Genomic DNA, 72,089 nt, shown 5'->3' with positions numbered 1-72,089 from the left:
TTATTGGATGTTCGTTGGCTTTAATGCAGTTGTAGAGAAAACATGTCAATGAAGCATTAAAGCTCAGTGGAATTCCGAGGTATAGTTTTGATTAAAAGAATCAATCTGTTCAACAATTGGCATCAATTAACAAGCACAATGTAAGGTAAAGTAATATACATTAAGGTTCAGTTTGCTTCTCTCATATGGTCTTCCATTTTATTTAAAACAGAAGAGTTGAAAGAAACAAGCCAAATTCAACGTAATTTTGTAAATAGTGATAAAGTCTCTCAAATACTGAGGTGTAGGAGGCTTTTGGACTGGAACCACAAAGTAGATAATATATAAATAAGCAATATTTGAAGTTCTAAGCTTAATTCACAAAATAAAATGAAGCCCTCTTCATAATAGGCCACACTGTCTTCCCAGTTACACAAAAACCATCCCAGTGAAACAGTAGCTAACATCTAGTCACAAGTAATTAAACTATATTTTTATATAAGTAAGGATTTAGAATAATTTGGGGATTGTACTCTTATTTATTCCTCACCATGTATATTAAACACAAATGAGAGACTAATACATTCTATAGAAATATAGGACAGGAAGGGACTTTCTGGATTACAGCCCAGTTTCCTGCTATCACAAGCTACTTATCATATAATCCCATTCATAAAGGTATCAAGATCTATTTTAAAACTAGTTATATTGTTTGCCCCCACTGCTGTCACTGGAAGGGGTCTTCCAGAATCTCACTCCTCTGATGGTTCTGATTTCCATTCTAAGTTTATTCATTGTCAGTCTATACCCATTGGTCTTTGTGCTAACATTATACGTTAGCTTAAATAGCTTTTCTCCCATCCTGGTTTTTATAAAATGGATGTATTTAGAGAGCACTCTGATCCCTTTCAGCCTCTATCTTGCTAGGTTAAACAAGCTATGTTCTTTTAATTGCTTCTCCCAAGAGAGGTGATCAGACAAATGGAGAACCTTAGTACAGCTTAGTTCTCAAACTTATTTGATCGTGCACCCCTTCTTTGTGTCTGTAGTATTTTATGCCTTCCCTCACACCACACAAGTATATATACCGATAAAAAAAACAATGCAACTCTCACTAAATACCGTGTACCGTGCAGGTAACCCCATGCACATTCAATAATTTCTCAGGGAGCTTCCACCATCCCTCCCTCTTTTTTCATACAGGTCCCCCAACCAATCCATTGCTGGGACATCAACATGTATGTGATCCCAGTCCTCCATCAGCCTATGTACTACGCTGACAGCATGTACTGGGTTGCCAGTGACACCATGTACCACAGCACACACTCCCCTGTAATGGGCCATATCGGTGACCAGCATCCCAGATCCTGAAATTGCAATGAAGTCATTAAAAACTTTCCTAATAGCTGAGCCATGTGCCAGAGCCACTGATCTACGCACCACCAAAACCACCAAATATTGAGGATTCATAGTGGTAGCAGCACCTGTTTGGGTTCCAAGCTGGCTCCTGGTGCAAGCTCCTGAAATGTGTCATACTGAAAACAAGACAAGACAAGGCATCTGCTATGCCATTATCCAACCCAGCTTTGTGCTTGGAAGAAAAACAGATGTTAAGGCTTAAACATTGCAGGACGAATGTCCTCACTAACTTCATGACCCTGTGTGATGTGGAAGTTGGCGATTGATAACATGTACCACTGCCAGAAACACACCCTTTATTAGCTAACTTCGATCCCCAAATAACCACAATGCCTTTGTAAAACACCCTAAAGCCCATACTTGCCCAAAGCATCTGAATGATTTTCAAACCAGCCTCCAATAACCATTGCTCCTTCCATAAAGACATCCCATGAAACTGGCCTCAATATGTTTCCACACCTTCAAATCTTCCTTCATCTCTCCAGTAACTCATATAAAATGGTGTGGCTTTGCTACACCTGCTGTAGCCACCCCTAGCCAGGCACAGAATGCTCTTCCTGAGGCAACCACCCTGCATGCAAAGTTAAAGTGCTTCATAATAGACTGTAGCACTCAGAGAGTGAGTTTATTTGCTTCTATAGCTTTCCGAATCGAACCCAATAGCTCCTGAAGCTTATCCCGAGGGAGCCGCGATATGCCCACCCTTGTGTCTAGCTCAATCCTCAGGTAGGTCAATGTAGTGGAAGGGCCCTCTTTCCTCTGCTAAGGGTACACCCAACGGTTTAGCCAGGGCCTGAAATGTGTCCGACAGCTGAACACACTCATCGGACCCCGCCTGTCCTGCAAACAAAAAATCATCCAAATAATGCACTATTTGGTGTAAACAAGCTGCTCGCATCATTGCCCAGTGCAACACTGTACTAATTTTTTCAAATGCTGAACAGGATACCTCACAGCCTATGGGCAAAGCTTTGTCAAAATAAAATTGTCCCTCAAAAGAAAAACCCAAAAGTTCAAAGTCCAACAGATGCACTGGCAGAAGTTGAAAAATAGACTTGATATCACGCTTAGGCAGAAGCATCCCTGGGCCACACAACCTAACCACACTCATGGTTCACCAATGAAGGAATAGTGAACTGAACACAGAACCAGGTCTATTCCATCATTAATGGAGCTAACTCGTGGGTATGAAAGGGGATGAATTAATCGATATTCTTCTGAAGGCTTCTTGGGGACCAATCCCAATGAGGAAACCTGCAAGTTCTCTACACATAATTGCTTGAATAGCTACTCTACACAGGAATTAAAGAAGGGTAATCTTTTTCTACACAATATGGCCCATCCCCACCACTGATTTTAATATTTTTTGGCACTACATGGGTTCTAGTTCCCATAAAGGGGATACGAAATCCAACAGTAAACCCCTCTTACAAATAAGACCCATCTGCTTTGTTAGGGTAATCGCAGATGAGCATCCTTAACACCTCTGTCTTAACTGGTGATGGTGTCCTTGTCCATTGCACTGCTTTCAGCTCGACCCCAACCCCCACTCATGTTCTATGCACCATGTCCCTCTTTACCTGAGCCAAACCTGAAGATGGTATTTGAATCCAATCCTGTTTCTCCCCTGCAACCTTCTCCTACTGCTCTGGCAAGAATGGGTTGAGTGGGCACCAAAACACATTTTGCAAGCATGCTTAAATTTACAGATGCTGTGAAAACTACTGCTGTCAATGTATACCCAGCAAATATTGTTATGTGATTTGTGCCCCTGCCGATCTTGCTGTGGAATGAACAGGCCACCATCTGCGTGGTCTCTCGGTCCCCATGGTGTCATCCACTCCAACCACAATGTATGGTGTGGCATATCCTACCAGATTTTAATTTGGTTTGCTGCCCTCAATCTAAACTGCTCGTCATAATTAAACCAAGACAAACCCCCAAACATATTGTATGCCCGCCTGATTATATCCATTGTGGCAGATGGCCGGCTTCCCCTTAGTGAGCCTCACGCTTTCTTGTTTGTAGTGGGCCAGGAAGTTGCCCGTCACCCCATCTGCCCAGGGGAGGGGGTAGGGACCCAGGCCCTATAACACAAGCTTAAATAAGGAAGGCAGCCTCCCAGTTTTCCCATGTTCTAGGTTCTTGGCTGCCTGGGCATCTCCCTATTCTGCTTACTGTGTCCAGGCTTACTATCTGACAGCACCTCCCTATGCAACAGAGATAATATGTCCACATATTGCCTCCTCAGGATTTATCGCCCCCCTTCTCCTGGCTCTCACTTCCCTGAGTCCTGGCTCTCACTTCCCTGCGTTCTCATGGAGCCATGCTGCCCGGTGCGTTGTACTCCCTGCTCCTTGCTGCTGCTTCCTCTGCATCACATAGGCCATCCCTTTTAAACTCTTCAACCCATTCTGATTCCACAGGATGAGTCAGTGCTGCTTCTTGTTCCCTTCTGCTGCAGAGATGACCTCTCCCTGACCAATAAAGCACTGTTTCCTTCATTTGGTCAGCCAAACAAATCCTTCCCCCTCCCTCCCTTTTGACATTTTTTTTTAAAACTATTGTAGAAGTTTCATTTCATTTTCTAGCTAGCTGTTGCAGTCATGGAAACAGAACAGGTTTGTAGGTGCAACCACTGTGGTGAATATTCGTTTGTTCAAGGTTGGCAAGTCCTGCTGGATACTGTGGTTATAGATATTTCAATTGCTAGTCAAAGTTAAAAAAAAATATATCAATGTGGGCTTGATCCTGGCCTACTGAAATCAATGGTAAGACTTACAGGATATTGGATCAAGCCTGATGAAAATGCCTAATCAGATTGGAAGAACAGCAAAAAGGTACACAATGAGCTATATCCCTCCATCGTAATGGAACACATGATAGAAATTGGTAGCAAAATCATTGTAAAATAATTTAATTATTTTCAATTTTGTCACCGTCTTTAAGATCAACTTGACCACTAAGAAACTTTGTACATGATCTTTCTACATCTGATGGGCAAAGCCATTGTTGTTGCAGTCATTTACCTTGTTTTGGTTATTTACTGCAGAGTCACAATTACCAGGGAAGCAGGTGTGCATTGCATATGTTCAAATAGCATTATATGAGCATTCTGAAATTTTAAAATACTTATACATATATTGCAATTTTAATTTTCATGTATGTTGAACAAAATAATTACATGGGAATTTGCAATATTACACGTATATGTTAATAAACACCTTAACTGAGATATAAGATTGTGTGTTTGGATGATCATACCTATTGAAAATAATTCAGTATTTAATGGAAAAGTTAATGAAACAGAATTTTTTGTATAATAACCTTAAACTATAATTAAAATAATACAGTACTCATGAGAAACTCCAGATTTCATACTTTGGAAAATGTAAATGGCATGTTATTATATGACTTTAAATCCATATGGTGCAAATTATATATGGAAAGGAGAAGTTCAAGGGATACAGACATTAGTGATGTTAAGCTACATTTAACTGTCCTAGAAACTGAACAGCATGTATTTGTAAAAATAGAGGAAACTAAACCACATTCATTGAACACACACACACAAATATCCATTGCTTTTTCTAAATAAGGCCTCATTTTCAGGAAGCCAGATGACCTATGCTTGTTACAACGACTTTTGACATAGTCAGTTCAAAAGTTAATTTGCTACATTTGCATGTGATCCTTTTTCATTCTGATATTTTAACTGAAACCCTTCATATATTCATATGCTCTTTACAGATATTTTGGAAATAATTTCACAAGCATACAATTTCATCTTCTGCCCTAGGAATAGCAGCAGGCTGGGAGAGAACATTTATATTTAAGGGCTTGCTGTGAAGCAAATGCAATACTGTAGTAAATATATTCTTTAGCTGCAATGTGTAAGTGCTAAAAATTAGAATTTATTGGAAAATAGGAAGAGGTATTTGAGAAACCCTCATGCTTAAGATTTCAAGAGGAATGGAAGATACTGCCCTTCTACTGAACAAATGAAGTAATATTATGCTGTTCACTGAATGTGGCATATATGAATTATAAATTTCAGTCTAACATCAGTCAATGAAAACACAATTGTTTCTGTTCTTCATGATTTAGCTTGTTTCATATCAAATAATATTATTGGAAAAATCACTAATGCAGTGCAAATATGTGCATACATTATTGAAACAGCATCATCAATCATGTTCCTTTATTATTTAGAATATAACTTATGATACTGCCTCGGTGCCCCAATCAAGATCTAAGCCCCACTACACTAAGTCCTATAAGAACACACTGTAAGAAACAATCTCTGGTGTAGTACCTAATTCGATTTTATTGGGTAGATTTTGCATCAGTGTAGACAGAGAGTAATGTAATTCAACGTTAATGACCTCCGGGAGATATCCCACAATGCCCCATTGTGACCACTCTGGACATTCGCACTCTGCTGTTACATGATCACACAAACCGGAAATGGCCCCTCTTCTCATGCTCTAGGAAAATTTGAATTTTCATTTCCTGTGCAGCCAGCATGGAGGGAGTTTGTAGCTGAACTCATCATGGCTACTGCAAGGCCCAAACACGCTCCAGCATGAAGTCAACCAGAGGTCTTAGATCTCATCGGTCTTTGGGGCAAGGAGTCCGTTATGGCTCAGCTCAGAGGCAGCAAAAGAAATTTGGACATTTACGGGAAGATTTTGCAGGGCATGTTGGAGAAGGGACACAACAGGGACGCGCAGCAGTGCTGCATGAAGATCAAGGAGCTACAGCAGGCATATCAAAAAGCTAGGGAAGCTAACAGCCATTCTGGCTCCTTGCCCAAAACATGCCACTTCTACGAGGAGCTGCATGCAATTCTCGGCAGGGATTCCATCACAGTGTCGCCATGCATCATCGATACCTCTGCTGCATCCCAGTCCAGGGAGAATGATGAGGACTCCATGGATGAGGATGAAGATGAGGAGAGCGGGTGCAGGAGAGCAGGGTGTCTCTTCTTCCAGACAGTCAGGACCTGTTCCTGATCCCAGAGCAGTCCAGCAGTACACATGACAGCAATAACGATCCCGGCTAAGGCACATCTGGTGAGTTTTTTTTCTTCTTAGCAGTTATGTCCTTTTAAATGGGGTGGGAGGGGATTTCAGGGGTTTAGCAGACTTTACTGGGGGGTTACTCCCGGAACAGATTATTTATGTGCAGAGGTATGCTCCAAGAATCATCCGTTGATATCTCAAGAAAACTTTCATGTTGGTAATCTGTTATCCTTTGCACAAGGTTTCGGGGGAGGGCAGCCTTGTTCTTTCCTCCCTGGTAGGATACTTTGCCGGTCCACACTGCAATCAAGTGAGCTGGAATTATGGCGGAACACAGCATAGAGGCATAAGGCCAGGCCGGTACCCCGTTGCGTGCAGCAAATCTTCCCTTTCCTTGTGCGTTACCCTCTGAAGACTGATAACAATCATGGTCACCTAGGGAAGACGGCGCATGTTTAAAATACCAAAGCTATACAGCCGATAGCCTGTACCTCTCTATTCCCCATTGTGTTGTCCTACAGAGTTCCTTTAATTATTTTGCTTTGGTTTATGATGAGACTATTAACCCCCCCCATGCTGTCCTCAGATCCCCTGTGGACACCTCGGGACAAAACGGTCATCTTAATTATACTGTGGCGCCCGGGCACCCCTCTCATACAGGGCATTTGAAATTAACTTTTTAGAGATCATCAGTCCTCTCTGCAGCACAGTAAAGTTCCCCTGGCTTACCATTCCTGTAACAGCACAGCGAGCTAACCCTTCTGAGATGTTCGGAATGGAATGAGGGTCTGGTTTAGCCTTGTGAACAGGAGGGGGAGTATTTTATATATTGTTGCAGTTTTCATTTTCCTGGGTCTGCTAACAATGGCAATGTTGTTCATTTATTTTCGTTCTGTAGACACCTCAGCCTTGGCGCCCCCCTCTCAAAATGCTGCGGAAAGACTATCACAGATTAGAAAGAGGAAAAAAAATCAAGAGACAACATGTTTGGCGAGCTCATGAACACCTCCACAGCCACAGAGACAGAGCTCTGAGTGTGGCGGCTGACCTTGTCCCAGAATATGGACATGGTCAGAGAGAGTTGAAGAGCAAGGCAGGACCATGATCACAGTACCATGCAGGAGATTCTGTGAATCATGCGCGACCAGGTAAACATGCTCCAGTGACTTGTGGAGCTTCAGGAGGAGCAGCGGCCGGACAAAGTCCTGCTGCAGCCCCTCCAGAATGCTCCTCTGCCTATGGCTTTGCTGCCCTCCAGCTCCCCCACTCCCATGCGGTCTCGGAGGAGAATGACCAGGCTGCAGTACGTGTTGCACTCCACCCTGGTAGAGGTGAGAAGAAAGCAGCAGCGGCCCTACTGACAGCTGGGCTGCAAGCAACCACTCTACCCCTTGAGACTGTGAATGAACACTAGCCCTCCACCCCCCCGGACTTGAATGTTCATAAATAAAAGTTTGCATCATTTCAATACATGTTTCTTTGTTAAATCATATCTTGTTTGGGAGGGATTTGGAGGGTACTGATATTGATGGTAAGGGGGGATGTTAAGCAAAGGCACATAACATACAGGAACAAAAAATCAGTACTGCATCTCAATGCAGAACCTGGTTTTCAATCCTTCCCTAATGCAAAGCGTTCCGTGGTTAGCTCTCAGTGTATTGCTGGCATCTGGCTGCTCATAATTCGTGGCCAGTCTTTCTGCCTCCACAGCCCAACCCTGGAGGAACCTTTCCCCCTTCGCTTCACACACATTATGAAGAACACAGCATGCAGATATAACTGGTGGGATGTTCTTTTCACTCATGTTCAGCTTAGTAAGGACACTTCTCCATCTGGCCTTTAAATGCCCAAACGCACATCCACAACCATTCTGCAAGTGCTTAGCCTGTTATTAAAATGCTCCTTGTCACTGTCAAGGTGCCCGGTGTACAGCTTCATTAGCCAAGGGAACAAGGGGTAAGCAGAATCCCCCAGGATCACTATTGGCATTTCCACACCCCCGATGTGAATTTTTTGATCTGGGAAGAAAGTGCCCAACTGCATGTTAGAGAACAGCTTCGAATTCCGAAATACGCACACGTCATGCACCTTTCCAGACCACCCCACAAAGATGTTGGTAAAATGACCCCTGTGATACACAAGGGCCTGCAGGACCATGGAAAAGTACCCCTTGCCGTTTATGTACTTGGTTGCTAGGTGGGCAGGCGCTAAGATAGGAATGTGTGTACCATCAATGCCACCCCTGCAGTTTGGGAACCCTATCGTGCCAAACCCATCCACTATGTCCTGCATGTTTCCCAAAGTCACTAGCCCTCGTAGCAGGAGTCTATTGATGACCCTGCACACTTGAATCACAGCAGCTCCCACTGCAGATTTACCGACTCCAAACTGATTCCCAAACGAGCAGTAACAGTCGGGGGTTGCCAGCTTCCACAGAGCTATGGCTACTCTCTTCTATACCTTCAGAGCTTGTCTCAAGCGAGTATTCACACGCTACAGGGACGGGGCCAGCTCTGAGCAAAGTTCAAGGAAAGTGGCCTTTCGCATACGAAAGTTTTGCAGCCATTGTTCATCATCCCACAGCTGCATAATGATGCAGTCTCACCAGTCTGTGCTTGTTTCCCGGGATCAGAACCAGCACTCCATAGACTGCAGATGATGCGTTATGGCCTGCAGCAATCAGGAATTCTTCTGCTAGATGACTTGTAGCAGGGCAGTCTGAGTGGCATAGCAGTTTCCTGTGCTTCGGGTTTTCGCTCTACTTTGACAATACTCAATGATAAGCCGCAATGTATAGTGCAGAGTTGAGCTGGCTCCATGTCTCTGCAGCAATGGCAAGCGCGGCATAAACAAGCAGTGCGAAAATCGGTTTCCTGTTTGTTTGGGGGAAGAAGAGAGAGGGAAGGAGCATTGCATCCTGGGACGATGAAGCTCGCCCCAACAGCCACCGCGGCTAGTTGCACTGTGGGATAACAACCCACAGTGCACTGCTTTGACCACCGACAGAAGCGTGGTGAGTGTGGACGCACAAGCCCAGGGCAAGGAGTGTGGTGTGGACACAATCCAGTGACTTCTAAAAATCGGTGGGTGAAAGTCGACTTTAAGTAAGTCGACTTCACTCTGCAGTGTAGACATACCCTATGTTTCTTGAGTCTCAGTCCAGTGCCCTATCCATAGAACTATGCTGACTATCTATTAGTTTGTGTTTTAATATATGCATTGGTAAAAAATGGGCCCCCAGTCCTATCCCTGCCACTTTACTAGCATGGAAGACAACCAGAGCTGTGTGACCTGGCCAGGCTATGGAATTGCAAAGTCCTGCACATATTATTGGAGATGTTGGAAAGGGAGTCCATGTTGTGCTTATTCAGCTATCAAACCCTCCTTTCTTCCCAGAGGCAGAGTCCATGTGTTGTACAGCACAGAGAGCTCAAGAGAATTATGACATTGTCCCAGGAGGTGATATGAGATTCCTCTCAACTGATTGAAAGCTAGAGAAAGACTGAATCGGCCAAACACCAGAAGACCCTGCATGGATGACAGCCTTTTATAAGGTTCAGTTGTGCAAGTCACTGAACACCCTAGCCTCAATCCAGCAAAGCATTTAAGTAAATGAATGGGCTTTGTACATCCTAACACACACTTTATTTTTGCATAGTTAGATCCAGGTATGGTCAGCAGCCTATTAATAACAAGGATTTAACCCTATTTGCTTTTCATCCCTAGTCCAAGGAAGACTGTTTAAAAATGGAGATGGGAAATATTTGCCAATATCATAAAGTATGAAAATTTCTGATATTTTTCATTATTAGTGTTATCCATTAAGCCAAAGGGCTTATTGCTAAGAAAAAGCTAATTGTTACGTGAACTAATCCCCTATCAAGATTTAAGAATAATTTGCAATGAAAATATGAGTTGAGTTGCTTAATGTTTATCATAATATATCCAGTGCAATGTATGCTTGAAAATTAGCAACATGTACCAGCAAAAGGGGATATGGGTAAATATCTTGTGTGTAAAAAAAGAAAGTTATGGATTCTCAATAGATTGTCTATAAAAGATTGTAAGTTTGAGATTGGTCAAGCCAGACAGGACTGGGAGTCCTGGCTGCAAGTTCCAATTCCATAAGTACTGGGTATTATATAGCTATTATTATTATTATATGCTACTCTTAAATAATAAAGACAAACAAGCTTGACTACTCCTGTCTCATGATTTTATTATTACTGGCTAACACCCAACCACTAAAAATCATTTTTTATCTCTTTCTGTGTATCTATATATATATATATTATATAAAAGGTAACAGTTGCCTTTAGATTCCAGCCTGTCCAACCTCTTCTATCAGTATTTGGACTTGATTTACCCTGTACAGACTCAGGATTATTCCCTGATATTGATCTATGCATGATATTCTCCACTGAAAGATGATTCTTTCTAGACCTGACATCAGACTATGGCCCACTGACTAAAATTAGAAGGCTTGTGTAAGGTAGGTTTAAAAGTAAGTCTTTCTCCTGGGCTTCAAAAGGTGTCTAATCAGTATTTTTAATAATACGGATATGTCTGGGATGTACAGAAGCACTTTGAAGAATTCGATTAAAATCAATCAATAAAGAAAATAGAATTAGAATATATGGTTTAACAAGAACATTTTAAAACATTGATAAAATGTCACCAATAATTGACATCAGCTTCAGATCTTGAAAAAGTTACAGTGGTCTTAGTTTTGGTTGCTTTGAGTTAAAATCATTTGCTCGATCGGTGATTCATAAAGGAGAATTCAGTGGTGCTTTCATTAGGAAATTTGAATTCTTTGTTTTTCCATCAAGGTCAGCACTCAGTCAAAAAATATATCTACACTGCAGATGGACGCGTGCTTCCCAGCTCAAGTAAAGAGAAATTCTCTAGCACTGCTCAAGCTAGTGCTCTAAAAATAGCATTGTATCCAGTGGTAGCACTAGTGACAGCTTGGGGTAGCTGCCTGAGTACTGGCCTGCCCGGACCCCCTGGTGCAAGGGAAACTCTGGGGGGCAAAGATTAAAATGATGGGGAAGTGTGAATTAATCAGAGAGTGGAAAAAACATCTGATTACAATAAAGTGTATTAAACACCGATACTAAATCAGTTTCTGCCTAGTTAGGGCTCAGTGTGGGATTTTCAAAACAATCTGATGGATTTAAATGCCAAATCCTATTGGCTTTCATCGGGAGCTCATAACCTAACTCTCTGAGTGCTTTAGAAAATTCCACCCTTAATCTGTATTTGGAACCTTGTCTTTTAAGAAAATGGATTTAGAAATTCATACCTATTTAAAAGCTTGTTAAGCCCAAATTAACCACTTGGCACTAGATAAATTCATCAACTGAAATTAATGCTCAAACCCTGCTGATTGAACAGAAGACTAAATCAGTTTTCCACGGGATCTCTCAATGAAGTTGCTGTACCAGTTCAACCTGTCTTATAACTACTAATATTTTACATTTGTATAATACTTTTCATCCCAAAACACTTTGTGTATCATACATGTAGCACCAGAGCTGCAGTGGACAAACAAAACACACCATAATACCAGAGAGTTCAATTTTAAAGGTCATTTCTTTAAAAAAAATGCACAGTAAGCTTCATGGAACGCATTTTGTTTACCTTGAAGATATAATGATGAAGGGCTGAGCCAACCCTGGGTAGATTGGATGCTGTGGCTCCAGGGAACCCAAATATTTCAAACCAGTTGTTTAGACCACTAAGCCACCCCCTCCAGCAGTGTCTAAAAGTTCTATGGTTATTGTATGTACCTGCTCACTCAATTCTTTTTAAATTCACTTCTATCTCTGAAGAAAATACATTCTGCTAAACTTTGCATCTCTTCCAGTCTCTCCTATTCCTTCTCAGTTATATACCCTGAGCAACTCCAGTTCCTTTCTGAGCTCTGTCAAATGCACTAGATAGAAAGATAGATGTTTGTTCTCCCTTCAATAGCCCTTCTCTCTGTTCTTTCAAATCCCTTCAGTTTGGATCACCTAATAGTAAAGTAAACACTTCACATTTGCAAAGCAGTGAGTAAATAATAGCTAATTAATCCTCATAAGCTGCCTGTAATAAATAACATCCTAATTATACAGACAGGAAAATGGAGACATAAAAAGGACAAGTGACTTTCCAAGGGTACACACCAGGCAACTATCACAATCAAAATTAAAATAAAAAAGAAAAATGTAGTAGAATTTAAATAATGTTAACTATTGAAGTTACTAACTACACATTTCAGATGCAAGAGTAATGAGATACAACATATGTTGACAAACAAATGAATCACAATGAGTTCTTGGGGATGAGGAGAAATCACATGATCACAAACCTATTGCTATCTTGTATGGTACAACTTAATGTCAGGAGGAATCAGAGTCCATAGGCCTAAATATTTAAAAGTGATTAATGATGTTGAGTGTTTCAATTTTTGAGTGTCCAACTTTACAGAGGCCAGCTTTACAGATGTTGAGTAATCAGCACTTTCTGAAAAATCAGGCCCTTATAAAGGGTCTCAAATTGGGAACTTAAAAATAATGGCTTCCGAAATCACTAATCACTTCTGAAAACTTAAAATGTACATATTGTAAGCCCTTCATACTTAATTACATGTTCCCTTCTGGGAACCACACACTTCTAAGAATGATGAATTGTTAGTCCAAAATTAATCCAACTTCTTTCTATTAGTAATAGTACAGTGACATTTGGAATATGCACCTACAGTATTGATGTGGTGCAATGCACCCGTAATTTCTATTGTATTCAATATTATACTGTGATGAAGAAAACAAATAGCAATTACATGATTTTGCAGTCTGTATGGTAAGTTACTGCCTCTTGTGATGCTTTTGCAAGTTGAAAATTCTTCAATCTGAGCTCGGACACGCATCTCTGAGTTACATAGCTGATGACATGCTAGGTTAATATGGCTTTTATTGTCATTTTTAGGATATTAGGAGTTTGTCAGCAGTATATAACTTGAATCTAAACTACTGTTTGAAATTGTTATGCATTAGCAACAAAAAGGTAGCTTGAAAATATTTTATGGCAGGATGTGGCTGTATGGCAGGGTTTTTTTTGTTTTGTTTTCTTGCCATTTGTCAGTCTGTAATTAAATGAAATAAATGTACATACACACAACAACTTGATATGACACCAGTGGTTGTTACACATCCAAGAGCTGTAGAATAACTTCTTTCTCTTTCTTTGAAATAATGCTATAATAAAATTAAATATAAAACACACAGAAAATATTGAAACATTAAGTGTCTGATTTCTAATTTCTAATGAAAGGAAACAGAGTTCAGGCTGAAAATACAGGCCAGATCCTAAATGGTGTAGATAGATATAGTTTCACATAAATTAAAAGATCTAAATATGCTCACATTTTATTATTTTATTAGAATAACATGGGCAAACAGTCCCATGTTGTTATTTCAAAGCAACTGTTCTTCTTACCTAGAGGGTTATTACTATTAGATCAGTTTGAACTCTTGCTTGTTCTTACCCTTTCCCTTCACTAATTTATCATCTAGCCCCAGAAATAATTGCACTTGGATTCAATTTTTGATCTCAGGTTACAAAAATAAAATAAAATAAATAAAGTCAAGAATATGCATTAATAAATTGACTATTGAAATGAAAAGGGTTGAGCTTCCCATACATTAAATGAATAATTAGATTCATGCTTTATAATCAGACTGCACAGGTAGCTCAGTTATTCTTTATATGATTACTAGATAAAAGTAAAACAGCAACCTTAAAAATTCCTCCTCTAAATTACCATATTTGTAGTTGCTAAAAAAGTACAAAAATGAACATGGAACCCCCAAAAGGACTTTCAGAATGTTTCTTACCCTCCTCCTGAATGTTTTGCAAAGAATTATCTACATACCCAATTACCGTGGGGCACACTCTGACCTTAGCTAAACTCTCATGCAATAGGACATAAGGAGCAGCTAGGTGTCTGCATGGACTACCTTTATTATGGTCAGATGTGCCTCCACCACCTCATCAGATGGCACATTATGAGCCAGTGCACTAAAGAAGTAATCTGCACCAGACATAAGGTTGACACAGATTATTTCCCTCCTACTCATCCCCCACACACAGCATCATACCACCTTCCCTCCCAACCCCTGAACAAATAAACAAAACCCAAACAAACTTGGAGCAAGGGGGACACCAGGAACCAGGTTGAATCACAGTCTCACTCCTGCTCTGCTTCTAGGGTAGCACAGCTACACACTGCTCCTTAACTCAGGACTTGTCCAAAGCCTGAGTCTTGTATTTATTTTATTACTCAGTCTCATCATAGCTGTGCATTATTCTCCTATTTCAGATTCTTTAGCTTGCCTTTTTTGTACTATAAACTGTGTTTACAGACAACAAACAAAGTAAGGGTAAAATTCTGACCCCACTGAAGTCAGTGGGAGTTTCCTTAAATAGAGGTTCCTTTTGAACATATGGTCAACATGTTCCTAAGAAAAGGAATCAGTTTTCATGGGCTGCTGTCTGCTTTACTGTATAAAAAACAGATCAGAGGGAACAAGTGAACCTACTAGTATGGGAGTTCAAGGAGCAGGACTCTCTCATCATGGGTAAGACAGAGGGGAAAACCAAAGAAGGAAGATAAAGAAAAGGGAGAGTTGGAGCGATCAAGAAGGGGCAGGTTCAATTATAAGAAATAGAGAGGGTGGGGAAGGAATAAAACATATAGGAAAAGGTAGCAAGAAGGACAAAGAGAAGGTTATGAAAAGGGATACAAAAAAACAGTGAGAGGAGATATTATGACCTGCATTTTTATCAGAGGTTATTGTGTCTCAGTTTGGGGGCCTGTGTGTCTCACATGCAATTCAGCAATTCAGTAGATCCCTTGGCCCATCCAAGATGACAATAGTTAAGGTATACTGTATGATTTATGAAGCTAATTTCAATTATATCTGCAATAGAGAATCCTTTTATCTGCTGCCAAGTACTTAGTAAGAGTCACCTCAGGAGTAGGTAGGATCAGTATTGGTGGCAGTCATTACACACAGAACCATAATACCATCTGGCTCCACTGAACACCTCATATTGGGATAGCCAATAAAATCATTCATTCACCTAATTCAGCTTGCCCTTAGTATACGTTATGACTGTGGAAGAGGTGGAGCCATTGGCAGGGGGCAGAATAAGATAATTACAGGTAGACACAGAGAGATGGAATGAGGAAGAAAATAGGGGTGAGGAGTAAGAGTGAAAGAGACAGAATGAAGGGAGAGGGATGAAGGGGCAGAACAATGAGAAGAGATAGAAAAAGAGGTCCATTTGAAAGGCCAAGACGTTAATTGCACAAAGTTATAGTATGCTAGTAATTTCCCCATAAATACTAGTTTGAAATCTCCAAAACTTATGACATTTGTTATCTGTTCTAAGAAAAACCTTGGGATTTGAGAAGCTTATATGTTATCCATTAACCCAAACAACTCAAAGTACGGTTATATTCTAGAGTCAAAAGGGAATTTTATGATGAAACTTTTTTTTTAATTGAAAACTGCCAATTTGTTCAAAATTGAAACTTTTGGCAGAAACATATGGGTTTTGACAAAACTTTCATCAGAAGGTGTCTCATGTCCATTCAAGCCCAGAGTAGCTAATAGGTTAGTGGTTAGGGCACCTAGAATGCAGGTTCAAATCTTGCGTTGACTCAGTCAGAGAAAGGTCTTGAACCTCATTCTCCCACTCCCTTGCTCTGTGGCCCAATAAATATTGAGTTATTTATACAAAAAGTAACAATTCCAACTTGAAAGCTATAGGGAAAGCAGGGACCTGAACAAGGTGATCTTACTGTTCAAATGACTGCCCCAACCATCAGGCCATAGTATTAGGCTTGCTTTTTCCTGGAACAGTGAATACTCAAATAACTACTGGGCTATTGGCTATTCTGAGGTGGGTCACTGTTTTTTTGTGTGAAAAACACTTAAAAGGTCTAATTTTTGTTTTGCTGTAAAACAAAAAAAAAATGTTAAACCTAATGTTTTCCCATGAAACTGAATTTTCATTTTCTGCCCATCCCTAGAGTCCTTTTTCAAACAAAGATTGAAATTCTACTTATCCACAGCATTCAGGTAAAATCTGCTCTTAACTTATTGGTTAGATATAAAAATCCTGGGTTTAGGACATCAGGATCCATAAAACAAATGGATCTGTGAAAGAAGAGGTGATGTTTCATACAGCTTATTTTTAAAAGATTTCATAGAAGGCTAGCAAAACATTCTGTCTCAACAGAAGCACAAAGACAAAATATATTGGGGTAATTATTCATCCAACATCAAATTGTGGCTAGCACTGAAAGGTGAATCTTATGAAAATGCAGAACAATTTTATTTTAGAACTTTAAAAATGTGGCAGACATGCATAAACCATGATTCTTATGAAGTATTTAAAAATTAAAAAGTAAAAATCCTTCTTTTGACAGTGTCTGACCTTTAAGCTTATCTGTTCCTAAAATACATCTTGCCTATCAACCAAAGCTTTAATCACTTTCTCATTTCAGATATTGAGAGAAAGATTCCATTTAAATCAAGTAAAGGTCATCTTTCTTTGAAATATAGATTACTCACCTGTACTTTTTAAATAAGCGGGGATTGGAGAGCAAACTCAAAAGAGGCAGCTCTCTCCTGACACTTTTAAAATACTGAGTCAGCAGTGGAAAGGATTAAAGATAATTATGCATAACTCCCAAGGACAGTAAGGTCCAACCCCAAACTGAAATGTAATTCAGTTTCAAGATGCATGATCCGTATTCTGAAGAAGGAATGAACTGCTACTTTCTTACTCTGCATTTGGTTTGAACTATTTCTTAAATCAGAGTTAGGTTAAAGTGGCACCAGAAGTATCAAGAGATAAGAACATTTGGGTAATTCTTCTGAGACTAATTTAAACGAAGGTGAATGCCTCCTCTCTCTGTTTGCTTGCAGGCTAACATCCTGAAGCAAATGATCAGCTTCTCTTAACTCTTAAATTCATATTTGGCTTACTAAAGAACTTCATTACCTTCTACGGAAACATCAGCCTCAATGTCCATATTTCCTTTAAAACTAGAAGTGCTTTTTTAAAAAAGCAGGTGTCATTTTACCAGCAGAAGTTCAGCATTTACATGGGAACTCACCATGGAAGTTCAATGGGAGTTTGCCTGACTAAAAATTGAATAGAAAAACTCAGTTGTGAATGCGCAAAAGGAGTTAGTCATTGGGACAGCCACTTTTTGGAAACAGTGGGGCCCCTCAGACATGGGCATGACCTTTCTTAGAAAGAACCACAACAGGTAGTGCAGAACTATATTTTGGATTGATGCTGCATTTCTTGACAGCTAGACAACTCAGATAGACATCAACTTTCTCTCTGGATCATGCCTCTCAGAATAACCACATGAACCAAAAGATTCTTCTTTGTTACAGGGTACATTGTGGTCACAGGTGGTTAAACTTACATCTTTACTGTTGGGGCTTCTGAATTGCCCTCTTTATCATGCTGATGTTGGATGGATGTGCTTGATGTCTGTTGATGATTCTGTCATGATAAAGTGGCTGCATCACTTACCCAACATCTATTTTTTTTTTTGGTTTGTGCCATCAGAAGTCCTTTGTCAGAAGAAGCTAGGGGCCTGGGCTTCCTATACAACAAATGTGCAGAATGAGGCACCTTACACTGTGATTTACAAAGGAAAGCATGATGAGTGAGGAGAAGCCTAAACTAGCCAATGAGAGATGCTGACAAGGGGAATGTGTCATGAGTGTGCTAAGCCCTGCCCCTCTCACAGAGATAGGCACCTAAATCCAGGTGATATTGGTAGCTAGGCATGAGGTCCCTAGCATGTCAGATACTCAAGCACTCTCCTCTGAGCTGTGCTAGCCCTAACTTCACCTTGAAGGTTAACAATAGCGGCACTCCAATCCTCGAGTCCATTTGAATCATTCCCCAGTGACATCCAGCCCCTATCACTGGCTGCTCACAGAAATCCTTGATCCTCTGCATTCAAAAGTGCAGTGTACCCTAATTTACCAGTTTTACCTTAAACCACCACTCCTGTAAACCACACAGCACTTATGAGCAGTTATAATAAAATAAAAGTAGGTTTATTTCAGAAAGAATGAAGATTGACTTAGAAATGCGAGAAAGTGATGGAAACAACTTGTTACAATACCAAACAAAATAATAAAACACGAACCTGGGTCTATGCTTATCAATAGTTACCTTTCCTATATAATAAAGCAGGTTTTCCCACCAAAGTTCAGTCAGTTGCAGAGATGGCTGGTTTCACAAAAACTAGGATCCAAACATTTATGAAAGTCCCCCTCATTCGCTCCATAAAGGTTTTCCTCAGTGAATGGGTACAGAATGCCTTTTCCTTACACTCTGTTCTACAGAAACACTATTTTGTCTTTATCTCCTGACTGCTATAATGTTCCTTTTCATTCCCAATGGTTTAGATCATTTGCAGTTGTCTTTGACAGTTTTCCATTGACTGTTTTAGTATGTAGCAAGGTTAGACAATAGAATCTTGCATTATCTTGCCAGCTGACGAGGGACAGGGGACAGCTCTCTCTTGCTTGAATAGGTCACAATTCCCCAGGTGACTAATCTTTACTCCAAGTCCACAAAGCATATTTTCAATATAAATACATCGTTCCTTAAATACTACCATAAACACATTTTACAACAATTTGGCATCTTGACAAATTACGAGTAATCTGTAACCTTACACATTACTCTTTATACATAAATATTCTGTATGACGTGTGTTTGGTGTAGTGAGTTTGTTAGGTCTGAGGTGAGAGTTGTTTACAAAAGGACAGGGACCATTTGCCAAGGGTCTCTGTGTCAAAACAGGTTAATAAGTGTTGCACGTCCATCCCCAAGTCCCCTCAAAGCATTCCCCTGTTATATCTAGCCCCTGACGCTAGCTAGTCACATAAATCCCAGATCCTGTGCTCCTAAGGAAGCAACGTATCTCAGTTTACCAGTTTTAAGTCACTGCTGCTGTACAATGCACAACACTTATGACCACTTATAATAAATAAAAGAAGGTTTATTTAAGAAAGAATAGAGGTTTAAATATAAACAAGAGAGAGTGACGGAAACAAATGGTTTCAATACAAAACAAAATCATAGAACACGAACTAGGACCTACACTTTATTAAGAGCTACCTTTCCTATCTAATAAAGTAGTTTTGTCATCCAAAGTTCAATCTGTTGCAGAACTGGCTGGCTTCCCAGGAACCAGGACACAATCTTTAATACACACCCCACTCAGCAAGATGTCTCCTCAGTGAATGGATGCAGAGTGTTTTTATCCTCCTAGTGATATAACGAACCAGCCTTTTTTCTTTATTCACAGACAGGCAATCTGCTGTCTCTTATAATGTTCCTTTTTACCTCCAAGTTTGTTTCTACATTTATCTTTTATGGTTTTCCATTGACTTTTCTGGGTTATTGCAACAGTTGACAACTGAGTAACACATTAGTTAATTGGCTAGCCAGGGAGGGGTGACAACTCCTTCCCACTTGAATGGACCATCACCGAGACACAAGACTCCCAGGTGACTCAGTTTCACTCCAAGACCATAAGGGCATAGTTTTCAATCTAGGTACATTATTCCTTAAATATTACCCATACTCAACTCTCATAATGATTATGTCATTATGAATATTGATAAGTTATGCTCTTTCAGTAGAGACCTCACATTCTAGCTTTATGGGTAAATACCATGAAAGTGGTAGTGAGCTTGTAGTGAGTTTGTCAGGTGTGAGAGAGGAGTTGCTTGTAAAGAACTGTGAATGCTGTGCCCGTTGGCACCATGGGACTCAGTAGCACGGGCGCCTATGCCATTTTGCAAAGCAGGAGTTTTGCATTGTAAAGGAGATGTAATGCAACATCAGTTTACCAAAGGTGGATCATGCCAGACTAACTTGATTTCTTTCTTTGAGAAGATAATGATTTTTTTAGATAAGGAGAGTGCAATAGATATAATATACTTGTAGGACGCTGGCAAGCCAGATGCCAGCTCTTGTCCAGGCTGCAGCCATAAGATAAGAACTAATAAACTCATAGATAGAGGCCATAGCAGTTCACCTGCATGTTAGTTTTCCTCAAAATAGGTATTAGTCTTATTAAAATGTATTTAGTGTTTAGACTCTATGAAATGTTTATAAATTGTTTAATTTATGAATCCCACTTGCAATGTCTGTATCTGGTGCTATAAGAAAATATGTAAGTTTGTCTTTATAACTTTGAACATATTTGCTCTGACCTTGTGAACCTAGGCATGACGAATGATTCTCCCCCTGCCCTCTCCCGGCTCATTCAGAAGGGCTATCAAAATCAGATGGGCCATCAAGGAACATCACAATACAAAGGACTGGTCAATGGACCTATCACACCTGGGAAATGCTATCTGCAAGGAAGTTCATCCATTTTTTGGCTGTTTGAACACTGATGGGGCTCGAGACTCTAAACTGAAGCCAGAGACCCCCAGGGGCTGTCTCCTGAGTCTGCCCTGAAAGACACTTTGAATTGACAGATCACTACAACTCTTAGGATTTAGACAGTAATATATTTGTGTGTATATGTTTGCTTCCTTTAACCTGTAAATAACTCTCTTTTTCTTTTTCCTAGTTAATAAATCCTTTGATAGTTTATTACAGGACTGACTACAGGCATTGTCTTTGGTGTAAGATCTAGTGTATCAACTGATCTGGAGTACATGACCAGTTTCTTGGGACTGGAAGCAACCTGAATGTGGTGCGATTTTTGCTGTAAGTAATCCAGTGGGGTACCGAGGGGGTGTGTCGGGGGGACAGCCATGCCCATTGGTGCTGGTCTGGCAGGGGGCACCAGGCCACCAGCCAGGCCTTCACCAAACCCTGCTCCGGCAGGTTCCATGGCACCAGTGGCACCAGTGACAGTCGCTCACAGCTAAGTATCCTGGGCTGGAGCAGGAGCCCTTCCCCTCAGAGTGCCAGCTCTTCCCCAGACACAGCTCTTCTCCGGCTTCCCTAGACTGATGGATTAAGAGCGGAGGCAACAGGGGATGGGGGATTCCCTCAGCAATGTGGTCAGTAAGGGAGGAGGAAGGAAGGGGAGACGGGACTCCTGGGGCCGGGCACAGGCGTGGGCTAAGTAGTGGCCTGGATTCCCTGGAACCTGCTCAGGTGGGAGCTGCCCCCAGGCCTCCCACTGCAGAGACTGAGGCTGAAAAGCTGCCTCAAAGCCCTGAGGGAGCTGGGGAGAGCAGGGCTGAGGGCTGCGACCTCCCCTCTACCCCCCTAGAGCTGCACATAGGGGACCTCAGTCAGGGCTTCCAAGTTCCCAGACCTACCTGGCTGGGTGATTAATGACACAGCTGCAGATGGGGGATTCTCTCAACATTGCAATGGGGTAAGGGAGAGTGGGAACCAGGGGGACTCCTGAGGCTAAGGGGCACGGGAAAAGGGATGGCTGGAAACTGCTTGGGTGGGGTCTGGCACTGCCCCCAAGTCTCCTGCTGCAGGGGGCCAGGGCTGAGGCTTAAAAGCTGCTTCCAGCCCTGAAAATCTGGGAGGGGAGGGGCAGGGCTGGGGGCTGCAATACTCTCCCCATCCCTAGCTGTCCTGCCATCATAGGTGACCCCGGCCAGTGCTTCACAGTGTTCTTCTTCCATGAGGAGTGCTGCTGGCACTGCCGGAGCCTGTGGTTGTGCTGTGGCTAGCTGCTACTTGTGACGTGCAAGGTGAATGGCCACTGCTGCACGGCAGGGAAGAGGGATAACGGGCAGCGCAACCCCCAGTTCGACTGTCCTCCTGAGTGCCCCAATTATTTCAAGAAGGTTAACAGAGAAAAAGCTTTGCAAAAATCAAATGAAAATGTAATAAGTGGGTGTGGTAAATTTGATACAACTTTTAAATATCTGAAAAAAATGGAAATGACACTAAGCCTAATACATAAGTGACATACAGCAATTTGATTAGGTTTAAGATATGATCTTTCATTGGTGCATGAGGCTTTCGGATATGTGGTTGTCATAAAATGTTGACTGATTTTCCCTGCAAATGTATTCCTGTTGTTTCAGTTCCCTCACAATTGATACACCATGGTGTGGCTTTATTTTTAAAAAAATCTTTTGATAACTAATTGTATGGCATGCCAAGGGTTAATTAGAGCCGCGGAAGCTGAGAGTTAACATTCTAGAGTCACTCACAGGAATAAAATTTGTGTGATGGGGAACAAAATTAATGGCTTGTTTGTAAGAATGCAGGCTCTTGAATAAAGTATGCAGAGGAATAGACATATCAATCATTTTGCAAGACTCTAGAAAATATAGGTCTCATTCTCCATTGCCCTGGACCTTGTAGAGTCATTTATACAGGTGCAAAGTGGTTGTCAAATCAAAATGATAGTATTTTACATTCTTTGTGCTAACTTCACTCCAGAGTACATAACTACACATCAAGATACAAGGGAACAGAGAATCAGGCCTTATATGAGGTCATACAAAGGCACAGGCATAGTTATGAAAGTGGGTGCTGTTAGCAGACTGCAAAACAGAAAGAGAGAGGACAATGTTTGTTGTATTGAGAAAGAAGATACCGTTGTCTGTAAGAGAAGCAGGAAAGTAAGTACTGCTGACTGTGAGTATGCTCGCTAAATCAGGCCTATGATAGTTGTCCATACATGTAAATGAAATGGTTGGAAAAAAATGTAGAATAAAGAGATTTAAAATCTTTCCCCCCACTATTTTAATGATGTTTAAAGACTATCCTCTGGGGTTTGCAACAAGAGCAGCACGTTGCTCTTCAGACTATAATTTCTGTTAAACTGTTTCTGATTTTGCTGTGTCAACTGGACCAAAAAAACCAAATAGAACCCTGCTGCCTCTGAGGAACTGATAACTGCTCACATTTCAAAAGCTAAGCTACATTCAAAAGCTTTCTAGCTGATATCACATTCTCAGTAACTTTCACTATTCTAGCTGATACCACATTCTCAGTAACTTTACAGATGCCCCTTCAGTGTTGGTTCCCTCCTCTCCCAACCAGAAAAGCTAAATTGGGAGTGTTACCTCCTGCTTACTTATTTTTTCCTTCTTTTTTTTGGATGAAAAATTAAAGTTAAAATAATTCTAAGTGTGTCTACAAAGCACTAGGGTACGTGCCAAGTGGGCTATAGAGGGGGAAGAATTGACAAGGGATTTCAGAAATCTCCAAAAATGAGAAAAAGGTAATAACACATGGCTTTAAAGAGCAAAACATTATTATAAATACTAGAAAATGCCTTTACTCCTTCTAGAATGTAATTCCTTTTGTCTTCCCTGTATGAACTATTTCCAGCCATGAAAATATATCAGAACTGGAATTTCTCTTCCTGTACCAGGTTAATGTGCACAACTTGCTTTCACTCCATCACACAGTTAATAAGCAGGAGCACCATTGAAACTGAAAAATGTTTAACTTGTAGTGTAGATATGATCACCACCACCCAGTCTCTCTCAAACTCTCCAGTTTTCATTTGTTTCTCACAGGATGAAAAGATTAGCAGCCTTTCTTCTCTGTCCTTGCTACATTTTCATTTAGGGTAGCTTAGTGGGACACTCTGAAGATATCCTCCCCGCCAACCTAGTTACAGGTAAGGCTCACATTTAAGCTTCCCAGAGACCCATTTGTCAAGGTCACATCAGCTTTTGCCTCTGTCTGCTTCCATAAAGAACCACACTTTAAATACTGTTGACAAATCTTCAAGGACTTAGTTTACCTTTTCTCTCCAGCATGTTCCAAAACTCCCTTGATAATCCTACCTGGAAGAGTCATCATCCACAACTGACACTACAAATAGCACCCACCCTTGTTTCAGAAATGGGCAGAGTGAGGCAACTTATATTTGGATTTGAAATAGTTTCACTGGTGTGTAGCTACCAGTTCATTAAAAACACAATCCATACATGAAATCACATGCATCATCCTAGCAGATGTTGAAGGTAACATTTTATCTGCACAAGATTTATAGGGAGCTACCTACTAGCATCATCAGTAATTCAGGTTTTGCCTCAGGACTCTTGACTTTCACCTCTTCTATCCACCTCTTTGGGTTAATCTTGGCCTGTAGGATCCTGATCAGACCAAAGCTGATAGCAATCATGCATTTGACAAAAAAAGAGAAGTGGCGATTCCTTATTTGAACAGCAGTGCTGACATCCTCTGTCCTGGACACCTACTCTGTTGTGGAGAGATCACTGGAACTTCAAGAGACAAGGCTTCACTTTCATCAAGGTCAGAATATTCCTTGTAGTCATTTAGAATCTCATACCCCCTTGGCATGTTCTTATGGATCCCCAGGAAGTCTCTCATCTGGAAGAAATATGAAAATAAGAGCTTTAAGAGGTTCTGCATGGTCTCTACTTCATAGGCATCTTGGTATCTTGCACAGAATTTATTCTGTGGATTTGCTTCAAGAACTCCAGGGTCATGTACCATACTGCAAGTAGCAGGGAACATGAAATAGTGCCCCTAGCATTTTTGTTATTTCTTTTCAGTCATTGTTCAGAACTGCTTTCAGCACCACTGAAATGCTCTCCCCACAAAAATAAATTTGGCTGTTCTAAAGATCGTTGTTATTCATGATGGGCTAGACTGAGTGGTGCAGAGATACAGTCCCCCAGAAGGAACATCAGGAAGGTATAGGGAATCTGCAAGTCACATTTTCTCCTCTGTTCTTTTTTGGCTGTGTTAGAGGAAACAATATATTGCAGCCCTGAAAAGGGTGCATTATACTTCACCCTTGAGCCCAACCCAATCCACCAAATGATACACTGGCAGAAGGGTGGAAACATGGCTGTGTGCATTCCCGTGTCCCTTCCTCATACATTTGTTCAATGGGCAATGAGAAGAAATATGGACAGATCAAAGACTGCATCCACAAAGGATCTTGAACTGTTGTCTAGGTAGTCCTGATGTGTGGCTTAATGGAGTTGTGGGTGTAGAGGGGCCTTTTTCCCTGCTACTTTGCTGTATGTTGGCTTCAGAGCTGTGAACAATCTAAACTTTCATGGTTTTGTACCTATAATAAATGTCTTACCATCCAGGGTTATCCACTGAAACTCTTTGTTATATTGAACTGATTACAAAATACTAGGAATAGAGTTCAAAAGTGTCTCTTGCTCTATTCAGATTTTCCAACTGGTGACTAAAAACATAATCTACCAACAGATAATGTTTATTTCTTACCAAAAGGGCAGTTTGTTTACTTCTCACAACTCACTTGAACAGAACTTCTTTTCCATGGCATAGTTATAGTTGGCTTACAGGCAAAGATTTGTATAATGATATGTTAATAAAGTACTAGAAAATGTGGCAGCAGGGGAGAATTGATAAGGAAGGAATTTAGAGAGTTGCAAAACTATGGGTGGGATAGGTTTTTAATAAGTGAAGTTTTGTGTTGATTCTGTTTCCATTTCCTCCTCCTGGTGAAGACAGATGGAATTTGATTTTAACGCAGTTGCTATGAGCCAAGAATAACAACTCTTAAATCAGCACTGAGGTGGTGGAGAGCTATAGGAACAAAAACACACAAGATCTCTGTATTATGTAGAAATATGACTTGACATTCAAAATAACCACAAGTGGCACATGATTTATTGATTACCTCTCACCATAGAATAGGATAGTTATTTATACAGTGCCTTAAGTTTAAATGACACAGATAAAGTATGCCAAGCAAAGAACAGAATTCCTGCATCAAAGAGCTTGCAATCTAAAAGGGCAAGAGAGATGTGACAATAAAGCATAGCACAATAGAGAACAAATACAGAGTGATGAGTGGTTATTACAACTGGAATGCTTCAATTAAATAGACACAACAGATAAAACAGATACATTAACATTGGCTATGGCCTACATTTTCAAAAGGTATAATTATTTTGGATGCCTCAATTTTAGGATACCTATCTTGAGCCATCTTAAAGGGGTCTAGTTTTCAGAAAGTTCAAGAACTCACCCTCTGAAAATCACACCTTCTATGATGTTTCAAGTTGGATACAGATAATTGGAAGTACAGATAATTGGGATAAGACGGAAGATCTTTTCATGGTTCAGTAACTGGTTAAAAGGCAGAAAACAAAGGGTAGGAATAAATGGTCAGTTTTTAGAATGGAGACAGGTAAATAGCGGTATCCCCCAGGAATCTGTACCAGGACCAGTGCTGTTTAACATATTCAGAAATGATCTGGAAAAAGAGGTAAACAGTGAGGTGGCAAAATTTGCAGATGATACAAAATTACTCAAGATAGTTAAGATAGTAGACTGTGATGAGTTACAATGGGATATCACAAAACTAGGTGACTGGGCAACAAAATGACAGATGAAATTCAATGCTGAGAAGTCCAAAGTAATGCAGTTTGGAAAACATAATCTCAACTATACATACAGAATGATTGGATCTAAATTAGCTGTTACCACTCAAGAAAGATATTGGAGTCATTGTGGATAGTTGTTTGAAAACATCCACTCAATGTGCAGTGGCAGTCAAAAAAACTAACAGAATATTAGGAAGCATTAGGAAAGAGATAGATAATAAGACAGAAAATATCATAATGCCAATATATAAATACATTGGTACGCTCACAATTTGAATACAGGATAGTTATTTAGTGAGGTTGGTCCTTCTTTGAGCAGGGGATTGGACTAGATGACCTCCTGAGGTCCCTTCCAACCCTAATCTTCTATGATTCTATGAATACTGTGTGCAGTTCTGAAAAAAAAAGATATAATAGAATTAGAAAAGGTACAGAAAAGGGAAAGAAAAATGATTAATGGAATAGAAGAGATTATAAAGACAGACTTTTCATCTTGTAAAAAAGATGACTAAGAGGGGATATGACAGAGGTCTATAAAATCATGACTGATGTGGAAAAAGTGAATAAGGAAGTGTTATATACCCTTTCACATAACACCAGAACCAGGGATCACCCAATGAAACGAATACATAGTAGGTTTAAAACAAACAAAAGGAAGTATTTCTTCACACAACACACAGTCAACCTGTGGAACTCATTGCCAGGGGGTGTTGTGAAGGCCAAAACTATAATGGAACTAAGAAAAAGAACTAGATAAGTTCCTGGAGGATAGGTCATCAATGGCTATTAGCCAAGATGGTCAGGGATGCAACCTCATGCTCTGGGTGTCCTTAGCCTCTGAATGCCAGAAGGTGGGAGTGGATGGCAGGGGATGGATCACTCAGTGATTTCCTGTTCTATTCTTTCTAGGGCTGTCAAGTGAGTAAAAAAATTAATTGCAAGCAATCTCAGTTTTAATTGAACTGTTAAACAATAATAGAATACCATGTATTTAAATGTTGCAATGACTTGTGCTGGAGGAGGGTAAGGGAGGTGTCTTGCTGCAGCTTCTGGAAGCAGGGGCATAGCCAGATATGATCTTCTTGCAGGGCCTCCGGCATACTGGAGCCAAAAAAACCCAAACTTCCTGCTTCTGATCACATGATCGGAAGCAGGAAGTTCCAGGAGCCACTTGCCGAGAAAGCTCCAGTTGCACAGGTAGTTTAAGCGGAACTTGGGTGGGCCTGCATGCAAAGTGGGTGGGCCCTGGCCCACCTGGGCCCACCTGTAGCTACGCCCATGTCTGGAAGAGTGGTTTCTGGTACTGGGCTTGCCAGGCTCACCTCCTTTTCCTAAGCTAGGTGGGCTCCCTTCAGTTGAGATACCTCTTATTTGCAAGGCAAGATGGATTTTACCTCAGACTCAGTATGTGGCAGGGGAGGAGATACTGGTGCAGGGAGGCTGAGCTCACCAGCCCCTGTTTTCTATGGGGTTCCCCCCCAGAGCGAGGGGCTGGACAGGAGAAATGGGGCACAATGTGAAGGGGTGGAGGTGCTTGGTTCCAGAAGTGAGAGGCCAGTCAGGGCAATGGGGCACAATGTGGGAAGGGGCAGTCCCTGGAGCAAAGGACCAGCCAGGGGCAATGGGGCATGGTTCAGAGGGGGATCAGTCCCATAATGAGGGACCAGTCAGGGGCAATGGGACATGGCCCAGGGCAAGTATGGGGGGGTCGGTCTGCTGCCTGGCATGGTGTGTGTGTTTGTGTGTGTGGAGGGAGTCTGTCCCCAATGTAAGGAGCCAGCTGGGAGCATTGGGGTACAGCAGGGCGGCAGAGCCGGGATGCCTAGTTCTCCACCCAAGCCAGGATGGGAGCCACTTCCTCTTCTCTCCTCTCCTCTTCTCTTCCCATCCTCCAGAAGCATACTGGGTTACTGCGCCTGACCAGACACTGTCAGGTCCCTCTTTCCCTGCCCAAAGGTATGCAATTAATGGCATTAAAAAATTAACATGTTAAACTGGTTTCAGTTAATTGCAGATGTTAACTACAATTAATTGACAGCCCTTGTTCTTTCCCTCTGAAGTACATGACATTGGCCATTTCAAAAGACAGGATACAAAGCTAGATGGACTATTGGTCTAATCCAGTATGGCCGTTCTTAGGTTCTTATGTACACAAAATTAGAGCTGATCATAAAAAGAACAAAGAAACAGTTTTTCTCAGAATTTTCTAATCTGTTGAAATCAAGTTTTGTGGAAGTGGTGAGATTTTGAGGATATTTTGATGAAATTACTGTTGATTTCCTGCTAACTCCCCACTCATCCTTGGGCTTGGAAGTTTGGGCTTCCAAGGTCTATGGAAGCCCACCAGGCAAGACTTCTGTGGTCTTCAGCTCCAGGGCAGCCCACCACGTAGACAGCATTGGAGTCAGCAACCACAGCTCTAGAGAAGCCTTGCCAGCCAGGGCTCCTTTTCATTTTGTGGACGTTTTAAAACAAAATTATTTTCGCTCCAAATTTGAACAAGACCAAATTTCAAAATATCAAAATTCTCTACAAAATGGAATTACCTTTCTCTGCACGGCTCTACCCAAAATCACAGGTGATTTTTGAAAATTTATGAGGAGTATCCTTCTGATCTGATATCATTGTTGTTACAGATCAGTTATCCTTGGGAGAAGATGCCACACACGTTATAATCTTGTGAAAATGATATTAAATTTGATTAGTTGAGTAACAATAGATTATTTAAAGACTAGTGTTATGCATACACAGAATGAGCCAAAGTTAAGCTTGTGTGTATAATCAAAATTTTGTCCTTTCCTGTCTTCTGAATAGTTAGCTGTGCAAGCTTAATATTCTCTTAGTGTAGAATTTTGATGGAATATGCAAATAAGGAAAAATGTAAATGTTGGATACATGCATTATTTTCAGCTTGCAAATTTTCCAATTTTTCAGCATCCAAGATGAAGGAGAAATATGGAAATATTTAAAAAATAGGACCATTAAATTACAGGAAAACAAATCTTTATCACACTATGAGTCTCACAAAGTTCAAAGTACATTAAATTCCTCAGTTAATACTAATACGTTTTGGTGGGAGGGTTCTAATCAACCACAGCAGGTGAAAGGAAAAAAACATTGTTTCAATCAAGTTGGTAAATTTTCTTCCTTCTGTACACATTTCTAACCTTCTTCATCAGTTTAGAGAGCTCATTTTTTATTTTATAAAAATGATTTAAGGGCTCCAAGATTCCATAGTCAACATGGCAATGTCCTTATTTTATGAAAGTTCCTGCCAACTTGGAGGATACGTGTGCAGAAGGGAGAATATAACCAACTCAGGAAAGCATCTCTTCATTATTGTTTTGGTAAATGTCTAATCTCAGAATTCTAAAATAAAGACCCAGTTGTCCCCTCTGCTGCATGGTGGTGACAGAAACCACAAAACAGGAAAATCATGGAAAGTATGTGGGTGATCTCAGAGGGGAAAGCGTGCTACAAAGTACATCTTCTCCTCATTGCACAGCTCCTTCCTTCATCTCTGCAGCTGCTACAAAACTTAGCTATGTAAGCTCCATTTGACATGGGGCATAATAAGTGGCTATCCAATGCTAGGGTAGGGGAGAGGAGGAGTTGGGGAATAGCAATTTTTCCTGCACACTTAGAACCAGATTCTCTGCTGAGTCCATTTTCCAGAGAGTGTGACAGAGAATGGGGCTGTCAGGGAGTTCGTCATGCTCTCCATTTCTCTGCCTTGGCTCAACCATGTGTGTGGTTGCATATTAGGAGCTGGTTCTTCTCCGACATTTGTCAGCTGGTAATGGTCCATCAACTGGGGATTAAGAATATAAGAATGGCCATACTGGGTCAGACTAATAGTCCATCTAGCCCAGTATCCTGTCTTCCAACAGTGGCCAATGCCAGATGCTTCAGTGGGAATGAACAGAACAGGTAATCATCAAGTGATTCATTCCCTGTCACCCATTCCCAATTCCTGGCAAACTAAGGCTAAGGGCACTTCAGAGTATGTTTTTGTATCCCTGCCAATCCTAGCTAATTCTGCTAATAGCCGTTGATGGATCCATACTTCATGAATTTATCCAGTTCCTTTTTGAACCCTGTTATAGTCTTAGTCTTCACAACTTCCTCTGGCAAATAATTCCACTGGGTGACTGTGGGTTGTGTGAAGAAATACTTACCTATGCCGTTTTAAACCTGTTGTGTCTGTCTTGAAGAGGAGTCAGAGCTTTCCTTCATTTGCATGTTCATATATCAAACCTCCACTACACCTCAAAACATTTTAACTACATCCCTTATCTCATCTCACAGTAATAAAGAAAATACATCTAGTTGTGGGTAGGCAAGAGTAACACCCTATGTCTTTGTTCTTTATTTACATGTGTATCTTGAGGACCTTAACTTTTAGGCAGGCAAGCAGGCCAAAAATTAGGCCCAGAATACTATCTCAGGCAGATACACAGGCCTAAATACTTATAAAAAACTAAATTGTATACTACAAATCCTAACAGTTCTGGGTCTGGTTCTGTTCACTATCTTCATTTAGATAATGATAAATTTAGATAAATTTAGATTTAGATAATGGCAGAGAGAGTACACTTATAAAGTTTGTGGGCAATACCAAGCTGGAAGGGATTGCAAGTGCTTTGCAAGATAGGATTAAAATTCAAAATGATCTGGACAAACTTGAGAAATGGTCTGAAGTAAATAGAATTAAATTCAAAAAGGACAAATGCAAAATATTCCACTTAGGAAGGAAGAATCAGTTGCACACATACAAAATGGGAAATGCCAGCCTAGGAAGGAGTACTGTAGAAAGGGATCTGGTGGTCATAGTGGATAAGAAGCTAAATATGAGTCAACAGTGTAACACTGTTGCAAAAAAAGCAAACATCATTCTGGGATGTATTAGCAGGAGTGTTGTAAGCAAGACATGAGAAATAATTATTCCGCTTTACTCCATGCTGATTAGTATTAGAATTAGTATTGTGGAGTACTGTGTCCAGTTCTGGGCTCTACATATCAGCAAAGATGTGTACAAATTGAAGAAGGTCCAGAGACGAGTATTAAAAACGATTAAAGGTCTAGAAAACATGACCTATGAGGGAAGATTGAAAAAATTGTGTTTGTTTAGTTTAGAGAAGAGAAGACTGGGTGGGGAGGGGGACATGATAACGGTTTTCAAGTACATAAAAGGTTCTTACAAGGAGGAATGAGAAAAAATTGTTGTCCTTAACCTCTGAGGATAGGACAAGAAGCAATGGGCTTAAACTGCAGCAAGGTCAGTTTAGATTGGACATTAGGAAAAACTTTCTAGCTGTCAGGGTTGTTAAGCACTGGAATAAGTTGCCTAGGGAAGTTGTGGAATCTCCATCATTGGAGATTTTTAAGAGTAGGTTATACAAATACCTGTCAGGGATGATCTAGATAATACTTGGTACTGCCATAAGTGCAGGCCACTGGACTAGATGACCTCTCGAGGTCCCTTCCAGCCCTATGATTCTTTAGTCCACTTATATTGCCGAAAAAAAGTTAGCTCCTTTTCATAGACACAGGGCATTCACAAAAGGATTTCATCACCTAACTGCCACTTTAGGCACCTAAATCCCAGAATCAGGCTCCGCTAGGATTTATAAAGTCCCCAGTTAGCTGCTCTTGAACACTGTATGTGTCTAAACACATTCAATACCTAAATTTTTGCAGTAAAAGTTCCCTACATGCCTATATTTCTTCCTCTGAGCATGTGCACTGCACCTCCATGTCAGGCATCTGGAGACCTACGTCCCTGAACAATGCACAAACCACGGGAAGATAGCTATTCCTCCACCTAAGTCACTTGCAGAGCCTGATCTGGTGAACATACTCAGATCTTGCCTACCAAATCAATCCCTATAAAGAAGCTTACACAAAATACCAGAGGGAGGGAGTGAAAGGAATAGTAGGCCCTCACTCAAAATTATTAAGCCCAGGGGTTAGGGTACTCATCTGGGATGTGGTAGATCCCCAGGTCAAGTCCCCTCTCTGTCTAAAGGGGGAGAAGGGATATGAATAGGACTCTTCTACCTTCCAGGTAAGTGCCCTAACCATTCAGCTATGGGATATTCTCATGGTGTAGGGGTCCCTCCATTTCTCCTGTTGAAGCTGAATAATTCACTGGAACAGGGAGAGTGGATCCTGGGTCTCCCACAAGTGTTCTAACTACCAAGTTGCAAAGTCATTCTCATATTTTATTTCTCTCTCTGTCTCTCTCTCCAGCCCAATGTTTCTTTTATTATTTAGCCGCAATAGAACAGCTTCATCTGCTGGCGGGGCGGGGGGGGAAAGCAAGCAAGAGAATGACTTTGTATGTTGCCGGTTAGAGCATACACCTGGGAGGTGGAAGACCTAGGATCCACTCTCCCTTTTCTAATTATTTTTAAATGATTTATTTACAGTTGAACAGCTTTAACAGAAGAGTCTGCTGGAGCCCCACATCAGAATATTCCATAGTCCAGTGTTTAGAGTATTCACCTAGGATGTATCAGATTCCTATTCAAATCTCTTCTCCCCCTCATTCTGAGGAAAGACTTGAACTGGTGGTCTACCACATCCCAGGTGAGTATACTATCTACTAAGCTAAAATTTATGAAGGATGTCCTTCTCCACCACTAGGCTTTTTGCAAAAAGGATGTAGGCATCTAACACCAAGAAAGGGTTTGCAGCTGAGACTTTCAAGCAAAGGAAAGCACCTCCCTACAGCCCAGATTTAAGTACCTATTTCCAAGAGAGGGATGGAATTTAGCACCCTCCTCAGTTTAGTATCACCCATTGTCTAGTTTATGTAGGGAGCTGCCTAGCATGCTGGCTTTTATGAAACCCATTCTAAGGTGCATGTCTCTCCCCAATCATTTATTGGGAGCTTACGAGCTGTACTCAGGCTTTATGAATCTTAGTGATTTTCTAGGCACCCAAAATTTAGCTCAGCATCACCATGACTAAGTTTCTTTGTGCATGTAGCCTGGAGTCTCAGCTTGGGTCTAAAATAAAAAACTATGATAAATAAGCCATTAAAGGACAGGGAGAACAGGGAAAAACTACCCAGCAGAACTCTCATCTCCGCACATGGTCAGTTAAACGGAGGAAGAAGGGAGTAGATAGCATAGTACTTATGCAATGACATAGAGCAGGCCTACACTAGAAGTGCTACATCAGTGCAGATGCATTAATGCAGCTGCACTGCTATAGCACGTCTGGTGAAGACGCTCTATGCATATAGGCGAGCGGTCTGCTATTGACATAATTACTCCATTTCTGCAAGAGGCAGAAGCTATGTCGGCAGGAGATGCTCTTCCACCAACTTATTGCTGGTGTGGACAGTGCTTAGGTTACTGTAATTTCCATCGCTCAAGGTGGTGTTTTTTTCACTCCCATGAACGACATAAGATAGATCAACTTAAGCAGTAGTGTAGACTGTTCATAGATTCTTCACCATGACACAAAGATTCCATCAAAGATTGCTTTCCATTTCAGCAATTCTCTCTTTCTAACAAAGCAAATATGCCCATTCAGACACACAAAGTGAAATAAACCTGAAAAGTAAATTACTATATTGTATTAAACAAAACAAAAAATCTGAGATTCAACATATCATTGCTGCTCAATGGAAATTGTCCTTCCAGTCATTAATTAAATATTACTTTGTACCTGTATGTATTTATAAATAGATGTATCATAGGTAATTGGTGATTTATTATGATAGGAAGTGAGATTTGTTTGGTAATGTTTGTCCTTTAAGGAGAAAAATTTAAAATTTATTTGAAAGAACAGAATAAGTTGCTGGGCAACATTTAATGTTATAATTTTATGTTTAGATGTTGGAATGATAAAGTCAATTAGATAATTCAGAACAGTTTGAGCATACATTCCAGTCCATTCTAATCAGTGTTAGATACACACTAAGCTCAAAATATATAAACATAAATTCAAAATGAATTGAACTGAACAAGAATAGAACTACTTTGAAGGGACTTTGGAGCAATATGAGCTATTAAAAAAAGCAGTATACATTTCACAGAAACAATTAATAAAGTCAGCAGATTGCAGGAGTATATTGTTACTAAGCTGTAATATAAACCATAGGAAGTTAAGGTGATATACAAATCTACATATAATTCCACTTTAAATATTAACTGCAGTTCTTATTATTAAAAGGGTGTATAATTCTTGAAAAGAGAGTTCAGCATTGATCCTTGTACAAAAGATTGGAGTAATTGCAATTACTAAGGGTCATATTTTGATATTGTTATTTATACTGAGTACCATCTTACTCCACAAGTAGTCTCCCTGCCTACCCATGAAATGGTGCTACTCAGCATGGCTATAGGTATCAGACTATGTTAATTGTTTTCAAAGTTTTAGATGACACCCAAATTGGTGGGAGCAGAACTGACAAAAACAAACTGCAAAGACATCTTGAGGCATTAGAAGAGTATAAACTTTAGGGATTGAGGGGGAGATTCAGATCTAATAAATCCTACACCTGATGTGACAAAACAAATTACACAAATAAAAAATAGCCCTACCTATCACTTTATAGTAAGTTTATTTTCAACTTAACTTTTTAATTCTGTTGTAAAAGATTATTACATTTTCATGTAATCAAGCATTATAGGCCTGATACAAAGTCTACTGTAGTCAATAAAAAGACTCCCATTGACTTCAGTGGGCTTTGAATATAAAGATGAATAGTCCCACTGAGGTAAATGGGACATGAAAATACATATGTACCTTGCTGAATTGAAGCCACAATGATCTCAGGAAAAGTAAGACTGAGATTAGGTGGTTGCAGGAAGAGCTGCCTAAAATTTCTCTGATTTAAAGTGGTTCACAGCTTGAAAAAAGTCTGAGAACCATTAAATTAATACAATTCAGAATATAATCCTTTAAATTATGTGGACAAGATTTGTCACACTCACCTCCCTAATTGAATTTCTGGCTCTTGATTATCCATCTCCAGATGGCCTTAGTTTTTTCCTTATGTAAATGTCACAACTCCTGTTCATAACCTGTTTCATGTTAAGGTAGCCAATAATTTAGGCATGTCTCACAAGCCACTGTTAAATATTCTGTGAATGTGTATTCCTCTTATTGTGCACATGCTGGTAGATATTATTTTAGCCACATTAAAAAAGTGTATGTAATGAATATTAAAATAGGAATCTAATTGTCCTTTTTCACAAAAAGATAATAATGTATGTGCAGAGTGATTCAAAATAACATGCTGAAGACAATTTAATGCATTTTGAGGCATGTAGTGCGAAAATTAAAATTCTGGTGGCCTCTTATGGTTTCCTTTACAAAGTTTCTTTGAGACAATGCCTGTAAAGATTTCTTGATGACACAAGTATCCAAATTGCTCTTCCCATCATAAAGGGTCATGAAGCTAATAATTCAAAGTCAAGTCAGCACGACTCGCATTGACTGTAAAAAGGAAACCAGTGGTAAGGTCACAACATTATTGTTTTTTTTTTTTTTTTTTTCTGAAAATTCACCTCATTCTTTCAATTAATTAAAAATGGAATTATTTAACCTGGTGAGTATCATGCACCGACATTTTCAGTCCTGGGTGATTTATGACGACCCCCATTATTTTCAGTGACATAGTAGGAATGAGTGGATGTATAATACATAGCCCCAGGCTTCATGAATGCTGCTTTCTTGGTTGTACAGAAAGGGGTGATTCGGCAGTGTTAGATGAGTCTAGATGATCTCTGGAAAAAGTACAGCACAAAGCTAACCGTTATAGGGACTTTTCTCTATACGATACAGAGCAAAATATTCCTTTTTAATTTGGCTTTATTTTTTCATTGAAATAATAATTCTAATCAGTATTTGTTGCTGAAAGTTATTTAAAATGGACAGTTATTAAGATGAAACAAGGAAAAAAGATATCCATCTTTTTCTTTTCTTTTATCATTGAAAACCTGTGAAAATCATATAGTATTTAAAATAAAATCAATGAATATTATTTATGAGCAAAATATCATTGTAATTGTGTAGGAAAGAGTGGTCCTTTTAAAAGCTGTAAGATTTAAAATACAGCTCATTTTTATTCAGGAACTATGTTAGACAAATGAAGGTGAAGAACAACATAGTAAGTTCTGTAGCATTTGACTTTAGTGCCATTCCTCCATAACTAGAGACAGAACTTGTGAATTACTGATATATTCTGACAATACATGGCCTTGAGCCTTAAGAAAAATGGCATTGCTCTAGCAATTTCTCATTATGTTACACTTACATAAAGCACTTAATGGAGCTATGGAAGGTGTGAGTGCATCAACCCCACTGCAGGGAAAAAATGCAGTACTAAATAATGATAGGTTAATATCATTTGTGGAATGTAAAATATGTAAATAACATAAGGAGGTGACATGAATGATTTTTTCTCTAGCCATCAGATAACACAATCATATTCTTTCTTCTTATTTGCAGGAAATATTGTATGCTATTGTAATATTTAGGGTTATAATTCACTTCATCACTGTAGTAAATTAAGTCATACACAATTTTTCAGCTAGTCAAACAATACTTTCAGGTTTGCATTAAAATTTCCAGAATGCATGTAGAGTGGATATTATGAATATTTTGTTCTTATTTCTTTACAAATATAGCAGAAAGCTACACAGTAGGGGTCTGGGATGATATTAGGTGAAATTCTACAATGAAGCAAAGAAAGAGAAGCTGAAAAATTAGCATTAGAGACAATACTGTTTACCCTTATCTAATGAAACTCCTCATTCAGTGTTCAAAGAAAGCCACTCTTTCTATGAGTCTTCACCACTGTCACATGATGCAGTCTTATAGCTAACTTGCTTTGAACCAGCATAAGTAGAAGAGGAATAGATGCCAAACCCTCCATAAGATTTTTCAGTTTGAAAAGCATGTGGGATGTCTTGAATGGAAAGAATGAGTCATCAGATTCCAAACAGGTTTAAAGAGGCAGCAGTGAAATGCAGACCAGGTTATAAATTTTGTGCAATTAAAGTGAGGCTGAAAATATTTATGTTTCATATCAGGAAGAAGAGAAGAATAACTATGTCATCATTCTTTAAGAAATTTGATAGGTCTCTCATTCCTCATAGGACTCCAATACACAGATGGACGTGGTGGAAACATAATGAGCAGGTGGCTGGTGTAAAATGTCATAGCTCTATGGAAGTCAATATGCCTTTTAAGACCATTGAATTACCTGGGTATAAATGTGGCAAGGGAGATCATAAGGTATAGGAGGTCTGCCAGCTAGTGGAAGTATTCTCAAGAGACAAAATAATAAAGCTCATTGGGTGCATGTCTGTTGAAGCAAATGAATCAGGAATCTTGCCCAAACAATGGTGGGTGGTGTCTATGTTCTGGTATCTGTGTCCAAAGTTTGCATTAATGGACAGGCTTGGACTGTTAATCTCAACAATTACAATACTGTTGTTAAACTTAAAATTGATTCAGGAGCAAAGGAAACTGTGATTTGTAATTAAACTTTAAAGTATATTATTATCTATTTGCATTTATGCGGCCCCAGCCATGAATCAGGGCCCCACTGTGCTAGGCACTGAACAACTAGATAACAAAGAGACGGCCCCTGTCCTGAAAGTTTACAATCCAAGCATACAAGAGACAATAGATGGCTACAGCTAACAGATGAAGGGGAGCACAAGGTAACAATGAGACGATACTGGTCAGCACGTTAAGCAATGGTCTCAGCACACCAGCATTGTTGAGCTTTTTGTAAGCATCGTGGAAGAGAAGAAGTATAAGGAGAATGTGAAGAAGGACAATGAACTGGATTTTTAGGTGTTTAAGTGGAGCTCCTCCAATGCACAGAGAGCAGAATGATAGAAAGCACAGAAGTGCTCGTTTAAAAAATGAGCCCTAAAGCAGGACAGTGCTCAACAGATCAGTTGCATAGGTCAGTTCAAAACCTGCACTATGAGGGTAAGGAGCTGTTAAGAAGCACAAGCTATAAGCACAAGCAAGGTAAAGAAGTATGGGTTGGATAAATGGACTATAAGATGGATAGAAAGCTGGCTAGATAATCGGGCTCAACAGATAGTGATCAACGGCAAGATGTTTAGTTGGCAGCCGGTAACAAACAGAGTGCCCCAGGGGTCAGTGCTGGGTTGGTTTCGTTCAACATCTTGATTTGGAGGTTGGAGTGGATTGCACCCTCAGCAAGTTTGCAGCTGTCACTAAACTGGGGGGAGCACTAGATATACTGGAGGGCCGGGATAGGATATAGAATGACTTAGCTAAATTAGAGGATTGGACCAAAAGAAATCTGATGTGGTTCAACAAGGACAAGTGCAGAGTCCTGCACTTAGGATGGAAGAATCTCATGCACCGCTACAGACTGGGGACCAACTGACTAGGCCAGTGATTCCCAAACTTTTCTCTGCTGTGGGACACCTTGATACCTTTAATTATTGTGAGGCACACTACCATATAGTCTCCAAATGAACTCATGAATATTCATGAGCCATTTCAGAACTCTTCAAGTAGTTTTTCAAAAAATTCCGTGACACACCTGCTCAGGCCTGACGGCACACCAGTGTGCATGGCACACCGGTTGGGAAACACTGGGCTAGGCAGCAGTTCTGCAGAAAGGGCCCTGGGGGTTACAGTGGACAAGAAATTGGATATGAGTCAACAGTGTTTCCTTATTGCCAAGAAAGCTAATGGCGTATGGGGCTTCATTAGTAGAAGCACTGACAGCAGATGGAGGGAAATGATTATTCCCCTCTATTCAGCACTGGTGAGGCCTCATTTGGAGTACTGTGTCCAGATCTGGGCCCCCAACTACAGAAAAGATGTGGACAATTTGGAAAGAGTCCAGCGGAGGGCAACAAAAATTATTAGGGAGCTGGAGCAAATGGAGCACTCCTCTTATGAGGGGAGGCTGAGGGAAGTAGGCTTATTTAGTCTGCAAAAGAGAAGAATGAGGGGGGATTTGATAACTGCCTTTAACTAGCTAAAAAGGGGTTCCAGGGAGGATAGAGCTCGGCTGTTCTTAGTGGTAGTAGATGGAGAACTAGGAGCAATAGTCTCAAGTTGCAGTGGGGGAGGTCTAGGTTGTATATTAGGAAAAACTTTTTCACTAGGAGGGTGGTGAAGCACAGGAATAGATTACCTAGGGAGGTGCTGGCAACTCCATCCTTAGAGGTTTTTAAAGGTATGGCTTGCCAAAGCCCTGGATGGGATAATTTAGTTGTTGTTGGTCCTGCTTTGAGCAGGGGGTTGGACTAGATGACCTCTTGAGATCCCTTCAAACCTTAATCTTCTATTATTTTATTTTTCTATATAGAGAACAAAATAACAATACCATTTTTTAAAATGTAAGTAATCTATAAGCAAGAATTTTTAAATTTCAATTAAAGCTGTGTAGAGGATGGAGATTCCATTTCAAGGAAGATTTTGAGATTTGAGAATTTTTTTTCCAATTAGGAACAAAACCTGAAAAATTCAAAATTCTACACACAAACAGAAGAAACAATTTACAGTACTCTATAATACAGATTTCCTTTAAAAAAAAAACAAAATGAGAAGCAATTTCAAAAGAAAAATCAAAATATGACATTTTGACATCGTTGGAACTCCCCCCCCCCCTTTTTTTCTAAGCTAAGAAATTTCTGTAAAATCTGCACAATTTGGGGAATTGTTTGGTTTTTGATAAAACTGTATTCTCTGATAGAAAATGAGTCATCAAATTTTCTCCAACCAGCTATAATCTGAACATCAAATACAATTAACAGTTTGTAAATTATTCACATGGAGAAAAATATGGTTCAGAAATGAGCAAATAAAGCAATTAATAAGTTTTATAATATAGTAATTCATTATGAATGCTTCACAAATGGAAAAAAAGAGACAACATTTGATAATTATTTGTTATGAATTATTTACCCAGCTCTAGTTTCAGATATATTAAAGTTTATCTATATAAATATATAGGTATATATTTTGTTTAACAGATTTGAGTATATTTGACTACTGGAAGACCGCAGAAAACTCTTTTCATTCAATCTTCCTTACACAGCTCTCTTAATAAACATCATTTCCAACAAGTTCAAACTATAATATTCTAGTTCTAGGCCTACCCTTAATACAAATTAGATACACCAAATTGTAAGGTGGATTCCACATGTGAAAAGATACTCAGTAAGGACTAAGATGAGAACACTATCTCATTTTCCTTCTTATCAAATTCCTCCTACATTCTGGTTATTATAGTTACTACTCTCTTTGGGATAAATCAAGGTCTTGATTGTGTATTGTCCATCCCAAAGGAATTTGTATTAAAGATGTTGCCAAATTTAATTTTGGAATTCCTAGTTCTCATACACTCTAAGGTCAGAAGGGACCAATATGATCATCTAGTCTGACCTCCTGCACAACGTAGGCCACAGAATCCCACCCATCCACTCCTATAAAAGACCCCTGACCTATGAATGAGTTATTAAAGTCCTCAAATCATGGTGTAAAGGCTTTAAGGTATAGCGAATCCACTAGCAAATGAGACATGTCCCATGCTACAGAGGAAGGCAAAAAGCCCCCAAAGCCTTTGCCAATCTGCCCTGGGGGAAAATTCCTTCCTGACCCCAGATATGGCTATCAGTTAAACCCTGAGTAAGTGGGCAACACTCACCAGCCAGACGCCCAAGAAAGAATTCTCTGTAATAACTCAGAACCCACCCCATCTAACCTCCCTTCACAGGCCATTGGCATATCAGCCACCAGTAGTCAAAGATCAGTCAATTGCCAAACTAGGCTGTCCCATCATACCATCCTCTCCATAAATGTATCAAGTTTTGAAGCCAGCTTGGTTTTTTTGCCGCCACTACTTCCCTTGCAAGGCTATTCCAGAACTTCACTCCTTTGACGCTTAGAAACCTGCATCTAATTTCAAGTCTAAACTTTCTGATGGCCAGTTTATATCCATTAGTTCTTGAGTCCACATTGGCTCTTAACTTCAATAATTCCTCTCCCTCCCTGGTATTTATCCCTCTGGTGTATTTATAGAGAGCAATCATATCTCCCCTCAACCTTCTTTTGGTAAGGCTAAACAAGCCAAGCTCTTTGAGTTTTCTCTTATAAGGCAGGTTTTTCATTCCACGGATCATCCTAGTAGCCCTTCTCTGCACGTGTTCCAATTTGAATTCATCTGTCTTAAACAATGAAGACCAGAACTGCACACAATATTCCAGAAGATGTCTAACCAGCACCTTGTATAACACCTCTCTATCTCTACTGGAAATACCTCGCCTGATTCATCCAAGTACCGCATTAGATTTTTTCACGACCACCTCAACATTTTAGAACTAGGGTTTTCTGTAGCTTTGAGAACAATGATGCTTAATATAGTGTAACAATTTTTCCCTCAGGGATTCCAAACTGCTCCTTTCTTAGCCTGTCCACTGAATGCCACCGTTCCCTGCATTTCTTCCCAGACTGAAAAGTGCTCTCCTTGGGTTCCAGTGGAAGAAGATATGTTTACATGGAGGCATCTGACCCTTTGCCTTCTATATTTATATATGAATGATTCCCTTTGCATGGTAAATTTGGGCATACGATTGGACCTTTGTTTTGGGGTCAGATGCCACACATAAGAGTTGTGTTGTGGGTTAGTGTGAGATGGTTTCAGCTGGGAGCCAAACAGAGAAGGTGTTTGGTGCTCTTACTCACATGGTGATGAAAGGAAGGAATTTGTATAAACTAAGATAGACTATCACAGTCTGGAGTCTTTAGCCAAAGATTAAAGGGGAATTGTACAGATTCATAGGAACATAGGACTTGAAGGGACCTCCTGGGTCATCAAATCCAGTCCCCTGCTATCATAGAAAACCCCATAATATCAGTCCATTCATAAATTTATCAAGCCTCATCTTAAAACTAGTTAGGTTGTTTGTTCCAATTACTCCTTTTGGAAGATTGTTCCATAAACTTACTCCTATGATGGTTAAAAACTATCTTTTAAATTCCAGCCTAAATTTATTCAAGGCCAGTTTATACTCATTTATTCTTGTGTAAACATTGTCTTTTAGCTTAAATAGCTTTTCTCCCCCTCTCTCCTTCCCCCTTGCTGCAGGGGTGCACACAAGGGGGAGTAACTAGGAGCACACACCCCAATAATGTATAGGGGCACAGAACTCCTCTGGTCCTGGGCTTTTCAGATTTTCACCTTACAAAAGGAAAAAAAGAGTAGAGAAAAAAAGTCCTTCCTGCTTTGTCAATCATTTAATTTAGTTGTTGCCTAACAATTCTTGAATGGTTACCTTGGAATAAGTTAATTTCCCTAGCTGCAATTTTATTTGAAAAGATCATTATTAACCCAAAAGTTCTGCAGTGAGTGCCATTGTATTGGCAGTTAGATACTATTTTTCTCTCTCTCTTTCTTGCTGGTGTTATAGTACAATGCTGGCAACATAGGATAAGAAAAGCAATATGTAGATTTTAATCCTGATGCTGTGGTTCAATGTGCAAGTACAGTTAACTTGTTCCCAAAGGCTTCATCCAGACACTACTGTGTTTTAACCTTGGTCATAGCTACTCTGTCTAAGTATACAAGAGCAGCAAATGCTGCCTTTCAACCTCTATTCTTAATACACTATTCAGGGAGATTGGCTTTTATCATGTCTTATTCATCCTTTTAAACTGGTATGTGAAGGTGATAAGTATCGCCCCTATGGTATTATTTAGCTCTTAAAGAAATAATTTTGCTTAAAGTGTTATAGTGTTTATGTTCTTTGGGTAAATAAATAAAGAATGTAAGATGAAAATTGATTGGCTAATGGAAAGAAGTGCAGGGGAAATATAAATGATAAAACACGTCCTTTCAACTTTGAGGAAACAGCATCCTTTGATGTCCACAATCATCTGAAATACTCTTCTTATCCCATCGCACCACATTACTGTTATCTTTAAGCACCACTAGTGATAATGTTTCTGGCAGCCTAACATCATTTAATCTTGTTAAAGCCAAGTTAGCACTAAGTTTATTAATAGTACCTGGAGTCTGAGAAAAAGGTGAACTTTTGGATTTAGTTCATGTTATTGTTTGTTGTTTCTAACTAAGATTTCTCTAGTTAGACACTGAATTTACTGGATTTTTTGTTTGTTTTTGTTAAAAAACAAAACAAAAACCCTTTATTAGAAAGGAAACAGCAATATACCCCTACTGACCAGTCACTTAAACTATTCAGAGGTCTGAGATTTTCAAATAGCATTCACATCATATTACAAATATGCATGTTTATAATATGCTGACACCAGATACCAAGGCAAACACCAACATCTGGCACTGGAACAATAGTGTAACCTTGAAAAATTGTCCAAAGCATGATGGGTATTATCTATGAATAGATTAATGGTAATTCCTGCAATATTATTGGTCAGTTAAACCGACAGTGTTCTGTCTGTTAGAACTGAAGTATCATGCGCCATTCAGAAAGCAAAACTTCTTTATTATGTGTTTGTACCGTCCCTAATATAAATGGGCTCTAATCCTGATGGGGTTCGATGAACGGTAAAAATAGAATATTTAATAATCTGTTAGAAGGTTTCCCATTTATGACATTATACAAAAGTAAAAAAAAAAAAAAAAAAAGATTAAAAAGTGGTGGGATGCTTTCCAAAGATGCTTTCCAAAGATTGAATAGCAACATTTCAGGGGAGGGAAGAAAAGAAAAGATATATTAACCATTTGGTATACATTTTTTTAAAGAAAGGGGAGGGTGTCAATTTCATTTTTCAGTATCTTGGCAGCGTTCTCCACCTAAATGCCTATTTTATCTGCAATGGTTGAAGGGCTGGATTAAGCATTGCCAGAGATTAGAAGCAGTTTTGTCACGCCACACATTCAACATTCAGCATTTAGGCCCCCAAAAAGAATGGTTTTCACTTAAAAATCAATGATATTCCTTAAAAAAAGAGGGGAGTGTTCTTTTGCGGTATTCTGGCTTTTGAACCTTTAGGATTCACATTTTCAGGCTTTTCTCCACAACAATGAACATTAGAAACTTACTTTTTTAAATATATAATTTTTTTGCATATGATGTGGGACTCACCATTTGGAAATGACAGAGGAGAAGGACCTGGGTGTATCTGTTCTATTAATTCCCTCTGAAGCACCTGGCCTTGGCCACTGTCAGAAGACAGGATACTGGGCTAGATGGACCATTGGTCTGACCCAGTATGGCCATTCTTCTATTCTTATGTTCAATTGGAAGAGATACAGAGAAGGGCTACTGGGATGATCCAGAGAATGGAGAGCCTATGAGATGAGACTAAAAGAGCTTGGCTTCTTCCACCTATTTAAACGACGTCTGAGAGAGTACATTATTGCTCTCTATAAATACATCAGAAGGGCAAACATCTGGGCAGAGGCATGCAGAAGCATTTAAATTTGACCCCTTTTGGAGTTTGTTCTGTCATTTCCCCCACATCCCCCAAAGGAGATTGCTTCCCCCTTTCCCCTACCCTGGCCCTGGGAGGAGCTTGCTCTTCTCCCACACACACCCTGGCCTTACAGGAGCTCATTCTTCCTCTCCCCACCCCCACCCTTGCAAGTGCTCTCTTTTCCCTCACATAGTTCAAAGGAATTTCACATTTACCCCTCAAACCGTATCAGGTGTGGCCAAATCAGAATTTCACAATTGTATTGTATATTGTATACATATATAATTGTATATATTGTATAGTATACATACAATTGCATGTGTAAAATATATTGTGTGTGTATACATATATATACAATGTATTGTATGTATACAACGGTCTAGTCTATATTGTATAGACTTCACCATTTTATTGTATAGCTTTTGAAAACCTTTCCCTCAAATCCTTGTTTTAACAAAGTCAGAAGTAAAAAAAATTAAAATCTTGACTAAGCAGTGATAATGTTGCCTCAATCTCCTTTCATTTACCATTAAAAATATTTTTAAAATACTATACTTCATGCAGTTGGGAAAAAGCTGACCTTGTTTATTTCTCTCTCCTTTTTGATATATACTGACCCACCAGACATTGCTATTGTTGACTGAGTCCAAGCCTTCAAATACATTAACTTGACATTATTTTATTTGACTTTTACATAATGTCTCCAATTTTGCACAGTAATCCTTAGAAATATTGTGATAAAATAAGGTAAACTGTGGGTCAAAAAATGTAAATGTAGTGTACTAAAAACGTCTTACTACTTTATGAGCACCTACAGTACAGAGAGAAACTTAAAAAAAAAAAAAAACATTGTGATTTTGGTAGTTCAGACCCTGAAAATCTGCAGGGCATTCGTCTTCTTCATCTCACTTCCTTTTTTATGAAGCTTTTGCCCAGCACTGCCAGGTAATTATGACTCCAGAGAATTCATGCTATTTTAGGGCTCAATTCATAAGGTAATATTCCAAGGAGTTATGGATCTTTTAAACAGCAGGAGGTTGCATGTGGGGCACCTGATTCATAAGAAAAAAACACAGACTTATACACTCACTGGCTCAAATTTGAGGAGGAGGAAACAATTAAAATTACCTGAAGAAAAATAACCCCATATTCTAAACTGGTAAAAAATTCCTAAATCATTTGTGAATAATTAGTTGATATGCTTCTGCTTTTGCAAAATATAATATTAATAGAAGTTATACACTGGCTTTCCTACTTTTTAGAATGTTTCATGCTGTTTAAAAGTCAGTACATTTCAAACTAGAGAGACAAAGATTAGTTAATACATGAACAAAAAAACCAAAAAAACACCAAATTATTCCTGGAGGGAAAATGCTATCTCTCTTACACTCAAAACATAAGAATTAAATTAATATGTTTGCATGGCAGAATTTGATGCAAAATGTTGGTTTCTTGCTATTTCCCTGAGCTTGCCAATTTTTTTAGACCAGATATTTGTTTTCTACCCCAGCTGTGATTTCCAGAGACATCTCTTTCCAGCAATCAAATTACAACTTGCATGATCAACATGTTAGCATGTAATAAATGGAGCATTCTGACCCCTAGAGCCATTAATTTTTACTGACAAAGGAAAAGTTTAGCATCAGATGAACAGCAATTAAACATTCTGCCAACTGCTATATTCTACAAGCAGCAGTTTATAAGATTCTGAGAGATTCTCATTGTTACTCCTGCTGTACTTGGTCAGTTTCTTAATCTTAAACAATGTAAATTATAGGTTTATGATAGTACTTCCATGCTGGCAGGAAATATTTTAACTTATCTACTGAAAGTGCAAATACAGAACAATTTATGTGACTGACGGCTAGCAATCTTGAATGAAAGTCAGAAAATGACCTAGAGTGTGAAGCCTCAGAAAATATTTTAGAAAATGTTAAGGGTTATGCTCTGAGGAAGTGGCAGTATGTAATTATACTACACAAGGAAGAGAGCAGAAGCATGGTAGCACAAGCACATTTCCTGATGCAGGCTACTTCCCCCGCCAGACTTGCCTTAGCTATACTGGCCCGCATGTTGGTGGGGATGCAGCCAAGGTCTACTGTGACTGGGGAGAGGGAAATAGCTGCCTGTCAGTAGCTATTCTTACTCCAGCATTGTAACTTATTATGGAAGTGGCCCATGCAGGAAAGTAAGCCACCTTGCTCCTTGATATTGGCATGTAGGCTGGCTTACTATTGAGCCCTAGAGTAAGTTTCAAGACCCATGTAACATAAGGGCCAGCTCCTCAACTGGTGTAATTCAGCATAGCTCCATTGACTTCAATAGCTCTACGCCAATTTACACCATCTGAAAATCTGCCCCATGTTTTGTATAGCACATATTTTCTTACATTACAGCAATTGTATTCTGCACAATTTACTCTAAGTAAAGGTGTAATGTAATGCATAGCTGAATTAAACAGTGCTATACTGTTAAGAGTTTAAATTTTGGGGTAGTATTTAAAAATATATTTTCCACTTTACACATCAGTGGACTGTTTGTTTAATTAATAAGTTAAAACACACAGGGCAAGTCCTGTAGTCGTTGGCCAGTCAAAATTCCCATTGACCTCCTTGGAAGTGTTACCTGAGTAAGGTTGAGATCTAGGCATTTTCCCTGAATAAGGGCTGTGTAAAGATTATAGCAGTTGGCCAAGAGGGCTTGGCAAGATCAAACAGCTATCCTAGCCACATCTAGATATAATTTAAAACTCGCAAAGTGCACGGCCTAGATGAAACAAAATCCCATCAACCAATACCATATATCCCAGAATTCTAATGATAATATCTAATGATATCTAATATCTAATAATAATTCTAATGATAATATCTCTGCAGATATGCTTGAGAGTAACAACATAAATGGCAGGGATTTTTTTGTTTTGTTTTGTTTTGTTTTCATATGCATAAACATTACTGCAATACCAACCCACTCTGGTTTCAAGCTAGTTGCTATGTTGGTTTCCCCTCACTTCCAGAACAAATCACCTGCCCACATTCTCCTGACCTTCCCAGGAAAGATTCACTACCCTATCCAGAGTCTCTCAGGCCCTTTTGGAGCACCATTTTATTAATTCAAACAAGATTAATAAAATAACAAATTCACAATTGATGCCAGCTGCCTGGTCCAACTTTCACTTTGCTTCCCTCCCTCTGCAGTAGGGACAGTCACAGGAGGAAGGTAGGGCAGGAGTGATGAGCCAGCCACCTTCAACCATCCCCTTCAACTGAAGCCTCTCAGCTGTTTATATAAAACACCTGAATCTGACACACACACAGCACAGTACACCACCACCCCCTCCCCTGCTCAGCTGGGTCTGAAAAAGTGAACTGAGCCAGCTGAGCCCAAGACACCTTGTCCTTAAAGGGACAGGCCATCCTGTTACAATGTGCTTACATAGTCCTTGTGCCTGTGAGACTCTATAGTGCCTTTTTTCACAGGTTCTCAGGATGAGATTCGAAAGGAGATCTAAAGTGTTACTTTGCCTAATGTTTAGGCACCCTAGTGAAATTCACAGCCCTCAGTTAGGCACCTAAGCTCCACATACATTCTATGGACAGCACTAGCTGCCTAAAAGAGGAATTTATAGAAGCCAGCAAGCAGAGCAAGAAGCTTTCTTAATTAGCTAGTAGGCAATACTAGGGAGAGGCATGACAGCTAAGCTATGTTCCTCAGAGGGAGCTGGGGTTCTAACTCCAGGCCAGGGGGAATGCCTCCCTCTACTCAGGATTCACAGTCATGAACCAATCCTGCAGTTGGGCACTAAGCCAGGTCAGTTCTTTCTTTCATAGAAACAAGGAGAAGGAGGCACCGATCTCCTTATATCCAGTAGCCCAATGGTTAGGGCACTAACTTATGATGCAGGAGACCTGGACTCAGATCTCCACTCTGTCTGATTCAAAGTAGGGATTTGAACACAATGTAATAATTATAACTGCTCATTGCCAGACTATACCAAACCCTGAAGGTGCCAGATGTATTGCAACTTCGAGGCAAGCACTGCAGGGCCTTTAGTTGGAAGGGTTTGTTAGTGTTAGTCCTGGTGGATCCCAGTAACCACTGAGACATATGGCCAAGTAAAGGGGATTTTACTAGGGATGGCAGAAAAGGGACAGCTTGCAAATATCCTAAGTACAGAGGCTTAAACAGTTATAGTTTAAAGTAATCAGTAGTGGTTCTTGTTTGGGCTTCTGGGGAACATTTGTGGGTTAGGGCTCTTCAGGTCCAGAGCCTAGGGTGCTAGTCCAGTCCAGTATCTATTCATAGGAGCTTGTCAAGCCAGTCTCAGGTTGTGTCTCTCATTGGAGCCCCTTCTCCCTGGCTTGCTCCCCATCCAGTGCAACTCCCCCAGAAGTCCCACACAGACCTGCATGAAGCTGTAAAATAGGCATGCACAGCCTATTCCACACACAGCTCTGCCTACAGTTCCTGGGGATGCTTCTCTGTATTCAGCTGCTCTGCAGCTCCTGACTCACCATGCTACTGCTGCTGTTTCTTGTTTCAGGATCCTTCCTTCTGCCTGGCCAGGCAAAAGGGAAGTACAGCTGGGAAGGGACTGATGGCAACTGTGGCCCCCTGCTTAGCAAATCCATAATATCTAGTTTACCACAAGAATGACCTCATTGCTGGTCTATAGATTCATTGCTGGTCTATAGATTCATTCTCACTCTCTCTTTCCGACCCAATGACTGTGTATGTATTGCAAAGTGTAACAGCTTCAATTGAAGAGACAGAGAGATCTAGCTTAGCATACCCTATAACACATTACTTAGAGCACTCTCCTGGGAGATGAGGGTCTTGGGTTCACATGTCTGCCCCAGTTTGGACAGAGTGGAGATCTCAAGGTGGGTTTACCACATTCTGGGTGAGTGCTTTAACCATTTCCTTCGTTACTTTTTGTGCAGGTTAGGTATGCTCTGAGCACACTTACTGGTCCAGGTCCCACAGGCAAGATAAACAGGGCAATGTCTAGTTTCTGAATCCTGGCAGGGCTTAGGCATGAGTTAGGCATCAACTTGCTTGGTGTCAAAATTTAAGCAGCATTGTGCATGCTTCCCAGCAGAGACTTAGGCACCTAGGAGACTTCACGAGTGGAAACTTAGGTGCCTACAGGGTTAGGAGGCAGCTGAGTGGTGGTTTTGTGAATGCCAGTGGCACCTAAATATTGGACTTCAGCACTTAAAGAAGCAGTAAGATGCCCAAATTCCCCTTGTGACTCTAGCACTTGGTGTAATTCAATGGAATTCACCCTGTAAGAAAGAATGTTCTCTGCAAGACAGCTAGGATTTTAAAGCTGCACAACTGTAATATCTATACTGATAAATGGGCTTTTTCAGTAGCAGAGTCTTGTTATGTGGATGCTGTTTCTATGATTACAGATAAATGTCCTGGGATATATGTAGTAAAATAATTATTTTTGTAATTTATTTTTGCATCAAAAAGACTTTAACTGGACACTGTTCTATGGACTGTAACAAGGAGCTTGGACCAAAGACACATGTATTAAATGACATATAAGTAGTAAATGTGCATTGTTGGGGTTTTTTTTAAAGTGGAAAGCAAAATTGTGAATATTTTTTAGATGCTTACTGATCCACAGAACAGCATTAAATGAGTACAGCAGTTCAGTGATTAGATTAGCATCCTTAGGCCCTGAGCCAACAAAGTGATTAAGAATATGCAATGAATTTAAGCATATGAATGGTCCCATGGACTTCAGTGGAATTACTCACGTGTTTAAACATCAACTTAATTGTTTTGCTAGATCAGGGCTTTATAGAATATTTGTTCAATGAACTGAGATTCAGGATGTAATACTTTAATGTTCATATATTAATTTGTCTCTGAAACATGAAACACTACATTGCAAGACCATGCAAGACTTCCATGGATTGCCAACCACTTATGTAGTGGATGATAAAAAGAATGTAACAGACATTCAATGTTAGTAAAGCTACTTATAAAGTAAACCGTTAAGTTACTTATCAAAAAGGAATGTCAACAACGTGAAAGTTTGTAAAAATGAATATTTTATTCTAAATACTTTATTTGGATAGCTTATACATCTTTTATCTGGATTCTTTTATCTTTATCTTTTATCATTGCATGATCCTTGGTCAGTAATATTTTATAAATGAATTTCTCTTTTTTCTATTACTCTTAAGGGAAAGAGAAAACCCTAATTAATGCATACGGAACAATATTTTGCAGTACACAGAGGTCACTATGCTGTGTGTATATGTCATTTTATCTTAATGAAATAAAAAGTGACATATCACTTTATAAAACAATCAAAAATAATTAGTATGTTTCATGTTGGTAGTTTTATTTTCTGAGCTATATTGATTTGAAGCTCTTTTCTAGTTGTAAATTTTGGATCATGCACTTTCCACTAATCCCTCTTGATATTTTTTTCCCAATCTCTAGAATGCTGATAAGGGATAATATATCTTAATCGCCTATACCAGTAAGTAACAAACACAGATAACTATAAGCCCAAACCCTCTCTTCCATTCAGGTCTGATTACATCCAACCATGTTCTGAGTACAAAGCCCTGATCTTCCAACCCAAGAAATCAACATGTAATCAACAATAATTAAAATGACCCCCCCACTCTTATAATGAAATAGACTACTTGTATTCAATAATTTAGTTGTCAGTATTTAAAGGCCACCTGCTTCCCTCCAGCAATATGAATGAAAGGAAAGCAGATCTTTGTAGGGTGTGTGATAACTAAATCGTACTACTCACTTCCTGTACACTACATGAAAGTAGCATCTTCATTGCATCGTCCATATTGCCTTTCAATACACTATGGTACCAAGGGTCCATAAATCAAAAAGGATACATTCAGGTTAAGAAGTGTCTGTGAAGTGGGGAGCAGTCACTGTGATATGTTCTTATTCTTTCCCTGCTAATATCTTGTTAGATATCTTCCCAGGTCTCATTGCTGCTCAATTCTGAACTAACTTCTGTAATTTATTCTATGGTATTATGGAACATTGCAGGGAAGGCTTTGGATGAGTACCATGGGTGAAATTCCCATGGGACTTATGTAGTGCATAGCCTGGCTCTACTCTAAGGGTTGAATTTCATCCCATGGGTACACTTAAAAGTCAAACCAAGACTGTATGTATAAGATGGATAAGGACTTCTGTTTTGTATTGTATATTGCCCTATCTTGACAACATGGAGATCATATTTTAAACCAGAAGCACAAGGTGGCAAAATTCTGATGAGCTGTCAGTCTTAACATTGAGAATGTAAAGACACAAAAGACAATGTTCTTGATATATTAAAGACAGATGACATTTTGAATGGGATGTCCTTAGTATTTTTGTTTATTTTAAAAGGAAGAAAAATAAAATCATAATAGTAAAAAAAAAAAAAAAAAAAACAATGCAGCTTGTAAGTTTCTTGCTCTGCAAGTATTTGGATTTGTGCCTCCTCCACAATGCTGTTGGACTTCATCAAAACCTAATGAATGAGGCCCCTCAATGACAGGTCCTACTGACTGAGGCAGGGATGAAACCAATGGGTAGCAGGATTCCCTCCAGAATATTTCTTGCTGCCCCTTCTGTTACTCCACCTATGAGAGAATCAGAGGTGGTTTGTCTCCTTACTATAGAGTGTGAGATGTGATTATGGAATCAATTAATGAAATACAAGTAGGTAGTTCCTTACCTGAGAGCGCAGGGAAGTGAGATTCAAACTAGTGACCATCCTGTGTCCCTGCTTGCTTGGGGAATATCCCCAAAGGCTATGTGTCTGCAATGAAAAGTCGCAGTCATAGTCTCTCTCTCCCCGCCCCAGGGAGCAGGAGCCAGTGAAGGTAACTGGGAGGGAGGCTGCTCCCAGTTAGGCCAGAATCCCTATCTTGGCCCTCGCAAGAGAAGGAAGTTGCATGGATCTTTTCCTTTTCCAGGCAATCTCTCCTGCAGGGTTGGGCTAGGAGTAGCACTGTTTTCCTCTCTCCCTTGCCTGATGCATGGTCTCAACCAGGAAGAGGAAGCTAGCCCAAGAGGTCTGGCCTAATCTAAATCAAAACAGTAGCTCACAGGTGCGGTCTGATCTGGGCCCCTGTCTGTGAGGGCCTCCAGTTTCTGAATACAAGTAGCTAAAAAATAACCCAAACCTTTAAAAATGTCAAGCAAATGATATCTGACAATTTCAGAACTTTTCAGCAAACAAAAATGCATCCAAGAAAAGCAAGTCCTCCAAAATTTGACAAGACTTACTCTCAGCTTCAGTAATAGGCCTACTTTTGGACAAATTAGTAGATGTGTGCTCTCTCAGAATTACCTCTGAACTCTGCAGTTTAGGATAATGATGAAGATGACTGTCTTGTAGAAAAATTGGAAGTGGAACATTCAGAATCCGTTGAGGAAGAGGTAAAAGGAAATGGCTAGGTGCTATGGTACAGGGAATGGAAACTGTAAGAGAACCCACCCGATAAGAAGGTAAACCCAAGGAGTAAGATCCTACCAGACCAAGTGATATTGCACAAATAGTATCTGATGGCCCAAAACAGCCACAACTAAGGTCTTAAACTCAAATGAAATACAAAACTAAGTGGAGAAATTTCAAAAGAGAGTGGTTTATCTTATACCCCTGGGCTGAATAGAGAAAAATAATAAATGCAGCTTACTGCTTTCTGGTGTAGATTTTTTTCAATGTCCATTTTTGTAGAAAAATCTGTTTATTGGAACTGGAAAAAAAGCTCTGGCAAAGGATGCAGGATCCTGACAGCATGAAAGAATTGTCAAGCGGCATGGGCTTTATTCAAAGATATTCAGTCAAAAGGTGATGGTCTTTCAGTTCAGTTGTAAATTACTGATGCATATTTTGCTTTAGTGAAAGAGAATCCCATGTATATTGAAGCTTTGGCAGATGTGGCACTGAAGCCTGGGCGATTGCTGATAGAGGAAAAGATGAGAGTGAAAGCATTGATGACAAGGGCAACTTCCTGGAGCTCCTGATTCTAATAGCCAAATACAATGATATGGGAAGAAAAAAAATTGAAAGTGAACCATGCAATGCAAAATACATCAATACAATTCATCAGTACAAAATTAAATCATTCACATTATGTCAAAATGGTACTTGAACACATAAGCCAGGAAGAGAAGGAGGGCAATGTTTTCTGTATAATGGCTGATGAAATTAAAGACATTAGCTAAATAGAACAGGTGTCAGTTGTGTTGAGATACTATTTGCATAGCTTAATATAGGAAAGATTTCTTGGTTTCCTCCTGCCAAGTCACTGCATGCAAAGTTTCTCCTTCAGTACATGAAGAACACAATGTCATTTTATGACACTGATATACAGAACTCTATTGCCTTGTGTGAGTGGTAGTCCACCCCAGACAAGGTCAGAAGGTGTAACTTAGGCCAATTTACCTTAGGCTGCACCTGGAGGAAACCTAGGAAATGCTAGGGTCTAATTGCTGATGAAGTCTAGGTGGAGGAGGAGCTGAGCAGGATCTATAAAGAGAGGAAGTTGGTAGGCTACAAGGGGGAAACCTTCAGTAATGCTCTCTGATACACGGGGGTGGGAAGTTGGAAGGACAGAGAAGGAAGCAGTCCAGAGAAGGAAAAAATGGCTGGGAAAGTACAAGCTCAGAGTTGCTGAGTTGAGGGTCTCTGGGCTGGAACCTGGTATATGAGATGGGCCCAGCTTCCCCTACAAGTCACTGCTGCAGTCTGCAATGCTGGAGTGATTTGTATAGTGGGGGTGCTGACAGCTTCTCTGGCTCAGCTATAGATGCTAAATTCATAGTCATTCAAATGAAAGTACAACCCAAAAATAAAGTATTGGAATTGAAGAAGCTCTGTGATTCTCATGGGCATGCCAAATTTCTGCTTGTAATGTTGTAAAAAAGACAATTCCATCCGTTCTGACGACATTCCCTGTAACATATTGAGATATGTCAAAAGATGACAGGGCAGTGGGTGTACTAAGTCTTAGTTCAGAATTAGACTTTATTGCCCTCCTTTACTTATTCACAATATTTCTTGACTACTTAAAGTTATATCTAACTCCTTGCCAGCAGATGAGTGTGACCTGTCTCAGGCATGCTTGTCTGTGGATGCCCTATTCAGTGAATTTCTGAACATGAGAGATTTGGCAGAGGCATTTGATGAAAAAGGAATTGAAGCAGTTACCATAGCTTCAGAAAGTGATTTGAAGCTGCCTGAAGTTTGGGAAGTACACAGTTGTGTATGAATGTTGCCTAAAAAATCAGGAATACATTTTGACTGAAGAAATGTCAAGATAAAGGAGACTTTCTGGAAGACACCCTTTTGCCATCAAATAACTGGAGGACTTCAAAGAAGATTTTCTGAAAATAAATCTGTCCTTGTTGGTGTCGATTGCCTTAACCCAAAGTATGAGAATTTTTTTGACTTTCCAAAATTAAAACTACTCACAGACCACTATGGATGTGATATAGATAGTGTGAAGACTGAGGTAAAACTCTTGCCAAAAATAATCGAACACTGAAGAAGAGCAGAAGTTTACGACTGACAGTTTGCTGCAACTGCTAACTTTTTTTTGCATAAATACAAACAAGCCTTCCACAAACTGCACAAATTATGTGTAATTGGTGTGAGTATTCCTTGTTAAGTGCTACATCTGAAAGAACATTCTCACACCTTCAACAGATAAATGATTAACTAAGAAACCACATGACAAGTGACTGGTTAAAGGACTCGGTTCTCATGGCTATTGGGAAAAAAAATTTGTTCAAATCTCCTGATCTGAAGATAGTTGTTGACAGATTTGCTGCTCACAACAAGAGGTGTATCCAGCTTCAATAAGGTAAATAATTTGTTACTGATTTTATTTATCTCCATTCAATAAAGTACACGAACAAAATCCTTGTTCTCCCAATAATGGTCTTTGCTACTACTTCACTCCCCAAACTAATTCTTCTAGTATTGCCCCCTGGACGGAGACCATCTGAACCTAGCAGACTCAGAAAATTATGCTTTTCTTACTTACAGAGGTGTAAATCAGAAATAACTTAAATGAAGTCAGTGTAGTTACAGTAGAGTACAAGTTGTGAAAGGGAGAGGAGATTAAGGCACACAGGGTGAAATCTTGGTTCCTTGAATTCAATAGTAAAACTCCCATTAATGTTAGTGAGGCAGATTTCACCCTCAGAGTTCAAACTGACTCAAAAGTTTACACCAGCTCAGAAGCTTAGATCAGCTCAAAATTTTACACTGACTGAAATTACAGTGCTTCAGAGCATCCTACTCTTCTGAAATATGCTAACTTCAGCTCAATCAATAAAAATACCATTGTGCATGCATGAAACATCTTTAAACCAACAACTTTCAAACTAATCATCTGGTTTTCTTCAAACATGACTTACGTCTTAGATCCTCACAAAACCAGCATGTTTGAACATAGTCTGTTCTGACATTTTGGAGTTCTGTGCACTTTTTCTTAGACATGTAACAGTTTCCTTTTTCAAAACACAACTAAAAAGAAAAAAAAATGCCACTGGTCTGAGGTCAGACATGGAAAATATCATCCTGGATGGAATTTGCCTGCAAACATATTACATACAGGAAAAGAAAAAACAGGATGGGTTATAGTGGAAATTGGGTCTCAGACTTGATTATAACATGTACTATGTCCAGCTACTGTAATAATGTCACCCCTTTTGACCTGAGTCGCTAGCCAATTTTGGGAGTCTTGCAGGTTGTTTCTGTTAGAAAGACAAATTGATGATGGCATGAATTTATTTCTTTGATGCAACTGGTTCATTTACAAAGAAAGTATAAAGTCCTTTTTCCCTGAACACAGTAAGAATTGAACTGGAGGAGATAGTTTCTTTGCTCCCAGCACCAAAATTCTTTCCATCCAGCACTTTATCAAAAATATTTAGCTTTTCTCATGGTGGTGTTTCTTTATCCATCCTGGCTTCCTTGCTGTCTTCTCTGTGTGCTTCTCTGAGGTTTTTGCTGTCTCTCTCCCACCCACATAGATGCAGAGCTACAATCAAATCAAATTTCCTTTGCCTGTTTTCACATCTGGAAGCCCCTTGGACCACATAGCCCAGGCACTACCAATGCCTCCATGCAGTCTAGTCCTGTGGTACTGTTTTTTCCATTTTTTTTTCAGTTTTCACTAAAAACTGTTCCCTTGTTTAGCCTGAATGGTAGGTAGCTGCTGTGCCCAACTGGAGATGGCTGAAACTCCAGTTTGAGAAATTGCAACATTTCAAAATTTGATTTTTTTAAAAATCTTTTTAAAATTTCTTTTGAACCAGAAAAAAAAAGAAAAGAAAAATAAATATTTTGGCATTTCCAAAAGGAAATAGACCAGCAACTGCTGAGTGCAACTGATATTCTTGCCTGTTTCACCACAGCTAATGATTGATAGGAATGTCAGTTTCACTTAACAGCTGCCAGGACTGTGGCTTCAGGCATGCCTCATCATGTAGAGCCAAGAGACTAAATTCTGGAAGGTATGGCAGGATTTTCTCTGGGCCACAGCCCCTGGAAACCCAAGTTCACTGGCCCTGAGGCAGTCCATGTGCCAAGACGGCTCTGGAGCTGCAGACCCTGGAATATTGGGGTCCCCCCTTCCAGAGTGGCACACATGGTGGGGCTGCAATAGACCTGCAGTCACTGGAAGCCCAAGCTCCCCTTCAGTCTGCCGAGCAATGGGGAAGGCAGGTATGGTTCTGTGGAAAGCCTGCCTGAGACTTGATGAATGTCTATCAAATCCAGCTCACTTTTGCAAGAGATATTTCAGAGTTTCCCAATGAAATTCTGTTTCAGCAGAAAAATTTCTAACCAGCCCTATAGCCAACTGCTTCAATGAGGCAGTGTGATTGCCCACCCCCCAGCACTACAATAACTCTATTAAAACACCTGGCAGAAGGAAAGCATATCTTATCTAAATTAAATGCCAGTTTAAGAAATATCAGGTTAGTTTGAGAAATGAGCACAGCTGTAGGAAATGATTATTAGACAGGTTGCCAAAGAAAAAAGTGGAAATATGCAATTGCTATTTTGTGCCATATTAATGTGATTTTACAGAAAGATCACTTTTCACTAAGAGCTGCGTAGAATGAAAAGCACTGTGCCACAGAGGAAAATGGAAGAAAATTTTTAAAGCCCATGTGTGAAAAGAAAAGGAAAAAGAAGTGGGGGAGGTAGAATCTGAGGGAATCTGGTGAAAGCAGTGGGTCAAACTAGATGACTTCCTGAAGTCCCTTCCACTCCTAATCTTCTATGAAATCCTCATCTTTCTCCCAAGCCTATTATATTTGCTTACTTGCTTATCTATTATCTACTCATCACCATCCAATCTAAGCAGCAGCTTATATCATACTACTTGCAGAACCCCCACCAACAGGAAGTGCACAATAGGAGTTAGGGTATAAGTTGTACAAGCAGAAGGTAGCCATGATAATACTACTATTTCTGTGGGAAGGAAGGGCACAAGTGGTCAACCCAAAATAGATTAGAGTGGTTGAGAAGGGGATAGCCAGGGCAGTTCTAGGATGCACTGATTTATTACATACCACTACAGCCCTAATCAAAAGGGTTCTTTTATTCCTCATCAGAACATCAAATGGTTTTCACCTGGCATAACCCCTGAGGTATGGTGTTGATCAAAATGCCACTTGCCTTCCCAGCCAGGGATTAATCTCCTTGAATGCAGCAGGCCTCACTAATGCAGGCCTCTGCAATTTGTTCCTAAATAGGCTCCAGCCCATTGACTTTCATTTACAGAGTTCTCAACTCTAGATCTCCCAGTTACTGACCTCAGTCACTGTGTTTTGTAAAGCTGAAGTATCTTAGCTGTCCAAAGGGAATGTCTGTGAACATTCTGTCATTGCCCAGGAACAAATGTAAAATGCAGTTGACACCCAAAGTAAATGACTAATTAGCCCAATGAGCAATCTCGGAGCATAAATATGATCTTCAGTTCAGTTCAGAGGTTTTAACACAAACAACATAATCTGATTGCCACCTGCTAGCAGTCACTCTAATAAAAAGCAATTACCTTGAAACCCCTGGTGTAGCTACAAGATAACCAAATGTACCATAGCACTAATATTTCTTTCTATAACATTAACAACAAAAAGGTGATAAAAAGCATAGTGCTGCCAGACACTGTAAGAAACAATAGGATGCTGTACCGAGAAAATGACCCTTCCTAGTTTATATCTTTCAGACTATTGTCTCTGCAAGGTTAGGCAAGCACTGTCATTTTATGCACTGAATGTCTGTGGTCTATATTAATGAAGGATGACACGTCACTGCTTAGTTAGTAAAGCTCTGCACTTGTCTCCCTCATTCGCAAAATGTTCAGATTTAAAGAAAGAAAGAAATTTTACAAGAGAACAATTTAGGAAACTAAATCAGTCCTTTTCTAGCAATAACATTTGTCAGCTGGTTTTCCCTCTTCTGTAAAGGGAAGGGTTTATCATGAATGGTTAAATGAAATGTAGCTGCTGAGAAAAACAGAGACCCAGCTTGTGCTGTAAAGATAAACTTAGGTGTTTTATATGAGGGCACATATTAATTTATTTTAATGTTAAAAGTTTGCATATAAATGTGCACATAGTATAAATGTTCACATGGTGTTATTACCACTACTGGTTGCATATGCTGTGTCATGCAAATGGGTGAGTTGCTACTCCTACTATTTCTATTCCTTTCCTTCATACTGAGCCACCAAGCTTTTAATAATGATTAATAATTCTGGGAGACTGAATTGTTTGCCACTTGAGATGCCTTACAAGGGTTTGATTTTTCAGAGAGAAAAATCAAATCCCCTTTAAAGTATCAGGACAGGCACCCAATATCACCAGTCACTTTTGAAAATCTTGGCCTTAACCTCCTAATAGATACTATGGCACTGAGCATATTATTCAGGAAATTTACTTATAGTGAGACACCTTTGCTCATAGTAGCTGTAATGTTTTAATCCATAACTCTGCTTCCCTAAATTCCTGCATGTATCTTTTCCTATTTTGTGGGATTTTTTTCCTTATTTCTACACAGTTTTAATGTCCACGATGTCCCGATCGCATTTATTATTCATTCTAAAGATAGAGGGGGAAGGGAAAAATAATTGATGCAGTGATTTTATTAGTGTGTCTGTTCTGAAAGGCCTGGAAAAATAAATAAAATAATTTGATAATTTCCCCCAGAATCTGACACAGAGGTCGTTCAGATTTTTCTTCTCATTATTCTGACACCTAAGCATCCACTCTCCCTTTCCAAAGTTTCTGCTGTGTGACAGAGCTATTGATCACACGACTCAGGCTGAAAACCTGTGATACAGAAAAATTCAGCTCCTGACTTTCTACCTGCCTTTTTTCCCACCCATCCTTTTTAAGGAGCCTTACTTCTGGGCATGCAAAGTGTCTTTTGTTGGCAGGAATGGTTTTGGCTTTCGACAGAATAATGATAATAAATTAATAATAATATAATTCAGATGTAAAGAGATACAGGAAATAGGAGGCTATTTTTTCTGAAAAACCTTTAAAAAGCAAATGTGGCTGGTTTTGCTTTTCATAAAAACAAAAAATTAAATCTGTTTTTAGTATTAATCACTAAAGTAGTACAGTCAGCTGACATTGCTCCTTGATCATTCACACCAATCATCATTACCACATTGGACTAGCATACAGCTAAAGGGGAGGCAACTTCCACATTCCCTGGAGCAGTTAAATCGTGCCTTTGTTTGGACAGAGATATAAAATTGCCTGGGTATTGGTCTATCCTCTCACTTCCCACAATACTCCCATTCCCTCCTCTGGAATGCTCCCCAAATGCCCCCACTCCTGGCCACGCCGGCTGTTTCAGCAGAGGAGGCACAGTGGTTTAACTGGCATACTGGCCTTATAGTCCTGTGCTATTCTTTGAGTTGGAGGAAGGAGATCTTAGATTACCCTACAGCCCCTATGAGGCGGCATAGTAAAAAACATAGGTAGTTTAAAGGAGCCACAGGGAAGTGATGAATAGAGCCCATTATCTTCACTCTAATGTAGAGCCCGTCTGTCAGCCCAGTTCTTCAGGAAGTCTGCACTAGGCACTTTACTAGAGGAAGACATCTCACTTGTTCTTTTTGTCAAAAAAGTTTCCATTTTAAATGATGCTATTCAAAGAAAGGGGCAGGGGGAAGCCAAAATCTAAAAACAGATATGTTTGTACTGATATCTACAAAGCTTGTCTACATGAGGAAGATGCACTGGTTTAACTTAATAAGTGGTTTAACTTAAGGTTTGAATTTAAATCAGTTTAGTTAACCTGGTTCAAAAGGCAGTGTGGACTGTCAATACTCTTACATCAGTTTAAACCAGGACTATTTCAATTTAGTTTAAATTGATTGGCTATAGGACTAAGCTAAACTTTCTTACCAAAATAGAAGGGTTCACACAAGGTTTTGAACTGGCTTAACTAAATTGGTTTAAAAACTGATTTAAGTCACAGCCACTGCAACATCTGTCTGAGAGACTAATTTGAACTACGGATTACAAACAACACTTCAGCAAAGGATGTTTTATATTTGGGGCTCTTGGGACAAGTTCCAGCTCAGATAAATTAATCTACAGTATTTTAATATTTTCCTTCCAATATTTGTACTGAATATGCACTATTTTCATATTTTGCATCATTTCACCTTTTATAGGTTAGTATTATAAGTTGCAGCTATTTTAAATATGTGAAATAGGGAATTCTTAAACTAGTTACTATTAGTGTAAAGGGACTGGGAGAGAGTCAAGAATGAAAGTACTGGATGCATTAGGAGATATGGATGCCATATTATTGTTATTTATTTATTTTCCAAAATACCCATTTGAACAACACAGAACATTGAAATCTTTGGAAGGGGTGAATGAAGGCATTTCATTCCTTATTTGGGCACTTCAACAGCTCTAGCAAGGACACATGACCAACACGGGGCTCTTTATTGTAGGTTCCGGCGTATTCTAGGGACTAGGGTAAGGGAAGAAGGAAAATAGTAATTATCACAGGCAAAACACTTGACAAATAGAATACTATAATTGATTTACATATAGCGAAAATCAGGCCAAATTGTATGTTGATGCCCCAAGGCTCTTAACTTCTCTATCAGGAAATAATAATAGAAGCAATTTCACCAAGCCTCTAATAATATCCTGGATAAATCGGGACTACACTCTGTCAACTCAGTAATAACCTTATGAAAGACCTTTTACGATGGATGCTTGGAAAGCTCTGCAACCCACAGGAAATAATACATTTTTGTTTCTACCTTCACAACGTGTACTTATGGATTCATTTATATTTAACATTAAAAAAAGTACTTGATACTTTTAGTAAAAAACAGTCTTCAAGGAAACTGAGTGCCTGAAACAAAGCCCAATGAGATCAGTGGAGTCTTCTTGTTGACTTTAATGGGCTCTGGATCAGGCACTGAAAACTTATTTTATGATGCATTCTCTTCTCCTTAATAAATTTAGAGACAGTATAATCAAGCCTATTGCATTTAAGACTCCCCAGAGACCCACCCACATTTTTAATGGGGAATACTTAAAACACCTATTAGTGGGACATAAATCTGTCTAAGTTTCTCCTGTGAATTCATTGGGAACAAATTGCACAGATTTAAAAATTAGAAACACAGTTAAATTTATAAGAATAACAACTCCCCAGGTGTTCTTTTTGAACTTATTACTCTTAGTCTTAGGGGATGGCTTAATAATCTCTTAATTGAAAAACAGGTCATTTACTTTGCTTAACAGCACAAACATATTAGGAACATAATAATAAAGCTAGCAAAATTCTTGCTTGCAAATTATAAAATTAAAATCCCACAAAATACTGTATGATGGAGGTTAGGCACTACATCTAATTTCAGAATGGCATTTCTGTTTTAAAAATGTTTTTCTTAAACTATACATTTATTAAGAGTTTTAGCTAAGAACATAGACAAGTTTCCTACTTTCTAAATAAAATTACTTACCCCCCAGAATAAGATCTCATAAATGTTGTGTGCTATTTCAGATATCATAAGACCCACAGCATTGGGGTAATTTAGGATAGTATGGGGCTGGTCCATTCACTTACATAGTAAAACTCATTGCAGGAGGCTCAAGAGGCATAAATCTTAATGAAAATCCCCTTTGAGTCATCTCCAATTTTTTTCATTGGGAAGAGCAGGGTATGCTCATTTATGGAATGAGCTATGGGAAGTAAATACCATTGATTCCAGGGGAATCCATATGAAGGCCAAGTGACTCCCCAGTAGCTCTCTACTTCTCTTGTTTCCTTTTCATGAAGGAGTTACCCTTAACCATAGCTGACCTGATAACCATTGTGAGTGACCCTTATCATAAAGTGAGAGAAGGGGAATTTGTGAGAAAGGTAGCACAGTCTGTGATTTCATGTGATTTCTACAGAGCCAGAGGGAGGACAATTTGCATCTCCCAATACCAGTCACCAGTCTGACCAGTCACCACCCCTACCTCTGTGTGGAACAAGAGACTAGTGGAGAGGACCTTAATGAATGGCTGAGCCACCTTCCATGTGAGATAAAGTGAGATCCATACACAAGAGCTCTCATCTGGCAACAGATTGGGGATACAGTTCCTTTCTTTCGCGAAGGTTAATATTTACAAAGTCATTGTTATCTTAATTTATTTTCTGTGTTTCATGCTCCCTATTCCAAATTTACACTCATTTACTGCATCTCTTGGAAAATAATTTTTTTAAATTTTGGCAGGATGGGGGAAAATAACATGGATGAAAGACTAGTTTTCAATTAAATCCAATGAAATTTCAACTAAATTAGAAAATGAAGTGACTGGTTACAGGGAGAGCTGCACTTTCAGTTCCTTTTAGTTCCTCTAAAGTGCACTCCTTTGGGGACAGGTTCCACTATCTTCACCCTCTTTGGATGGAATCACATAGCCCTTTCACCCTTAATCAGGGTCTCTGGTATACAGCTATCCTGTTTACCAATTGTGCTAACCTGACAGATTATTGTGTTGCCTTGTGTTGCCACCTGTAAGCCCTTTTCTTCTAGGAGCTGATTAAATTGATTCAAACAGCTTCTTCAACATTGCTCAAAGGTACTCAGTTCTCTGAGCAAAGGGATCAAACAAACAAAAAAGGCCTGTACTCGTATTTCCCCTTAACCTTTCCTTGCAAATTTTGGTAAATTCCATTCAGACCAGGTACTTCCATTTGTGGGTTGGGAGAAGCAGAGTTCCCTGCTGCAGCATGCTTTCTGATTCTCTCTGTTTGTCTCCTTGAATCCCTGGCAGCTCTTACTGACATTCCTTGGGCTACTCTGCCCTTCCCCTGCACCTCATTACTCCCTAGACCAGCATCTTTAGGTTTTAGTATTTCTTCTGATTCTTGATTTATTCTTGAAAAAGTAAATTTTGCCAGTCTAGTTGGACCCCGATGGGGGTATTCCCCATTTAATACCTTTCCCACTGCTTCCCCAAGGGATCCTTGTCATTCTTTATAATAGCACTACAATAGGACAATGGAACAGACTGCCTTGGAAGGTTGTGGAAGTTTCTTCTGTGACCTTGTCTGCTGGGGGGGTCACATTGAGATTGTTCAGTCAGGGCAAACTGCAAAGAATGGGGCAGGCAATCCACAAAACTGGTAGTTATTCTGATAATTAGATTCACCAAGCCAGCAACAAAACAACTTCTATACACCTCACTGGTTACCCAGGAGCCAAAAAGACTGTTTCCTTAAAGCAACCTCGCTCTGGGCTTCCATCCAGACAGCCAAGTCAAATATGATGAGGATAACTGAAAATCTTGTTCATCATATATAAAGTTCTACCAATCCCAAAGAATTGGACACATTACCCACCAGATCAATGAATATTCCAGATCTCACTCAGATCTTACAGCCAATTCTTATTAATTAAACTAAAAATTATTAAAAAAAAAAAGAAAAGAGTGAGTATTGGTTAAAAGATCATGATACATACAGACATGAGTACGATTCTTAGGTCAGCTTCATAATAGAGCTGGTGTTCTGCTGATTTGCAAAAAATTCTTTCCATAATCAGTTCATCATGTTATAGTCCAAAGAGGCAGTCCATGTGCAGAGTCAGTATAATTTCCTCCATGAGAAATTGCAGGGTAATGCAAACTGGAGCTGCAGACCTCAGTTTTACAACTCATGCTTCCCCTGACCAAGGACTTCTGAGATAACAGGATCAGGGATTAGAGTTCTTTTATAGACCTCTGGCAGGTTATGGATAGTCTCCTGACAGCAGCTATTCCTTGAGTGATGAATAGGTGATCACCGTGCCTTTAAAGTAAAACCTTCCATTTCCTCTGCACACTCTGGTAATTAGCTGCATTGATTAGCATAAAGTAACTACCCATCTCAAAAGCCATTTACTACAGTTTACTGTAGTTTACTACAAACTTCAAAGAGAATAAATACAATGATATTATTACATCCAAATTCCATCTAGAGTGTCAATATTCCCCTTTGATCTCTGAATTAACAGAATATAGTGATGGACAGGAACTGTCTGGTTACATTGTTAACCTCTCACAATACATAGATACACAGACAAATATAATTAGTATTTACTTCTAATTCTCTAACAATATAGACATGAATTTCAAATGCTCAGGTCTACTAACATGGCTTGGCTAGTTATCTACAAGGAATGGCCCTTTTTAACATTTCAATATTTTCCTAATAGGTCTTCATGGGTTGAATTTGGGTCATTTAGTCTACTGGTGGTTTAACTATTTCTGGCTCAGTGTCACATCTTCCCTAGAGGTTCAAAAAAAGAGGCTGAATAGCCATGTGTCTTGGATGGTTTAGAGACAACAAATCCTGCATCTTGATGATCCTTGTGGTCCCTTCTAACCCTATGATTCTATTTATCTTTGTCATTCTTCCATTTTCTTTTGGTTCCCCCTTCCATCCTCCTTTGATTTAACTCTGTGAGGCCTGGCAGGATAATTACATCTGACTCTCACATTCACCACATCCTGGGACACTACAGTGGAGTGTTTTGTTCCCCAATTCCCTTTTCATCAGTATTTCCAAACACAAAACTGCATCCTTCCAAATAAAATCAATGAAAGAAATGCATAATGATGAGAATATTCTTTCCCTCTTCTCTAATACTAAGTTATAATTTCCTCAGTTATACAATGCAGTACTAAATAATGAGGCGGGGGGGGGGGGGGACTTTTCCCATCTCCACAATGACTATACTTAGAAGCTTGGAGATGGGATTTTTAATTGTCTTAGATTCCCTAGAAATACCTAAGGAAGAAGAAGAGGCAACAGACTGATCTTGCACAAAAAGCCCAGAATGCTATTTTAAAACCAGCTAAGTACTTCTCAATTTCTTCACACACCTGGAAACCCAATATTAAATCTTCTTATCATTTGTAGCATCATGTCAAGATGTTTTCCCCATAGGATGCATTGAAAGTGATATGCTCTGGCATAACACATTGCTAAAGACTTCTTTCGTATGTGGTGATCATACCTCACCAGTGACAGCTGGAAGATTGTTTCAATATATCGAACAGATAACTTGCTCTTATAAAAGTTTCTTGTTAGGGAAGCTTAATTGGCCTCACTAAGGTTAAATTTATAGATCACAACACAGTAATGGCCAGACTCACCGAATTTTTGCCATTGGGAGCTAGATGAGTATAGCCAATTTGGAAAACCATATACTCATCTAAATTGGACTAGTAGTTCAAAAAACCGGGAACTTGTTTTGGAAAAAAGACTCACTTTAAAAGAGGAAATTTACAGTGGTGCTTGACATCCATGTTTGGACTACATTACGCTAATAAAACTCAGAGAGCCAAGAAACTAGGCTCACTCTAATCTTTTAATCTCAGGTGGAATCCCTCTTTGTTATACAAACTCTTTTTATTTTTGTATAGGCATAGCTCTGGAAAGATTGCACATAGCATTATCTTCCCAACTTCCACACTTCATTTTGATAAGTTTCATTGTGTGTATATATACACCAGAGAAGTTGCTTGTTTATAAATTCTGGCTAGATTTGCAGAAGGATGTCATTGATAATTATTTCTATTTTCAAAAGGTCAGATCCTTAACCCCTCTTAAATCCCTTTTGTGATTCTCTAGTGGTACCAAGGGGACATAAAGCTGCTTTTGACTTTACACAAATTAAGATATTGGGGCAGTAGAGGTGACGCTGGAGTACACTGTGTTCAATCAGTCCTACCCAGAGGAGCATTCCCTGAAGGATTTTTATCCACCAACACAAATTAAAGCAGCCTCAAGTCTGTGTCAGTCCCATAAGCCCCCATATTGATGAGGTGAGGTAGGAGGAGGATGGAAAAGTGTGGGAAGTTAGCTATATTCTTTCCTTCTAGGTGCATAAAGCAGCCAATATGGTTATGGTGGATTCTTTGTTAGATTGAATTTAGTTCATTACAATGTAGTGCACTGACTGGATGGAGTGATGTTTCTTGTACAATTACATAACATGAATCTCATGTTTAATTAATGATGTCACATCCTTATGATCTTATTGTGTTATTTTCTTATAAAGTTATTGCTCAAAGCTTTAATGGAGCTGAATGTACATTTGTTGACCTGTACCTGCAGCTTAGTGAAATAGAGTCAAATCTGCTCTCAGTTACTCCAGTGTAACTCTGTTCAACTCAGGATTTAGATTTTTTCTTCCTTGGAGACTCGTGCATAATGTCTTTTACCAAACCATAGGTCCCCAGAATGCTTTGGACATATATAAAGATGAATAACCATATTACAATCATCCTCAGAATACTTCTGGCTCCTCAGGACCCAAAATCACCTTCCTTGTTTTTAGATCCCTCCAAGGGCTTACTTCAGCCTAACTCACAGAATTTGTCTCTCTGCACTTATTTCTGCTCCTTTGTCTCATCCAACACTGTCCCTTTTCTCTCTGTCTGTTGCACTTAGTATGAGGTCATGCCATACCTAATAGTCTTCCTCTAACTCTCTGACTTATCAACGCTAATTGAAAAGCATCCCTTGTGTCTTCCATAAGCCTTTTAATTTCTCTCTCCCTCTGCTGTTTAATATATTAACTTTGGCTTTGACTCTATGAAGCACTTTCTGGCATAGTTTCTCTGAAAGACATATCTGAAAATAACATTGTGTTATTGGAAAATGCACTAAATTATTGCATTTCTTCTGTGAAACTTTAAAAAAATGCAATGGGAAAGCCTTTTCAAAACTTTGGGATTCTTGCATTTTTAACATACAGCCACCACAGTGCTTAAAGGTTCATATTGTACATTAATCCATGTAGGATTAATAGGTTATCTTTGAAAATTCCCCTCATGTAGGCTGTTCCTAGACAGTAAATGGCCTAATACGTTACAAGACTTTGAGGAAAATTCATCCCATTGTAACCATTGACTTTAGTGGTGCTGTGACAGGCAGTGAATCTAGCTCTGTAAGCCTATAGTTTAGGGGCCACTTAGGTAATATACATATCAGAGTATATCAGGAAAGCAATTCTGAGTGAAAGCAAACACAGGAAGGTAGCGTAAGATATAAAATAAAATGCTATGACTTAAAAGGTTAAAAGCAAATAATAGGAAGTGAAAGTGTGATTGAACTCTGGGATAGGCTCTTGCAAGCTACAATGATTTGAGCTGATATAATAAATATTGACAGATTATTCCAATTTTCAATAGTTTTTGAGGTTTCCTAGGAGTATGATCCTGCGAGTCTAGATTTTTCCATGGTTCAAGTAATGATTTCCATAATTCTTCTATAGCTTTCAGTCCAGTAAATGTATTTATACAATACTAGTTTTCTAAGGATATATTTCTATATTTAATACATTACAATAATTTAAAAAATCCATTTTTTCCTGTCTTACCAGGTTTTGTAATGTGGGACCAGCTCACTTAAGAAAGGGAAGCCAGGAGGCATGTACTAGAGATCAGTTATATACCCAAAATTCTGATCCTTGGTTTTGGTTTGGTTATTATAGCAATAGTCACCAGATACTAAATTTGCATCCAGATCCAAACATCCTAAAGTGTTGGGCTGTTTCAGATCTGATCTTTTGATTTTTGGCCCACCGCTAATATCTCTTTGTATACAATACAAAGCTGTATTTATAAACAGCTATACTCCTTGGGTCCAGTCCTCTAGAATGAACAAGTCCTGTGAAGAAAAATCAATTCTCAGAGGACAGAATTGAGCATTTTGCATGACCTTGCAAAATCAGATTCCTTTTTTTCTGGTTAAAATGGCATAGAAAAAAATTAGAAAAGAAATAGGTTCAACCAATACACAAGGAATTGTGTGGGCAGACAATGTTTGCAATACCTCTCTCTAGACAGACTCTTCATTGTCTAGAGTCGGGAATAACTGGAGATATGACTAAAATCTTTTTTAATTCGGGGGATATGTTTTTCCCTTTTACGTAATTATAAATTTCTAAAGTACACTTTTATATTTTTTAAAAAATGAAAATATTCCTTCTAAAGCTGAAAAGGTACAATTCACGACCTCGACAGTTCCTTCACTTCAGTGCTGCAAATGCAAAGTTACAATGAAATCTAAAATAGAATCTTCCCCTAGTCCATAGGCCTGAGGAGTATCCTCATTGCAAATGAGATTCTGAATAGCACACTCAACACAATGCAGTAGGAATCTTGCATTTCTGAATATCCCAAAGCCTTGGATTTCTATTTTAAGGCAACTTTTTAGGGAAAAAAAAATCCTGTTTTTTCTTTCTTTTTTTTTTGGATGTGGAACTTTTTGTAACAAGTCATTTTATATATGTCACTTTTTAAAATGCAGTGATCTTCCTCTCACAGCCACTGACTACTCATCAATAAATGCTTTTCCCCCAGCAGAATCAACTCCACAAGGGGGATAATCACTCTTAATAACAATAGCATTTACTGTGCCACTGTAAGAGAACTGTAGAGACATGCAGCTGAAAACAAAATCTGAATGGAGTTTTCACTTCCATTCTCTGAGTCATTTATAGAACCTTTATTAATAATCAATGTTGTCTAGAAATATGCCGTGTGACGCTTTTGAAAAATCAGATCATTACAGATTTGTAAATTGTTCTAAAGTTTTGTATAAACTCCTGAGGATTTGAGTGAAGGAATTTCACATTTTGATTTTTTTAAATACAGATTCCATAACTATATTCATTGAGAAGAGAGGTAAATAAAGCTTGATAGAGAGTGGGGTCCTAACCAACCTTTCCCATGGCATCGCTAGGGTCTAAGGAGGTAGGAAAACTCTACATGGTTCCTCAAATGGAGTTTTGTGATAAGTATCTTCCCAAGGGGAAGAAGATGGGAGACTAAGGAGTTTGTAGGGATGAAGCCTGTGAACACTTCCAGTCATGGAGGAGCCCTGCTTTCATTCACTGGTCCACTCTATGCTTGTTGATGAGGTGACCTGGAAGGATATGATGTAGCTCTTCCTTGTATTAATCCACTCTGGTTTCATACAAAAACTTGATGTGACAGCACAGTATCTGTCATAAAGAATAATCAGGCCCCTGCTCTCTGTCCTTAAAACCCTGTATATACATGAGGAAGAGTTACTCAGAGACACCACAATATCTCTTTTTTGTGAAGTAGGAGCACTACTCCCTCCCATCTTCCATCAGATAGAACACTCAAGACCGAGGATTTTTATGTTGTAGAGCTGAAATGCTGCAAACATTAGTTGGAGCATTTGTAGTTTATTTGGTCATAATATCAAAGTCAAGTCAAAATTCCTGACTGTTGAAAAACACAGGGATTACAAACAAGCTGAACCACCAGCATCCATGCACTGTAATATACATTCTCTAGCTACAACATTTTGCACTTGAAATTAAAAACCTGAATTGAATAGTTTGAGGAAACCTGAGATGATTTCAACACTGTGGACTCAAGGAGTATAAATGTTCTGGACTCTCTCCAAATTTCAGTAGTAAAACTGAACTTAGATGTTTTTGGGTAATGATCCCACAATAAAGATTCAATACTATGCTATAAAAGAGATGCTACATAGTTAACTTCTTAAAGGATAATAAAAAATTAATATATTTCCTAAAACCCCATAAAAATACAACACAAATTTTAAGCTACTTTAAATTACTTTATAATGTTATCTTGAAATGACTGGGAAAATTTTGTTTTGTTTTGTTTTTATTGCAAACTTTATGAACTGATACAGGCCTGGAATAAAATTGTAAATAAGCTTTGTGGCAACAACTTCACAAACTTCTATTTTCTCAAAAACAATAAGAAGAATTCAACTCTAAGGTGCAATACATCTATCTTTACATATTTAATAAAATAGACTATTGCTTATGTATCATTTCCTTCTTTTATCTCTTTGTGATATCTAACAAATATGTCTTTTTAAATGTTAAAGGATCTGACACCGGGATCAATTAATTAGACAATTAATTAGATTCCATATGGAATTGTTATTAATTTACTAATCAGTTCAAATAAAGCAATAGATTCCTGATCTAGCTCCCACTGAAATCAATGCAAGTTGGATCAGGTATCTGAACCTTTTAAAGTTTATTTTTGTCCTCTCTGTTGCTCACGTTTCCCAGTTCAGTATGATCTACAAATTCTACCAATCTGATATTTACCTCTTGTAAATGGAGATGTGACTTTGTCTCCACTTGTTCATAGAGCAGCCATCCTTTGCAGTTTGAAATTCTATTCCCTGGGTTTTGAAAGGCCAGTGAAGGATAATGTCTGCCTAGGATGTCCTTCCTGTAGCTGAGTTTGTGGGTACTTCAATCAACAACTATCCAATTTGTTTCCAGAA

Source organism: Emydura macquarii, unplaced genomic scaffold (assembly GCF_026122565.2).
Source record: "Emydura macquarii macquarii isolate MOO-44397 ecotype Brisbane River unplaced genomic scaffold, CSIRO-AGI_Emac_v2 contig_712, whole genome shotgun sequence".
NCBI lineage: Eukaryota > Metazoa > Chordata > Testudines > Chelidae > Emydura > Emydura macquarii.
The sequence above is the reverse complement of the archived record's forward strand: the minus strand, read 5'-3'. Positions refer to the sequence as shown.